The 63,126-nt window shown below is 34.2% G+C and overlaps 11 protein-coding genes and 1 long non-coding RNA gene across 13 annotated transcripts; 6 read left to right on the plus strand and 6 right to left on the minus strand.

Moving 5' to 3' along the window:
* Window positions 1-432: 432 nt before the first annotated feature.
* LOC122611331 (STE20/SPS1-related proline-alanine-rich protein kinase-like) lies at window positions 433-10,787 on the plus strand. Of its 2 annotated transcripts, none has more exons than XM_043784347.1 (23): window positions 433-931; window positions 2,422-2,676; window positions 2,758-2,882; window positions 2,960-3,004; window positions 3,187-3,268; window positions 3,388-3,456; window positions 3,529-3,699; window positions 3,769-3,834; window positions 3,939-4,007; window positions 4,114-4,182; window positions 4,307-4,368; window positions 4,534-4,785; window positions 4,892-5,025; window positions 5,104-5,198; window positions 5,263-5,301; window positions 5,382-5,441; window positions 5,519-5,623; window positions 5,703-5,754; window positions 5,837-5,892; window positions 5,969-6,027; window positions 6,159-6,210; window positions 10,193-10,279; window positions 10,366-10,787. In XM_043784347.1, the coding sequence occupies exons 1-22, from the start codon at window positions 716-718 to the stop codon at window positions 10,256-10,258; spliced, it is 2,199 nt and encodes a 732-aa protein (XP_043640282.1). In that variant the 5' UTR covers window positions 433-715; the 3' UTR covers window positions 10,259-10,279; window positions 10,366-10,787. The 2 variants fall into 2 exon arrangements, with proteins under 2 accessions (XP_043640282.1, XP_043640281.1); XM_043784346.1 differs by having other exon boundaries at window positions 434-931; window positions 10,193-10,297.
* Window positions 10,788-11,778: 991 nt separating this feature from the next.
* LOC122579372 lies at window positions 11,779-14,340 on the plus strand. The gene is made up of 6 exons (XM_043751538.1): window positions 11,779-12,009; window positions 12,126-12,341; window positions 12,432-12,511; window positions 13,444-13,519; window positions 13,627-13,728; window positions 13,802-14,340. Exons 1-6 carry the CDS (start codon window positions 11,896-11,898, stop codon window positions 13,943-13,945), a joined length of 732 nt encoding a protein of 243 aa, XP_043607473.1. The 5' UTR covers window positions 11,779-11,895; the 3' UTR covers window positions 13,946-14,340.
* A 1,541-nt stretch (window positions 14,341-15,881) lies between these two features.
* Window positions 15,882-18,191, plus strand: LOC122579371 (outer mitochondrial transmembrane helix translocase-like). The gene is made up of 6 exons (XM_043751537.1): window positions 15,882-16,215; window positions 16,642-16,942; window positions 17,019-17,177; window positions 17,334-17,629; window positions 17,726-17,854; window positions 17,954-18,191. The coding sequence occupies exons 1-6, from the start codon at window positions 16,030-16,032 to the stop codon at window positions 17,966-17,968; spliced, it is 1,086 nt and encodes a 361-aa protein (XP_043607472.1). The 5' UTR covers window positions 15,882-16,029; the 3' UTR covers window positions 17,969-18,191.
* Window positions 18,192-18,806: 615 nt separating this feature from the next.
* LOC122579404 lies at window positions 18,807-19,392 on the plus strand. The gene is made up of 2 exons (XR_006320630.1): window positions 18,807-19,020; window positions 19,096-19,392. It is a non-coding gene; the product is annotated as an uncharacterized LOC122579404 (long non-coding RNA).
* Window positions 19,393-19,545: 153 nt separating this feature from the next.
* Window positions 19,546-20,557, minus strand: LOC122579403. The gene is made up of 3 exons (XM_043751575.1): window positions 20,220-20,557; window positions 19,839-20,130; window positions 19,546-19,760 (listed from the first exon to the last, which is right to left on the minus strand). The coding sequence occupies exons 1-3, from the start codon at window positions 20,517-20,519 to the stop codon at window positions 19,588-19,590; spliced, it is 765 nt and encodes a 254-aa protein (XP_043607510.1). The 5' UTR covers window positions 20,520-20,557; the 3' UTR covers window positions 19,546-19,587.
* A 1,962-nt stretch (window positions 20,558-22,519) lies between these two features.
* On the plus strand, window positions 22,520-25,558 carry LOC122579129 (MYG1 protein). The gene is made up of 7 exons (XM_043751234.1): window positions 22,520-22,766; window positions 23,027-23,173; window positions 23,288-23,386; window positions 24,353-24,544; window positions 24,658-24,777; window positions 24,869-24,940; window positions 25,057-25,558. Exons 1-7 carry the CDS (start codon window positions 22,524-22,526, stop codon window positions 25,312-25,314), a joined length of 1,131 nt encoding a protein of 376 aa, XP_043607169.1. The 5' UTR covers window positions 22,520-22,523; the 3' UTR covers window positions 25,315-25,558.
* A 59-nt stretch (window positions 25,559-25,617) lies between these two features.
* Window positions 25,618-26,759, plus strand: LOC122611054 (2-keto-3-deoxy-L-rhamnonate aldolase-like). The gene has a single exon (XM_043784009.1). The coding sequence runs from the start codon at window positions 25,618-25,620 to the stop codon at window positions 26,674-26,676; it is 1,059 nt and encodes a 352-aa protein (XP_043639944.1). The 3' UTR covers window positions 26,677-26,759.
* An 11-nt stretch (window positions 26,760-26,770) lies between these two features.
* Window positions 26,771-31,248, minus strand: LOC122611053 (putative N6-adenosine-methyltransferase MT-A70-like). The gene is made up of 7 exons (XM_043784008.1): window positions 30,197-31,248; window positions 30,005-30,103; window positions 29,832-29,915; window positions 29,385-29,728; window positions 27,666-27,882; window positions 27,459-27,538; window positions 26,771-27,174 (listed from the first exon to the last, which is right to left on the minus strand). The coding sequence occupies exons 1-7, from the start codon at window positions 31,223-31,225 to the stop codon at window positions 26,901-26,903; spliced, it is 2,127 nt and encodes a 708-aa protein (XP_043639943.1). The 5' UTR covers window positions 31,226-31,248; the 3' UTR covers window positions 26,771-26,900.
* Window positions 31,249-31,505: 257 nt separating this feature from the next.
* Window positions 31,506-40,532, minus strand: LOC122609709 (oligopeptide transporter 7). The gene is made up of 5 exons (XM_043782657.1): window positions 39,935-40,532; window positions 39,598-39,695; window positions 32,899-33,468; window positions 32,544-32,799; window positions 31,506-32,430 (listed from the first exon to the last, which is right to left on the minus strand). The coding sequence occupies exons 1-5, from the start codon at window positions 40,472-40,474 to the stop codon at window positions 31,639-31,641; spliced, it is 2,256 nt and encodes a 751-aa protein (XP_043638592.1). The 5' UTR covers window positions 40,475-40,532; the 3' UTR covers window positions 31,506-31,638.
* Window positions 40,533-47,745: 7,213 nt separating this feature from the next.
* On the minus strand, window positions 47,746-50,046 carry LOC122579957 (probable serine/threonine-protein kinase WNK4). The gene is made up of 7 exons (XM_043752225.1): window positions 49,870-50,046; window positions 49,689-49,726; window positions 49,370-49,597; window positions 49,070-49,290; window positions 48,838-48,995; window positions 48,427-48,745; window positions 47,746-48,339 (listed from the first exon to the last, which is right to left on the minus strand). The coding sequence occupies exons 1-7, from the start codon at window positions 50,005-50,007 to the stop codon at window positions 47,852-47,854; spliced, it is 1,590 nt and encodes a 529-aa protein (XP_043608160.1). The 5' UTR covers window positions 50,008-50,046; the 3' UTR covers window positions 47,746-47,851.
* A 1,863-nt stretch (window positions 50,047-51,909) lies between these two features.
* On the minus strand, window positions 51,910-53,777 carry LOC122609845 (aluminum-activated malate transporter 10). The gene is made up of 5 exons (XM_043782792.1): window positions 53,447-53,777; window positions 53,196-53,336; window positions 52,824-53,096; window positions 52,480-52,724; window positions 51,910-52,380 (listed from the first exon to the last, which is right to left on the minus strand). The coding sequence occupies exons 1-5, from the start codon at window positions 53,775-53,777 to the stop codon at window positions 51,910-51,912; spliced, it is 1,461 nt and encodes a 486-aa protein (XP_043638727.1).
* A 3,204-nt stretch (window positions 53,778-56,981) lies between these two features.
* LOC122578513 (transcription factor bHLH157-like) lies at window positions 56,982-61,158 on the minus strand. Its single transcript, XM_043750487.1, has 10 exons — window positions 60,730-61,158; window positions 59,954-60,043; window positions 59,735-59,837; window positions 59,542-59,583; window positions 59,364-59,423; window positions 58,224-59,246; window positions 58,045-58,146; window positions 57,823-57,963; window positions 57,607-57,738; window positions 56,982-57,522 (listed from the first exon to the last, which is right to left on the minus strand). The coding sequence occupies exons 1-10, from the start codon at window positions 60,837-60,839 to the stop codon at window positions 57,331-57,333; spliced, it is 1,995 nt and encodes a 664-aa protein (XP_043606422.1). The 5' UTR covers window positions 60,840-61,158; the 3' UTR covers window positions 56,982-57,330.
* Window positions 61,159-63,126: the final 1,968 nt, after the last annotated feature.

Here is a 63,126-nt window from a genome sequence, read left to right on the forward strand (position 1 = left end):
ATACGTTAACGAAATTTTGTTATCACTAAAACTATCCTTCATACACTTGGTTATGAATGAATGTATATGGAATTATTTAATACATGTAGAATAACAAAGACTTAAGAGTTGATTTATAATAGAAAGTTTATATAAATGGAATGTTCCTATATGAATTTAGGTCAAAAAAGACTTAGAGAAGAACCAGTAATAAGTATATAAAAATAAAATCAACGACTTCGATTGATATCTAAAGTAATAAAAATAGAATCGGGGGAGGCATGACTACAAGGTTCACCCCGGGACGGAAGCCAAGGGGCGTGCTAGGAGTGTGGTGTATTATAAATAAAAAATAAAAAATTATTAATTAAAACATATATATCTAAGAAAAAATATAATTTTTTTTTTGAGGAAAATCAAATCTAAAACCATATCAAAAAAATCCCCCATTTTGGCTTGCTTTGCCCCGAGCCAACTTGGCCCAAACAAAACACAAGGAAGGCCTTTCCTTTTTCTTCTTCTTCTTCTTCTTCACCTTGTTGGATTTCCGACACCGACCCACCCACCCCTCCCTCAATCTCGCACATGATTTAGATATTATTTTATTTACTTTTCCAAGAACAGAAAAAAAGATAAATAAAGTCTACATAGCACAGCATAGCATATATATAGATGGTGTTTTCAGATCACCACCGTCTAAAGTTAAAAATATAAAACTTTAGTAGGGGAGGGTGATATGGGAGGAAGCAAGAACAATAATTATCTGAAGAAGAGTGCTAGTACTAGTACAAGTAGTAGTAGTGGTGGTTTTACAACAAATCCACAAGATTACCAGCTTCTAGAAGAAGTTGGTTACGGTGCAAGTGCCACCGTTTACCGCGCGATCTATCTTCCTTCCAATGACGTCGTCGCCGTCAAGTCCCTGGATCTCGAACGCATCAACAGCAATCTCGTAATTTCCTCTTTCTCTCTTATTTATTTATTTATACAACATTTCTTGTTTATTTAAATTCACAACCGATCTTCAACTTGAATCTCAGTCAAACTTCCTTAGACTATAATTTTATATATACTTACAATATAGATAGATACATACTTATTAAAATTAGGCTATTAACTTAGATGTCTAGATATTTGGAAAGGTAAGTATTATACACATCCACACATATTTACAATTTGTCTACCACCAGACTAGATAGAACCTTTTGATTGATAGGTCACCTTAAAGACTGTCACGAACGAGTCGATTTGCTAAAATGCATATATTTCTAGGGCTAATAAACCTAACGGCTGAAAGCTTTTCACTGTTATTTAGGGATTTTAGGATCTCAACTAAATCAGAATACATAGAATTGTTTGTCATTGCCAATCCCTTATAATGTTATGCGGCAGTGGCGAAGCCAAGATTAACACTTTGGATGGGCCAAAACCTAAAAATGAGTCGTAAAAGCTAAAAGGGAAATTATTAATCCTCTTAACTAAATAGCTTAAAAATCCTCCTAACTATTAGATGATGACATGTGGAAAATCAGGGGGCAGGATTAGGAAAGAAAAATAGTTGATAACTCATGTCACTTTCTTATAGGTTTAGGAGGATTTTTAGGCTAATTCTTAGGAGGATTTATCAATGAGATAAAGGAACAAAATTGAATGATTTATAAAATAATGTACCTTGAAATAAGAAAAAGGGAATACAAACTCTTCAAAATATGTGATAAACAGCAAAACAGGTACACGTACAGTCGTCCATTTATAAATTAGTAGGCTAAGAATCAAATATTTTTGACTTGTTGGATGGGCCAAATAAACCATGAATCAGATTTTTATAGAATTACACTTATAAAGTGTTAGTATTGTTATTGGACTAGGGTGGGCCTTGGCCCTTCCTACTACCAATGTGGCTTCGCCACTGTTATGCGGACGATATTATGTTAAGTTCCGCAAGGCATTTTTTTTCCGAATTATAGATTACATCTTACCTGGGGAAAGTGTTTTTAAATGTATCTAATCTATGACAGTGTCATGTTTTGCTATAGTTTGTATCAGTCTTTAAGGCTTATATCGGTGTGTATCAAACATCCAGTTCTTATTTGTTTGTTGTATAGGACCTATTATAACTGGTAAGCCAGTGACGTGGCTGATTATATGGCTGCCATGCTAGCAAAAGTACTGGTTTCCTGATGAAGAGGTCATACAATATCAACGAATTTAAAGCCTGGTACACACATAAAGTTTGAATGTATGATACACATTGTAGCAAGATTTTGACTAGCTGTATACACTTAGAAATACTTAGCTCGTAGATACACACTAATTGCATTAGTAGAGGAGTACTTGTTAGATCAATTAGTTGATTGGTGGAAGGATTTGGGCCAACTGTTTAGGTGCTAGTGTGATTTGTTTCATTTGGTGATGAATAACTTATGTAAGGACTGGTTACAGGATGATATTCGAAGGGAGGCCCAAACAATGAGTTTGATAGATCACCCTAATGTGATAAGGGCATTTTGTTCATTTGTTGTCAACCAAAACCTTTGGGTGGTTATGCCATTCATGGCTGAAGGTTCTTGTCTACATCTCATGAAAACAGCTTATCCAGATGGGTTTGAAGAGTCGGCTATTGCTTCTATTCTCAAGGAGACTCTTAAGGCATTGGAATACTTGCATCAACACGGACATATCCATCGTGATGTTAAGGTCATTCTTAATACATGCATCATATACTATCTATTGGTTAATAAATTGTGGAATAGTTTATTTAACAATATTTTGATTTAGGCTGGAAATATACTTCTTGACACTAATGGAGTGATAAAGCTCGGTGATTTTGGTGTCTCAGCTTGTATGTTTGATAGAGGTGATAGACAACGTTCAAGAAATACATTTGTAGGAACTCCTTGCTGGTTAGTAACTAGTCAACTATTTTTATTTTTGTTTTTTACATGTAATGCATGACCTTTACTATTGATACTGCTTACAGGATGGCTCCAGAGGTTCTTCAGCCAGGAAGTGGATATGATTTCAAGTGAGTGTTGATCTTTTACTATAAAATTGTTAATGGCTGTAGTATGCATTTATGATTTTTTGCAAAGAATTAAATGGTGGTAGTAAAGTACTATAATCATGATCTGTGAATATGGTGGTACTGTGAGCTAGCAAACGATGTTAGGTTCTTATGATCCTAAAACTCCCACCTCGTATGTACAGGGCTGACATTTGGTCTTTTGGAATTACTGCACTGGAGCTAGCTCATGGTCATGCCCCTTTCTCAAAGTACCCTCCGATGAAGGTTAGTATTGTGTGAACATAATGAATATATTCATTTCAGGTAATGGTTTTCTGAGGAGGTTTGCCCGTTATCAGTTTTATTTTATTTATTAAACCTTTTTTATTGATTTTATGTCACAGGTACTCTTGATGACCATCCAAAATGCACCCCCTGGACTTGATTATGATCGCGATAAACGGTTTTCTAAGGTATCATATATTCTTTTTTCTCTTCATCGCCCATCTTACATTGGCATTCACAACTACTATCTTCTTCTGTAGTCCTTTAAAGAATTGGTTGCCATGTGCTTGGTGAAAGATCAAACAAAAAGGCCAACTGCTGAGAAGTTGTTAAAACATTCCTTTTTTAAGCAAGCTAAACCTCCAGAGCTTTCTGTCAAGAAACTCTTTACTGACTTGCCACCACTGTGGCATCGTGTGAAAGCCCTTCAGGTCTGTCTTCACAGTTTATGGTGTATATGAGTTTCATGACTGTTATATGACCTTATTAAATATGTGCAGATTAAAGATGCTGCTCAACTAGCTCTGAAGAAGATGCCCTCAGCTGAACAAGAGGCCATATCACAGGTTTGAGTCATTATTTCACAAAAGCTGTGCCGATGTTTGTTCCCAAACATATATTAATTGTCTAGTTATTCTGTTCTTATATCTTTTTTATGATAATCTTTCAGAGTGAGTACCAGCGGGGTGTCAGCGCCTGGAACTTTGATGTTCAAGATTTAAAATTCAAAGCATCCTTGGTATTATTTTATACATCTTGCTCCTTTTTTAGCTTACTAAACCATGCTGATGTATTATCTGTACTTTAGTAACCGACTATAACTCAATATTTCATGTTCACTACAGGTGCAAGATGATGACGAAATTCAAGATATTAGGGAAGATGATGTAAATTCAAGTTCATATGTCAATAATGTAAGGATTTATGTAAATCTTTTTGTGCTATATTTTAACTTACAATCCCTATATCTACTCTATGCCTACATAGGCCCTTTGATATTTTAGAATGTACAAAATAAGATACCGTTCTCTTCTGCAGGATGCTTCTGATTCGAAGGCTACTAGTGGCAAACAATATTCTACAAACGAGAGCGTTTGCAGGTCAGTGGTATGCGCAAGTACTAATATGAGATTATATTGCATAGGACTAGTAAAGAATTGTTGACCTTGTGGTAATTAAAAGCTATATTAGCATATTTCATATTATAAATAACCTGTCTCTTTGTTTTATGATTTATAAACGCTCAACACTTAAGTTTCTTTCAGTGATGAAGTAGTTCCATCCGAAAGCATTAGCAACAAAGAAGAGACTCCTGAAAGTAATGTGTTAGAAGATAATAAAGGGACCACTGATTTAGAAAAAAGCAGAATAAAAGCAGAGCAATTACCATCAACCTCAGATAAAGAGGCTAAAACTAGAATTCTATCCGCAAGAAATCGTCAAACACAGAGTGGGCCTCTTGTGGCTGGTGTCGTCTTAAATCATTCCAAGTCCGAAAGAAGTCGTAATTTTGAAAGGTTTCTTCCTTATTCTTTAGCATCATTTGATTGTATATGTGTGTATGCATAATCTTATGTATTGTCCATCTGTACATATTTTGTTAATTTGGTCATTTTTTATCAGATCTGATAATGGAAGCTCACAAGCAGTTGAAAAAGTTCATCAAGTAAGAAGAGCTCCTAGCTTTAGTGGTCCTTTGAACCTTCCAAACCGTGCATCTGGAAACAGTTTATCGGCCCCAATAAAACCAACCGGAGGTATTATTCAACTTTTTTCTGAACATTAATTAGTACACTTATTGTTTTACCAGTTTGCATATATTTTGACTTTTACAGGATATAGGGATTCAATGGATGACAAGTCAAAAGCAAATTTGGTACAAATAAAAGGAAGGTTTTCTGTGACATCTGAAGACCTTGATCTTGTTAAGGTATGCTCATTGTCATACTACTCTTCTACTAAATTTTGGTTTTAACTCAAAACTTTTACTTCAGGATATTCCATTATATTCAGTTCCTAGACGGTCACCCCAGGTAACTAGTTAAGTCTGAATTTATTTACTCATGACTGCTACGCGTGAGTTTTCATTTAATAGCCTTTTTATATATATTAGGATGCATCACTGAGGAAGTCCGCAAGTGTAGGGGACTGGATATTCGATTCAAATAAAATGGTTTGTCATCACTAACTTCATCTTTGTATAGCCTAATGAATTTTGTGATGTGGAACTTTTTCTTTGCTGTTTGGCAGCCTACTCCTAGGGAGATTAATAGTAGTTCTGTACATAGCAATTTATCTGCATCAGTGCTCATGCCCCACCTTCAAAACCTCTTTCAGCAGACATCACTACAACAGGTAAACCAGGTTTAATCTAAGAAAATCTAAGATATGAAATAAATGATGTTCTTACCAAATATAACACTTCATTGTACAGGATCTTATCTTGAGTTTGTTGAATAGCTTGCAATCATCTGAGGTGGCAGAGGGTGAGTTAAAATGTCTATTCGATCTCATTGTGCTTGTTAAAAAAAAAGACTTGGACTAACTTGTGATTTGATTTTATTTCAGCTTCTCAAAATGGGAAGCTGCCCCCATTGCCTCGCAGTTCCGAGAACAATGGATCTGTATGTACATGCAGTTCATCTGCTTCTTTTTTTGCTTGTTGGTGCTATAAAAAATAATATTATTATCATTATACAGGTTGAAGTTTCCGATAGAGAACGTTTGCTGCTTACGAAGGTTTCTGAGCTACAGTCCAGGTTACTGAGTCGGCATATGTTTTACCCCTTGTTTTTGGCCAACTTTTGTTACTGATTTCTATTGTGGGTTCTTATGTTGCAGTGTTAGAAGTCTGTCTGAATTATCTTTGTGTTTGATATCTCTTTTACAGGTTAACTATTTTGACCGAGGAATTGACCACAGAAAAGTTAAAATACGTACAGGTAAGTTGATTGAGTTCTTGTATTTTGTGAAGTTTTGCATAAGTTGAAGTATCAAAATCAATTTATTCGAACTTCCATATATTCAGTCTATTTTTATTTATACGAGAGATAGTGCCCGCGCGCTCGGATTTAAAAATTCGTCGAAAGTATATCGAATGACATCTCTAATGAAAGAACATGAAATTTTAAGAACACCCATACAATTTTTATAATTTATCGATATACGGTTTTTGAGATAAAAGATTTTGAATGAATTAGAGGAATAAAATGAGTTATGGAGGAGAGAGAAAAAATGAGTGGTTGAGATCTGATGAGAGAGAAAAATGAATAGTTGAAATTTATGGGTATTATAGGTATATTATGTAAAGATGTTTATATTAGTGAATAAAGAAGATGAGTAATTTAGGTAGTTCAATTACTTAATTGCGATTTGAAAAAAGGGCAAAATGCTTTATAAGATGAATAATGATAAATAGGCCTAATTGGTATGCCTAAAAGTATGGTACATGTGTCACCCTTTCCAGTAGAATAAATCTTTAATTCTTGCCATAGTTGGAGCTATGCCTGAATGACCCCCCAAAGATGATGAGTGATAAAGGGCGATAATTTCTTGTCTCAGTTTCAAATCCCTACCAACCACAATTCTATTTTTCCTTTTTAACAAACCATTTTCCCAAGTCCTATTTGGCACTGATTTGCCCTGTTCAAAACTTTGTAGCATCTTGGCAACATCTACATCTTGTTTCCAGGACTCTTATTTTGTCTAACAATAAAGGGTTCAATGAACTTACCCCCATCTGAAGTAATGTGACACCCTGTATCCTGGATAATCCATCTGCTACGATATTATCTACCCCTTTCTTGTATGTGATTTCAAAATCATATCCCATCAAACAAGCCAACCACTTTTGTTGTAAAGGTGTCACTATCTTCTGTTCTAGCAAATATTTCAAGCTTTGATGATCGGTTTTGATGATAAAATGCTTTGTGATCAAGTAGTGATGCCAATGTCTGACTGCCATGATGATGGCCAGTAATTCTCTCTCATACACTGAACAAGTTTGATGTCTAGCTGACAAGGCTTTACTGATGAAAGCCAAAGGATGGTTGTCCTGCATCAAGACTGCCCCAATCCCTTTACCAGAAGCATCAGTTTCCAACACAAGGGTTTAGTGAAATCTGGTAATTTAAGAACTGGAGGAGTAGTTAATGCTACTTTTAAGGCATCAAAAGCCCTTGTTGACTCAGAAGTCCAAGTAAAATTATCCTTCTTCAATAAATCAGTGAGAGGCTTTGCCAGACTGCCAAATCCTTTGATAAATCTTCTGTAGTATCCTGCTAATCGCCTAATCCCAAAAACCCTCTCAATTGCTTAATTGTTGTTGGTACTGGCCAATCTTTAATAGCCTGGATTTTTGCAGGATCAGTTGATACACTATCTTTAGATATCACATGACCTAAATACTCAATCTGGTTCCCTGCAAAGGCACATTTTGATCTTTTTGCCTTCAAATCATTTTCTCTCATTATATCCAAAACTGCCTTCAAATCCTCCATGTGCTGATCCCACTGATTGTTGTACACTAGTATATTATCAAAGAATACTAGAGCAGATTTTCGTAAAACTGTTTTGAAGGTAGTATTCATCAAAGATTGGAATGTGGTAGGTGCATTGGTTAGACCAAATGGTAATACCAAGAACTCAAAATGTCCTCCATGAGTCTTAAAAGCTCTTTTATAAATGTCTGGCTCGTACATTCTGACCTAGTGGTATCCTGATCTAAGATCCAACTTTGAGAATATTGTTGCCCCTTGTAGCTCATCCAACAATTCTTCAATTAAAGGAATGGGATACACATCTTTAATAGTGGCTGCATTTAATCGTCTATAATCAACACACATTCTCCATGAACCGTCTTTTTTCTTGACCAACACCACAGGGGCAGCAAAAGGGTTAGTGCTGTGTCTAATGATTCCAGCATCTAACAACTCTTGAGTCATTTGCTCAATAATATCTTTTTGAGCTTTAGGATATCTATAAGGTTTGAGGTTTAAATCAACAGTGCCCTCCTTAAGCCTTATCCTATGATCACAATCCCTACTTGGTGGTAAACTGCTAGGTGGTTCAAAAATATCACTATATTTCTCCAATAATTCCTCCAATTCCAATCTATTATCCACTCCCTTCAACATTGGCTGATACATTTTTCTCTCATCATCAGAAGATTGTATGGTAAATAACTCAGCTTGGACTACCTCCTCTCCATTTTGTAACATAAAACTGAGTTTTTCCATAGAACACAAACTAATTCCTTGTTGATTTAGTCCTTTTAACAGAAAAGCTTGCCCTTGGATGGTAAACTTCATTGTTAAATCCTTAAAATTCCACACAATATTACCCAATGTCTCCAACCACTGAATTCCCAACACAATATCATAATTTTTGAGTTCCAACAACATATCAGCTGTGAACCAATTTCCTTGCATTATCCAAGTAAAATCCTTACTCACAGTCACACAAGACATATTGTTACCATTGGCAATTCTAACTTGTACATTAGGAATTTCTATCATGTTGTTCTTAATTCTCATTGCCAAGGCCTTATTCACAAAATTATGTGTAGATCCACTGTCTACTAGAATATGCAATCTCCTAGTCCCCACAGTACCTATAACTTGCATTGTAGAGTAGGAAGGTATTCCCATCAATGCATTTAGTGAAATTTGTGGCTCTCCTTGCACTATAATGGGACCAACTGCCCCCTTTCCCTTATCAACCTCAGCAACCACCAATGCAGTCTCCTGATTAACTACCACTTCTTCTTCACCACAATCCTCCACTTCTACTAAAAACAACTGCTTTTTTTCCTTTACATATCCTATTATGACCAGGCATAAACTTTTCATTGCAATAAAAACATTCACCTCTGGCCCTTTTATCATCCATAAACTTGTTTGTGACTCTAGTAGGTACTAATGCAGTAGATGGTACAACATTCAAAGGAGTGGCCAACAACGGAGGCTTAGCTGAGTTGGTTAATCACTCCTTTGAATGCTCCATTAAAGTAGTGGAAAACCTTGCTGAAACTGCTCTTGAATAATCACTCCACAGAATCTCATCCATAGTTTTGTCACCGGATTTCATGTAAGCCAGATGCCATTGGAGAGCTCTTCCATCCATATGCATAGCAGCATATCTCACTTTGCTCATTTCTAGTGTATCATCAATTGTAAAGAAATGATCGCACTTATAAAGCCACGTGTCCACGTCATCACCATTAAAACGAGGGAAATCAAGTTTTGTAAGTCGGTTAGTTGTTAATCGATCACCGACATTACATAAGGATAGTTGATTCTGCTTCTGTAGTTCTTCGACCTTCTTCGCCATTGCTTCCATGGCGGACCTCATCGTCATCATCGTCTCTAAGGAATTAGAAAAATCCTTTTTCTGTTGTGCGAAATCCTTCTGTAACCGCTCCATATCCTGATTTCTAGTTTCTGGCGCCATGGATTGAACTGAAAGGATGATCGATCGATCGCCGGAAACCTAATCGGAGATCTAATCGGAAACCTAATTGAAGATTTGATAGTGATCGGAATCTGAACTCACCGGAATCGGTGTCTCTGATACCAAAATGATAGAGAGAAATTGGAGATTTAAGAAAGAAAGATTGATTTGATCTGAATTATCATTATTATTGATTGACAATTGGTATTTATACAATTTTGACTCTGTTGACTAAAAATAACCGCTCACAACAACCAGCTCAAATAGTTTCATAAGACCCCCTAGACTTACGACTTTTACATAAACGACCCTAATATTTGTTACATATATCAAACATGTAATCCATTAGGCATATCTTTAGGCATATCAATCATTTTCCTTATACTTATACGATAGTACTAGTATTAGATATTAGATAAATGAACTTGTACTAGCATTGTCAAAAAGTGTTAACCATTGACTTACTGCTTTCAGTTACAAGAGAGAGTTGATGCTATTACCAGCCGGGAGGATGGGCAGAAAGGTGAATCTGATGCTTGAAGTCCTTGAGATACTGCTGATGTAATGCTGTATATTCTGGTAAACTTATTCTTCTGTTCAACTTCTCTTTAGTGGTGTATATTTATCCTAATATGTGAGTGTCACAGGTGCAAGTAGTGGGCTCGCAATCAAGATATTGGATGCTCTTCCTCAACAACCGTGTAATAAGTTTTTGTTAAAAGATTTTCTGATCTTGAAATGCGAACAATCGGGTAGTGAAGAAACCATTTCTTTGATTCATTTTTCGTACAAAGAGAAAGAGCACTTGGGTTTGCAAGCATGATTGCTTGATTCTTTGGGCTGAATCTCTTAAAGCTCATGCCATATATAATATGTATGTTCAATGTTGTAGTAGGCGTAGTCAACAAATATTTACATGATAAGTTTTTTGTTGTATCTTGGCGGAAATGTGAATATCACAATAAACAAAACTACATGACGTTTTCTCATATTGGGTTTGAGGTATCTGCCCTGTTTTGTGAATGCATGTGTATGCAATAATGTATAAAAGGATGTGATTTTTTTTTTCTTTTTTGACCAAGTGGTCTTAATGAGCTCTTGTATAGTTGTATCTCTTCTCTTGTGAAAGCTTGATCATCTATAACAAAGACCAACTTATAATTTGGCAACGTGACGACCAAAATAGCAGATCTTGTTAATGCAGTTAAGGTGCATGTCACACATTTGATTTATGCCTATATCCATACGGGGTCACACGTAAAGGTAGAGCGAATCCCGGTAAATATGTGAATCAAGACAATGTACAGTTAAAAATGGCAATTACTTATTTGTTTCCAACTTAATTAAAAAATATAAAAATAAACATAGAATTTTGAATGACTCATTGTTGGGCCAACAGAACCAATGATCCAAATTGAGGTTAAAAAGAAAGCATAATATTACAGACTGAACAAGTGAATATATGATTAGCCTGATATTATTTTTTTCTCTTCTTGATTTTTTTGTATGGATCATGAGTTTATAAAAAATTATCTGTATTTTATTTGTTATAGTACTTTAGTGTTTGGTTGGAGAGAAATGAAACTAAAAAAATAGAAATAGTTTCATTTCTCTTTAGATATCCAAATACATGTAACATGATTTATTCACTTTTGGGAATGATTAATTTCACACTTTTTCAATATAAATAATGGGACTTCGAGAAATAAATCTCTTAGCTTTTTTAATAATTTAATATTTTCTCACCCACTTTCAGTGTATTTCGTCAAAAATTTTTTACCAAACGCACCAAAACGTCTCTTAAAAAAATAAAGATAAACGCTAATGCCTATTATTAAATTTAAAGTAATAATATGTTAACCTAATAAATCAACCTAAAAGTGTAATCCACTCATTCTCATACAAGTTCATTGTTTGTTTATGTCAAATGTTATTATTAAGCTATTAGGATTAGGTTAATCATAAAGTTATTAGGATTAGGTTAATCATTAGGTTGTTTTTTTTAAGTTAGATTAATAATTTTCTCAACGAAGGAATATAGAGATGTATCGAACACGTGAAGACTAAACCTGAGTTGGCCAGTCAACAAGAGCCAAAACCCCACGCTCCACTCGGCACGCTTCCCTAATTCTACCGAACTCCAAGGCACCACACCACTACAGCCGTTTTCTACTCCGATGAATTCGCTGTCCCTCAACCCTGTTTCCACCGCCGGCAACCACACCACCACCACAAAACACACACTTCATCATCATCTTCTTCACCACCACTTCAACAACAACATCAACCAGGTTATCATCTTTCTTTCTTTTTTATTTGTTTTATAACTTTATTCTATGATTTTTGTAAGTCAACAAACTTGTTAATTCTAAAACCCTAGTTTATGATCGGGGTTTTGCTATAATAGAAGCGAAAAACAAGGAGAGGTGGGAAGTGCAAAGCGGTATTAGCACATGAAGCGCCGTTTGTGGTAGCAATGGGAGCATGTGTGCTAAACTCATTGGTGTTTCCGTTGCCAGTGGGTCCGGATGACAACGAAGACGGCGAGTCAGTGATCGAGTCAGCTGATGCTAGGTTTGCTGTTATGGGGATTATTAGTTTCATTCCTTACTTTAATTGGATGGTAATAGTAGTTACTTTGTTTCCAACTTAATTCATTTTTGTGTTTTTAAGAGTTAATCAAAATGATGATGTGGTTTGGATTGTGGTGTAGAGTTGGGTGTTTGCTTGGATGGATACTATGGATAAACGATACGCTGTATATGCACTCGTTTATTTAGCTCCTTACTTAAAGTAAACTTCTCATCCTCGAGTACTTTTTGTCTGGTATTTATTCGTTTTACTAGTTTCGGACTGAACTGCCCAATGCCACTTATATGTGAATGTGTTATTGATTTGTTATTATGCATTTCACCAATAAAAATCCTGTTTGTTTTTGAATACCCTTTACTATGATTTGCAGAACGCCTATTGACATATAACAAAGTAGATGTGGCGAAATGGTCGATTTGGGTAACGGGTCACAACGGGTTCTGGGTCATAACATATTAGCATTTATTTTAGAAAACGGTCCTGGTTAACCCACTCATTTTTTAACTTTTCTAAATTCATTAAATACACTTATCTAAAGCTAAGGTAATGGATTTTGTTTCTAACCTGAGTTCAATTTGTTCGGATCTTCATTCAGGATGTAATCATATCTAAAGCTAAGTTAATTTCATACCTGGAAGGCTAGAACACATGCATGGTTTTAAGGGTATGTCGATACATGCTGTTAAAATTTTAACCCCGGTGAGGGGTGAATATTGGAGCAACTAGTAAGGCTGGGTGCAATGTGTTTGCCATGATATATCTTATGCATAGTGGCTGACCCATTCACAACTGAGAACTGATAAAGGACGCTTCATGTATACTTGTGGGAGAGGGTGACGGTTGTCTTGATGTTTCCAAACTCTTCTTAGAAAGTTTGGCGTGTAGCTGTAGTATGTAAATGAAAATAACTGTTATTATCTCGAACCCCACTTGGTTTTTTGTCCTTATTCCTCTTCTTTGAGATCTTGTGTACTTCATTCATTTCAATGCTGATTTGTTGTGTGTATTTATGCTGATCGCTATTAGAAAGTTGTAGCAAACTCTCATGATTTACTTGACTGCAACGTATTGTGCATCTATAAGGACCAAGGGTCATGTCATTTTTCTTACATAGTTACTGGCTGTGATCACAGGACGAAGTTATCTCTGTCACCTGAGGAAAGCTGGTTGCCTATTTCTAGCATTATTTGGTGCATTCTTCACATTCAGGTAAACGCCCTTTCTTCTCATAGTTCACAATTTTACGCAAGGGCATCTCATTATGACAGAGTTCATCTTCATTCATGTAAAGTTGTTGATGTTTATACCATTGGCAGTTAGAAGCAAGCATCAAGAATGGAGATCTTCCAGGCATCCCATTGATTAATCGAGGTTTAAAGAAGGCATCTTCAAAGAAAGATACCAGCATCTCAGAACAGGTACTTACAATTCGATCTAATAAATATATTATCCTGATCTTGGGTATGAAGTGTAAGACATTTGGTTTGATAGGAAACAAGAAAAGATGAACAAAACTTACCTTCTGCAAATGACGAAGTAAGAGATAAAATTAGAGGTTGGGGAATTCCTAAAAAGCCTTCTCGACAAGCTGACCGTTTCGATAAAGAAGACGAAGCGGAAGGGAAAAAGCACTAGGTGCTTTCACTCGTATAGGTACAAGATGAAGAGGATGGGAAAAAGCACTAGGCGCTTTCACTCATATAGGTATAAATATATCTAATGGGTTTATGGATCCAATTAGAAAAAGAGGAATGCTGTCATGATTTGAAATCTTTGTTTTAGTTACCACTTACCACATTTGATTGGTTTCAAACTTCACTCATCAAAGAATTTTTAATTGGACATACAACCACATTCGTGTTGTTTTGAACATGGACATAATCAAGGTTTATAATTTCAAATTGTTACCCATAATGTTTGCTTTTCAAGTTGCGAACAACCCCAGGTTTTAGATATTCAGAGGTGGATCAAAAAGGGTTTGTACTTTGTAGGGTTTATATGTGCTTATATAAACTCTCTTTTTGGGTGAACTTTTTTGTGGTGTAAAAAGTAAATTTATTTGTGATGGATTGCATAACTGATATATGTTTTTGCAGCAGTGGTGCATTTCTTATGCTATTAACTTTTGCGTGATAATTTTGTTAGGAAGTGTTTTAGTGCTAGCCTCTATTCAATTGAGAATAAATGTTTTCACTATAGAAAGATGATATGTATATTTTCTTTTCTATAAAACGCATATATTTGAACATTTAGGGATGTATGCTTCCTGTAATCGAAATTCGAATAGAATGAAATTGAAGCAGTTGTTGCATATCAACTTCTGTTCAAGCATACATATATATACATCTCAAAACTTTCATCAGGAAAACATAGCAACCATATGTATGGATTGTCGGTTTTGGTATCAGGTTTATAGTTCAGGTGGTGTTTCTTTGCTCCATGAATCGATTTTGACTGTTTTTTCTTGGATTTTAGTAAGAAGGATTGTTTATCATTGTTTGGGTTGTGTAACTCCCAACATCTATGTCGGGGTGATATTTCCTTTCTATGATTAAAGGGGGATATGTTCACTTGCAATTTGTAATATTATCGCGTAGGTTGTTGAACAAATGCAATAAGCCAATAACATAACTTTAAAAAGGAAAAATTTTAGTTTAAATCTCTGTGTATCATTAATTGATTTTTATGGAATTTAAATCTCTGTCTGGTTAATTTAATAAAGTTGTGAATAATAACAAAATAATTTTGTTATTGCAGTCCTATAACATGCATAAAATATTTGTAATATGGTCATTAAATGGATTAACAAATAAGATTCATAGTCATTTTCTATCTTAGGTAAACTTCAAAGTAATTTTTCTACTTTAGTTAAATGGTAAGATTATGACATCTCAATTTTTTTATACACGTAAACTTGTGAAGAACGTCATTGATTGCTACTTCATTTTTCCTTTACTAAATGGATTACAAATAAGGTTATCCACCATCTGAGTTATTCGGGGATGACATGTTATGTTGATTTTAATGTTCACAGTTTAACTGAGGTTATTACAATTATTGAAGAGGATAGCATTTATACTACTGTTGTTCCAATTTTCAGAACTACAAACCCTTAAATTCAAGGGGCTGATTATTTATTTAATCATGTGAGAATATGAATAAGATGATGTAAGGAACAATACAATATTACTGATCATTTATTTCATTATTGAATGTATCACAATTGCGTGTTAAACTTTGTAATATGTATAAGTTCTATAATAAAGGTGATAAGTGTATGGAAAAATGATCCGTACTGCAGACTTTACCTAAGTTTAGGTACTGTCACATTAAAAAGAGTTACAAATTAAACATTTGAATTTGATTAACATATATAACCCCTGAATTTTACATAATGCTTTTACCTAAAATGATTATTACATGCTTTACTTAATCTATGCTAAGTGTATTACAATTTACAAGTAGTAGCTCCCTGCCTCACTAGCTCGAAAATAATTACTGTATCATTTCTCAAAAGTAAATGTAAATACAAAGTATAATTCCCAAACGCAATTAACCGAATATCCGAACGCCCAGTTACGCTTGTAAAGAAAGAAATAAGGGGAAACGACAAGTGTTTAATCAACAAACAAAAAGCATTTTTTGAACATCACCAAAACAGGATCAATATCTTAATTTTCATTTCGCAAAACCCCTAAATAAGTAGGTAAGTAGTGACAATGGCAGAAAAACTAATACAAACCCTAATCTGGTATGCCGCTAGCGCTGCCGTTAGTTACTGGGCAATGCTCGCCGGTCTCCGTCTTCTCGACAACAATCGCCATGAAAACCAACGATCAATCGAACAACGCAAGCAGCTTTTCAAACGTCTTGGTCGTACCCTAATTCCAACCACTCCTTATGAGGTTAGTTTCTTACTTTATGTTAATTTTCTTTCCTTTATACCCTTTTAATCCCTCCTTCATGTTTACTCTGTTTCTGTATTGATGAAGATGTGAAATGCCCCGGTTTTACAATTTATAATGGAGTATTCTAATCGGTTGAAACGCCGCTGATAATGTGTTCTTAAAAATGTAGATATACTAATCGTATGTATATCTATGTACGCAGAATATGATAGCAAGTTTATTATTATTTTTTGTATTTATTTTCTCTGTTTCTGTATTATTGAAATAATTGCAAGTAATATAATCCAGAATAGCAATTTTATTACTCTCTCTATCTTTTTCATAATTTTTGCATACTGTTTTTATTTATTTTTTATCTACTTTACTCTGTTTCTATATGAATTAAAAATTTGTTGGATGTATATACATTGTTTATAAATACAGGATATGATAGCATCTGATGTTGTAAATCCAGACCATATAGATGTGGAATTTGATTCGATCGGTGGATTGGATAGTACTAAACAGGCATTGTATGAATTGGTTATACTTCCGTTACGTAGGCCCGAGCTGTTTGCCAAAGGAAAGCTTCTTGGCCCACAAAAAGGGGTTTTGTTATATGGGCCGCCTGGGACAGGGAAGACAATGCTGGCTAAGGCGATTGCTAAAGAATCTGGTGCAGTTTTTATTAATCTTAGGGTTTCTAATTTGATGAGCAAGTGGTTTGGTGATGCTCAGAAACTTGGTAAGGTTATGTTTGTTTCTTGTTTGAAATGAAATATTGAAATGTGTTTGTTGTTGATTGGAGATTGTGTTATCAGTTTCAGCTGTTTTCAGCCTGGCTTATAAATTGCAGCCTGCGATTATCTTCGTTGATGAGGTTGACAGTTTCCTTGGACAGCGTCGTTCATCAGATAATGAAGTTTTAACCAATATGAAAACTGAATTCATGGCCTTGTGGGATGGTTTCACCACCGACCGTGAGTATTCTTAAATCAATTGTGACTATACTTCTTGTAAGCAAAGGCTAACTTTGCTATAAGCTAGAGTGGAAGATAATATTGGTTAGATACTTGGAGTAAATCATGTTCCGTAATAAGTATGGTTCATGTAAGGTTTCTATATTTCTTTTGCAGAAAATGCTCGAGTGATGGTACTAGCAGCAACTAATCGGCCCTCTGATCTTGATGAAGCAATACTTAGACGACTTCCACAGGCTTTTGAAATTGGAAAACCTGGGCAGGGTGATAGAGCAAAGATACTTGAAGTAACATTAAAAGGAGAGCGAATAGAAGAAAATATTGACTTTGATCACATAGCTAGTTTGTGTGGCGGTTTCACTGGTTCAGATCTTGTTGAGCTCTGTAAACAAGCAGCGTATTTTCCACTCAAGGAGTATTTGCAAGACGAGAAGGATGGGAAACAAGTTTATGTTAGTACATAATGCTAAATAAAATGATGTTCTTGTATACTTAATATGTGTTTTGTTCTTTATCTAATTCCTTTTAATCCCTCCGTTATATTATAGGCACCAAGGCCATTGTCCCAAATGGACCTAGAACAAGCTGTTGCTGCATCAAGAAAAGCAAAAATTCCAACATATGCAGTTGGTGGGTCAACCTTTTGGTCAACACGTATTGACCCTGACGATAATGAGGTAGAACTTCTTGTGCAATATCTTTAACTTTATTTCTCTCCAGTCCAAGTATGTTTGTCATTAGGCATATTGTATGATATTGTGTAATTTCTTTTTCAGGGTTTCTATAGCTGAAAGAGAAGGCTAACATGTCTATGTGTTGTTATGGTTCTGATTATTGAACCTCATAGTTACTTATATCTTCATTCAACACCTTATAATGATTCTTCTAACACAATTGTTGTATAGGAAGTCAATAGCAAGGCAGTTACTAGTCAAGTACTGTAGGCATTTACATTCTATGAAAAAACTACGTTGTATTTCTATGGTTATCAATTTATATAAAATTAATTGATCATAGGTTCCTCCATCTCTTCAAGCTCTGCTTCTTTCACATTGTTGTTTTTTCTGAAATTTTCCGATCTTTATCAGAAACCCATGTGCCCGTTACCATTAAACTCATAATTTTATAGTAAATAAACAAGAAGCAGACCACAGAGAGACTGGTTTTTATCTACATAAGTTGTATTGATTAATGAGGTTAATAGTTCCCTTGAACAATACCGTTCATCAGATAATGAACTTTAACCAACATAAAAACAGAGTTCATGCTTGTGGGATGGGTTCGTTTAGAGCTGGCATATCGTGTCCGATCCGACACGATAAGACACGAACATGATGGGGTTAAACACGAACACGACACGATAGCTTATCGTGTCAGTTTTTCCAAACACGAACACGACATGATTTTTAACAGGTTACACGATAAGGGACCTGTTAAGAGACCTGTTAAGGGACTTATTAAAAGTTACACGATGAGGGACCTGTTAAGGGACCTCATAACGTACCTTATCGTGTCTTTAACGTGTCTTTAACGGGTCTTAACATGTCCATATATATAGTATTTGTCTTATCGTGTTTTAAAAGGTCCGGACCTGTTAAGACATGATAGATATTCGTGTCTTAACAGGTCCGGACCTGTTAAGACACGAAAAAACCAGGTCGTGTCGTGTCGTGCTAACAGGACCGTGTCAGAAATTGTCTGCTCTAGGTTCGTTACAGATTACAAGTGTTTCCAATTTTATTCTTTAGTTCATCTGAAAGATTTTTCCTGTACAAAGTACAATAGAAAAGATCTACAGCTGGAATTGAAGAGCACAATGTGCGTTAGGCAAGGTCGTCTCTTGGTTAGTTATTTTCTGCCTGATTATCATGTATTCATAATGCTTCTGTGATGGACTTTGATGTATATCTTTTCATAGAGAATGCTTGAGTACTGGTACTTGCACTTGCCAATCGGCCCACACAGATGAGGCAATACTTTAAGCAGAGATATGCAAGCAAAAGCTACTTATTTTCTGCTCATGAAAAGATGGGAACAAGCTTCCGTGAGTACGTTATGCTATTAAAATGCTAACTGTGAAGGCTAACATCTCTATGTGATGTTCTGGTTTTTGTTATTAACCTTATATAGTTGTATGGTCATTTCCACGTTGTATAATGATTCATTTTACCCAGTTATTGTATAGGAAATTAATAGAAAGGCAGTTGCTATTCAAGAATATAGGTGTTATTCCTATGAAAACCGCTTCATTGTATTTGTACAGTTAATCATCAATTCGTATAAAGTTAATTGATCTTAGTTTCCTTTGTCTACTTATATATATTTTGTCGATGTATTCCATGGTACAATGTCGCATCTAATATCCTGATTTAGAAACACAATATGCCTTGTATAAATATATATTTGTTTGTTACATTTTAGTTCTTGAAACCGATCTTTCAAGTGGAAATGGACTTAATATTCCCATCTTATAGCAGAAGTCCAGACCAGCAGCAGCTAAAAGAAAAATCAATACATTCTCAGAAACGCATACGACACCACTAAATGCATCCAAAGATGGCCGCCCCTCCAATGTAGCAACTCCTGCATGACAGTTTCTAGTTGGAAGTTTTTGTCAATGATATATCCATATAACATTAGTTAATAGGATGATGAAAATACCTTTGACAATGCCAAAAGCTGCAGAAGTTCCATTCTTAAGATGAAAATCATTTAAATCTTTTCGGATAGTATAACGATAGGTTGCACCATACAATGCACATGTAATAATGGCAATTGAAGTTGAAACAGTTAGCTGATGGGAATTGGTAAAATGAGTCAAGGAAATTGGCAAGCTTGCTAAAGTGCCAACAACGGCCGAAATGGATGCAGCTTTTATGGATTCCAACTTCTCTTCGTTTATGTTAACAGTTTTACTTTCTGTCATTTGTTGTTGTTTCTCAAGTTCTGCAATCTTTCAAAGGAAACCCACATTCCATTACAAGCATGAAATTTATAATTTTATTTGTATGGTAAATAAAGCATGATAACAGATTAACAGACCTTAGAGACTCTGGTTTCTAGCTGATTGATGTACACTGTCTTGTTTTCTTGTTTTTCGATCTCAGTTAGCTCCTTGTTGGCCGATTCAACTCTTTGTGTAGCTTTATCCAACACATATCTGTTTAGCAATCCATTTCTTAATACACCATTACTTTTACTCACTTTCGAGTTTTTCGTAATTATACCATTTATATATAGGGGGTTGCTGAATTTTGCAACCAGTGAAGGAGATGAAGGTGGTCTTAATCTGGGGTGAAATGGGGTGTTTGCAGCAGAAATGGGAGTGGGTGTGGTTGCCATGTTTTGTGGATAACTCCCATGTGGAGTCTTTATTGGTTCTTTCCCAATGATTACTTTTGATCGGCAATTATGCAGTCTTACCCAGTAATTTAATTCGATTATAATACAAACTATAAATCTATTTTTAGAAATTTAACCAATTTTTTCAATATTCCAAAAATACCCCAAATAACTATCTATATTAATATATTACAGAGTATATTATAAAGCAAATCTATTTTTAATTTTCAACATTAAATTTAAAGTTCAATATTGATTTTCAGTTTCAACAATGTACACATTGTAATGCATGATGTATTATACATCATATCCACATTAAATCAATAACTTTCACTACACACCGTCATCACCACAAACACCGCCGCAAAGCGCGGGTACCTTTATCTTGTTTATAAAAAAAAAATATCTTCTTTATTTTTAGAAATGTTGAAAGTTAGTACATGTGATATGACAGCCCCCTCCCTTTATTCACTAATTTAATTATCTTTATTAATATATTTAAAATACTATTAATAAAATAAATTACACAACAAGTTCCTCAACTCTTACAATAATCACACTAACCATTATATCAATTACATTTAAATCAATAGTCTACACTACTCGTCGTCACCACCACCACCACCAGTTGATGCACCCATCACTATCGCATTGCCGTCACATTACGTAGGCACCATGCTAACATAAAATTATATAAATAATGTACTAGTTTGTTATTAGTTTCTTTTTTTAATAACTAAGACAACATTTGATGCATGTATTTGAATCTAGTTTTTCTTTTGTAAGGAATAATAAATAGTTAAACCATTTATAGCAGTCAGTTTTAGGCCATTAGCCAGTAACTTTTTATTTTAAGACAGACCGAATAAATGATTAACACCTCAATTTTGGTACGCTCACGCAGGGGTTGAATCCTGACAACGCTCTAAAAAGTTTATTTTCCCATGTGTAAATTAGTATAACGTTACTAAGGCTCTCTCACTGTGAAATAATTCAAATTCTCACCGGTATAGCAATTTCATTACTCCTTTACATTTTACAATGTCAAAAGTTGATGGTTTCGATTTGGATGCCAAAAATCCACCTCTAAGGAGGTCTTAGCGGTCAATATGTTATAATTCTTAATGATGTCTAAGACTTGAACCTAACTATTAGTAACTAGCTAGGTATAATCGTGCGTTGACTACAAAAGGTTCGGAAACAGCCACATGATACTCTAGTTGGGCTGCGTAGCTAGACAAAGACTTGCCCTCTTTAGATAATTTGAATAGAAAGAACCCCATTCATATATCCCTCAGTTTGAGTAGTCCAAGATAATAATAGAAACCATATAGAGATAAATTACTTGTTTGTGTGATTTCCTGGTTATTAGACTATCTAATGAAGATGGAACACCGACTTTCAATACCTTAGCGGTAAATGTAATTCATAATTTATGAAGAAGAATATGAAGAAAGAAAAAGCAAGTTGTTGTATTAAACAAAAGTAAGTTTTACTATTTTATAACCCCAATTAGCCAAAGGTTTTTGCGGAAATGATATTTTCACTAAATGACGCAGTAAAAAAAATTTAGTAATTCTTATTAGACTCCATCATACATTTTTCACATGTTCAGTTACAATTCATTGCACAGTAAAAGAACGCTTTGTTAGTCTCGTTTTTGTTTTAAGAACATGCTTTTGTAACGCATGTATATATATCATTTTTCTTAATCACCTAATTTAAACCAAAATTTGATCTTTAACTATTCATTTCAAAAGTTAGTCTAAATATTTATCTTTATCAATAGAAAAAACCTTTTACTTCATCTATTATTTCACCTATTCTTTTTTCGATCTTCCCTTTCTTCTCTATCCCCTTACGCAAGTAATCCTGGGCTGTTAGGATATATATACAAAGACTAGGCTGGGCTGGGCCAAGAAAAGCAGGCTAAGCAAAGCCCATATGTTATAAACCAAGAAAGAATTCACCACCTCTTTTGAAACAAAGCAAAGTGAAAAAGGGATGTTTACAGTCGCAACCCGATTATTCGCTCCAACAAAACATCTTCTTCTTATTTCAAAAAATTTCACAACTCCTTTTTCGGTCATGGCCGCCGCCGCCGCCGCTGCTACAAACTTAGCATCTCTAAAAAAGGTCGGCACACACAATGGAAGCTTCCATTGCGACGAAGCCTTGGGCTGCTTCATGATTCGTCTCACTAAAAAGTATTCCGGTGCTGAAATCGTCCGGACAAGAGATCCCCAGGTTCTGTTTTCTTGCAAACCAAATGTTTGATAATCTCAACTTAAAAAAATTCTTATATGGAAATTAGAACTTAGGTTTACTTTTCTTGTTATTGCATACCAACTGTTTGTTAAAATGTCTATGAGAAAAAAAGCTTTCGTTTTTTGTGAAAATGGGGTTTTATATGGCCAAAGTGTTTGTTAAAATGCGCCCATATGAAAAGGCTTTTATTTTTAGTGAAAACGAGGTTTTTATATGGAAATTGGTTGTTGGGTTTATAGGTATTGGAGAATCTTGATGCTGTTCTTGATGTTGGTGGGGTTTATGATCCGAGTCGAGATCGATATGATCATCACCAAAAGGGTTTTACTGAGGTGTTTGGACATGGGTTTACTACTAAACTTAGTAGTGCTGGTCTTATTTATAAGGTATTTGTTTATTCACATTAACTAAGGACTAAGATAGTCTTCGATTTCCCTTTTTTTATTTATTTAAAGATTCAATATTCTCTATATTTAATAATGTAAAGCTCTTTTTTGAAGCATTTTGGGACAGAGATAATTGCAAAAGAGCTTCAGGTTGATGAAGGGCATCCAGATGTGCAGAGGTTATATTTAGCCATCTACAAAAGTTTCATGGAGGTGACTATTTATTTTAATGAATTGTATGTTTCTTTTCTACTATGTTTGCTGTAAACTTGAAGAATTCAATGAGGATTTGCTTCATCCGACACGTACGCGTCATGGACATCCTGCTTTTCTATCTTCTAGAGACTTGTATGTAACTATTGAAAGTGAAGATATTATTTTTTCCTTAAACAAAGATATTAATAGATTTGTGTGAATTATGAAGCAGAAACCGACATTTAGCTCCCTAATTGTTTGGACATTACTCATTATACAAACAAAAGGGGTAAAACACGGGTTTTAAGTTGTTACTTAGGCTCGTATAACTAATCTCTTAGACACTCGATTGAGTCCAATTTTACTTGACCTAATTTCTTCATCCTTCTGTTAGAAAGGGAATGGTGTACTTTGTCTTGTTAGATATGTTGTTAGTTGTTTAGTGTTCTTTGTAAGCCTAATTAAGTTAATAGGAGACACTCGTTTTTTGTGTTTTTTGCTATTCTCACATCGGCAATAATGTAATAGTGGCATGGGTATTGGATGGATGGGTATATGGGTAACCATTAACCAGTAGGAAGGCTCACTATGGCATAGTATGAGATGATTTCGACCCCGTTAAGTTTGATTACTGAATAACCATGTTTCATTTTCGGAATAAGGAATCAAGACTTTGACAATTGATTTATGGGATGCAAATTATGTAACATATACATAAAAAATAGGCCTAAAGATGACCTGATCACTTGTATGTTTGACACATGGAATATACATTTTCTCTTTCATCAAATTGTCATATAAAATTTTGAGACAAAGTAAATATATTAAGTTGTCGGAGGGAGTAACCAAGTTTCATATTCTCTGTGAGGAGCGAAGACTTTGTCTTTGACATTTGATTGATATGCTGGCAGATCTATGCTTTGTCATGCTGGTGTTGGAATTGCTTATCTATAGCTGATTGTTACTACTTGCTTATTTGATTAGGCAATCGATGCAATTGACAATGGAGTTAATCAATACGACACTGATCAACCTCCAAGATATGTAAACAATACCCACTTGTCGTCGAGGGTTGGAAAAATCAATCTGGATTGGACTGATCCTGATCAGTCATCTGAGAAAGAGAATGCAGCCTTCCAACGGGCTATGACTCTTGCTGGCACTGAGTTTTTAGATGTGAGTGGTTATTTGTTTCTGTTATTTACAAATCCTCTTTTGTGTGGTTTGAAATGGTTGTTATAAAAACTCTTAGCAGTGACACATTGCTTGTGTCTACCTTGTGTTCACAGAGTGTTCGGTTTCATGTAAAGTCATGGCTTCCAGCCCGCTCAATTGTCCTGGAATGTCTTGCAGCAAGAACTAATGTTGATCCCAGCGGAGAAATCATGGTTTTGAATAGATTTTGCCCAGTAAGTATTTTGTTTTGTGGGTACTAGTTGTAACTTTACTTGTGTTGTCATCTTTTTGTGTAGTTTAGTATTGAATGTTATTTGTTTATAGTGGAAACTTCATTTGTATGAGCTGGAGCAAGAATTGAAGACAGAGCCAACTGTTAAATATGTTCTTTACCAGGTACATGCAATGCTTCTTATTGACCCAATGCCGTTAATGATGCATATGTCATCTGTGTCTGTAATCATCAATTCTGTATTCATTTTGTACTGATAATTTAAAATGAAAACCAACAGGATGATAGGAGCAAAAGCTGGAGGGTGCAGGCAGTAGCAAAATCTCCGGACAGCTTTGAAAGCCGCAAACCTCTTCCTTCTCAATGGAGAGGCCTAAGAGATGACGATCTATCCAATGAAACCGGTATCCCTGGCTGTGTTTTCGTGCATATGAGTGGCTTTATCGGCGGCAATCACACATATGAGGGTGCACTCGCTATGGCTAGAGGCGGCTTAAAGCTTTACACAGAACCAAATAAACTACAAAAATGCGCCTAGTCATTTCCTTTATGCACCTTGACTGTCACAAGTTTCAAATTTCTCTCCGAATTGTCATATGTATTTTCAGAAGGTCGGATGATATGTTATGTAAACTGAGTCTGACTTAACCAAGGCAGAAGAAATTTGATTATTTTGTGTTAATGTTAATCACAACTTACAAACTATTTGTAGATTTTTACTGCAATGCAATGATATTTGGTGAAAGGTGCTATATCACGTGTTATGCACGTGTTTGATATAACCAGCATGTGTGTATATATATATGTAAGTAATCCTGTTTCACTATTTTGCACTGGTGTTATGGCAACTCTTGCTTTCTCAACTTCATCTCTTTTTCAACCCAAAATCCTAACAAGATATACAACCACCAACCCACATTTACCTTCTAAAACCCTAATTTCAAAAACCCCCAAATTTGAATCTTTAAATTCTGACATCATAAAGCAAAAGACTTTAATATCTCCGGCCATCAGATCCACCATCTCCGACAGCCTATTAACAGCTGATCCACTAACCCTCAAATCTCGCCTGAAAAATGGCGAGACTTTATATGGAATGTTCTTACTTTCTTTCTCACCTACACTGGCGGAAATCGCCGGTCTCTCTGGGTATGACTTTGTAGTGGTAGACATGGAACACGGCCCTGGTGGAATCTCTGAAGCTCTCGCGTGTCTCCACGCGCTTGCTGCAGCGCGTACTCCGGCGATCATTCGGATACCGGATACTGATCCAGCTTGGGCTAAGAAAGCTCTGGATCTTGGACCTCAGGGAATTATGTTTCCCATGATTGAGAATCAAAAAATGGCTAAAAAGGCGGTTTCTTATTGTAAGTTTCCACCGAATGGGATTCGTGGGTCTGCACATACTGTTGTTAGGGCGTCTGATTATGGGATTGATAATGGGTATTTGAATAATTATGAAGATGAGCTTTTGATCATGTGTCAGGTGGAATCTGAAGAGGGTGTGAAGAAGATTGAAGAGATTGCAGCAGTTGATGGTGTTGATTGCGTGCAAATGGGGCCGTTAGATTTGAGCGCGAGTATGGGGTACTTGTGGGATCCGGGTCATAAGAAGGTAAAGGCGATGATGAGGACTGCTGAGAAGGGGGTGTTGAAGACGACTGAGAAAGGTGGCGGTGGTGGGGCTTATTTGTCTGGTTTTGCAATGCCTCATGATAGGCCGGAAGATATGAGGTCGCGTGGGTATCATATGATATCGGGAGCAGTTGATATTGGGATGTTTAGAAGTGCATGTGTTGAAGATGTGAAGAAGTTCAAAATTAATTCGCCAAAATCAGATGAAGAAGATAAAGATGATGGCAATGCTGAAGTTAGTGATGAGAAATACTGGAGTGAATGAAGAATAAACATGTTTTGCATTTCCTTCTCATTTCTCTTTTTAATTTTGAATAAATCAAAATGCAGCTGTTGGATTTCAATTAATTTGACCGTTCTTCATGTTAAACAACATAACTCAATTTGATCTAACAATAACGTTACATTTCAGCCGTAATATTGTTTTCTTGTGATGAGATTAAGAAAACATCAGTTGTAAAAGCAATACACTAGTACAATAACATAATATTATGCAGTTGTCATCTCGACATCAAGATTCATTGGCTTTGATTCGGCTGCATAGGTTTGCTCTGGAGGTCTAACATCAGAAAACTGAGCAGACATTGGCTTTGATTCTGATGGAGTAAATGGACTTCTTGTCTCAGCGTCCACTTCCATATTAGAGGCTCTAGGAGGAGACAGGGGCTGCACCTCAACTTCAGGATAAGCAGCCTTGAATCTTGCCCTTAGTCCATCGTCCACTAGTCGAGCTCCACTTAATTGATTACCAAGTGACATCCACCTGATTAACCAAAATATTAGTGGTTCGTACAAGTAATATATATTTAGAATGCAAAGATCACATCAAGTATATTAGTTCATATGCAAGTATAATCTGCTAATGAAATAAGTTATTTCATGGGGTGTAGTCGTGTAGATTACAAACAAAAAAATCCTTGAATATGTAAAGTTTGCCAAGCTAAATTATGATATGTCATCAAGTTCACATTTTGATATCAATCGTTCTAAAGGCAGGAATAATATTTACAGTGATATATAGAAAACTGCAATGTCATTAAAACTCACCCTGCATGGGTATTGTGCATTCTAGCAAACAATTCAAGCTTTCTTGTCCTTGGACTGATTCTCTCCAACAAAGGGTACATCTGGGAAAAAGATGTGCATTAGACTAAATTATTTGTGTTTAAAGAAAGAAGAGCAAAATGAAAAAATTAGCTGAACAGCTTCTTATTGGTATAAAGGACAAAAGGGAACTAACGACAAGGAAAATACCTCATCTGGTTTCCGGCTTGTTTCTCGGACCTCTGCAACAATGACATCAGTATCGATATTCCTGTTTACTATGGGATCTCCTTTAATACCAACAAGGCAATGTTCTTTGCTATGATTGAGCCAATGGCCAGTGCGTCCTGTTCTTATAATCCGTTGAAGCTGATTGGTCTTTACCCATATAATTTCCTCAACACGCTTGTATCCCCACAGTTCCAAGCTGCAAAAGAAAAAAAAATTCAATGGAAAATATTAGAGAAATCATTAGTGATTTTTTGGTACAGTCAAATTTTATTCAGAACTCTGTAAATGAGACCCAACCAGTGACGCTCATCATGTATAATTAAATCTTTCAGTTATAATCATATTACTTGTTTTCATTACAGCATGCCAAGTCATCTTCTTGCATACATACTGGACATGACATTTTCATCAGGTTTCTATTATTATGTTCACGAATCATCAATAGCAGAAGAAGATAATCTTCATAACTACAGACTGTTTGGACATGCTTACCGCATTCTCCACTACCTTATCAACACATTAATATTTGCACTTAATTTCATTCTGATTTAACCTCAAATTAGTCAATCGCTTCATTTATTGTCCATAGACAACAACTGTTTGAACATGCTTACTGCATTTTCCACGACAATATCAACACATTAACGTTTTCACTAATTTCATTCTGACTTGATCTCAAACTAGTCACTCACTTCATTTACTCCTCATAGGTAACATCTACCTCTCATTAATTCTGTACACATTTTCTCTTATGACAGGTACATTTTTAGGCCAATGTTCAAGATGATTACACCTCCTGAAAACGTGTCTCAGCTTCTCCTTGACTCGCGTCACCCTCAACATCCTCCCAATCCTCCTTCATTGTGTGGCCATAAATCCACCTTAACATGGACATTTCTACTGATACTTGTCTTATAGAACACAGAACTTCATGTAACAGCACATGCCACCTTTTTAGAAGAATGAGAGGTTAAGTGGGTGTGGATCCCACATAGATAGAAGATAAGTTTGATTGTGAGGAGGGCCATGAGCAACATCCTTGTGAAACTCTAATCACACATACGCAAGAAATGACCCTAGCTAAAAAAATATCCTTCCTAACAATTTTCCTGGACATTTTTGGGATAAATTCTATTAAAGAGAGCCAATGTAACTTCTATTAAAGACATTTTAGATATCTATTCACATCCTATGTAAATCCTTCCATGTATCTCCCTCTATGAATCATCTTATGATAAACCCTAAACTGCTTATTCCCAGACACCAAAACCCTGACAATTTTTATTTTTATTTATTTATTATTATTATTTTTATTTTTATAACCGCATTCTAATCTACTCCTACTCCTAACTTACATGCATGTCTGAGATGAAACCCAAGACTCTCGAAAAAACCCCTATTAATCCACCCCCACAAATGTGGGAAGTGGAACTCGAACCCAGGTGGATCCCCCCAAGGTCAAAGACCTTACCAATGGGCCACCAACCCCATTGGCAAAACCCTGACAATTTACTTACAGTATATGCACATATGTTCTTAATATATATTTTTTGTGTACCCTCTAATAATGTAATCCAGCACCTAATTACTTCCGCATCTTTTAAGATAAAAAAATTGAAAACTAGGCAGTCAAACCGGGGACACTAATATTAAAACAGTAAATATCAACAAGTCTGAAACCAGCTAAAGATTTCATACCATTCACGTCCAAGTTCCATGGCTCGTCCAGTTACCCAAAGAAAGATAAGACCATCAGTCTGTAATGCTTGGATATTCAGATTTCGCATCTCATCATCAGCCATGGTGCCATAAGGTAATTCCATATGAATGTCCCATGGTGGATCAGCCATTATGACTCCATACTGTCCTAATATATCCATTCTAAAGTTGCGAATGTCACAGTTAATCCACTGCGATTCACCAAGCTCCACTTCTGAGCAGTACTCTGCACGCTGAGGCTTTAATGGCTTGGAAGGATTTCCCATCATCATATGCGGCATATCTGGTGTTGAATCAAGTTCATAATGTACATACTTGCAAGTCTGCCACATATAACAGAGAACAAAAAAGCCAATTTCACAGCTTGAACAATAACTAATTAGGAAATCTTAAAAAAGTGTAAACCGAAGGAGGTGATGATTTCACCTTCATGTGACGGCAGGTGTCAAGGAAAGAACAATCACCAAGGTTCATATCAGTATGAGCAGCAATTATACGCCGGAAATGAACCTGATACAAAAATAACAAACCACCCAAACTAAACTAACTAACAGATATATAGAAATCACAAATAAAACTCAAACAAAACTACCAACAACCTTTTCACAAGAGATAAACGAACCAGATTGACGTCGACAATCTTCTTTCGTCAAAGCAGTACAATACTCCTTTACTTGAGGACCATTTTTACTTTTAAACTACAACAATCATAATCAACACATTATCAATATCATTACCATCATTGCACAATATTCTATACAAAAAAAGACATTACTACAAAATATACAAACCTTTTCAGCAACTGCAGTTTCCTTTGCAGTAGGCCGATGAATAAGATCCAACAACTCCTCTCCAGTTTTCGACTTCTGCAACTCCTTAAATGACTTTTTATTTAGCAAAGCTTCGATATCCTTAAGATCGTCTTCTTCCGTCCTTGGTGGCTTCCCATTTGAAACACTTCCACTCATAGGCGACGAATACATTCCCATTGGCGTCTGCGGTCTATGCATCATCGGATTAACGTTCAACCCTCCTCTATGCCTAACCATCATACCCTGCCCCATCCAACCACCACCCGAATTATTTCCAACATTATTATTATTACTCACATTATTACTAATTAAATTACTCGAATCGTTCGATTGTTGTTGTTTAGTTTCGGGCAATTCTTTAACTAACTTACTTCTATCAATTCCTTTAACTAAAACCCTAACTTTTCCATTACTCCTAACTTCCTCTAACTGAACTCCGCCGTTATCGTCTGCAATCGACCTCAACGCCATCTCCACCGCCACAATCGATTCACCGCCAGCCACTTCTCGTAGCACCGCCTTTTCCGCAGGCGTAACAGACTGAAAACCCTCGCTCTCCAACTTACTCAATATCCCAACAGAATCAATCTCCGTAAACGGGACTCTCTCCAACAAACACACCGCCACCATTGACCTAACAGTAGTCAACGGGGCCACGTCATCCACGGAAAAATCATCCCCCGGCGACAGGTTCGTTACCGAATCGCCGGAAAGTTTGATGGGCGGAGCAGGTGGCAGGGGGATGATACGGCGTTTAGGGTTAGGGTTTGGTAAGGGTTTAGGGAGAGGGGTGAATTGGCGGTTATTGAAAGAGGAGATAACGTTGAGATGGAGATCGAGTGAAGACGCAATGTCGGGAACAACGCCGTGATGGAGAGATGAAATGATTTCTAGCTGTGAATTGTGGAGGGTTTCGATACGTGATTCGATTTGTTGACGGATTTGTTTTAAATTTGTTATTTCGTCTGTTGAATTTGTGTCTGGGGTTTCTGGAAGAGGCGTTTCCATTGTCTTCTGTATGTTTGAATGAATGAAAAGCGTAAACAGCCTCACAAGGCCTTCAATTTATACCCGTGGTACCTGTATCTGTTATTGACCAAAAAATCGGTTTGACTAACTTTAAAGTCAAAGACATGATATTCATTTTACACCGTCCAACTCCAAACAATAAATTCTAGATATTTTGCCAACGTTTAACTATCTTAAGTTCTTAACATCCTAAATGATGTGCTAAACTGCTAATAACTATCAGTTTGCTGCCCTTTAAAGGAATGACTTGTGTGAAACATATCAAATTTTCTCATAATATTAAGGAATGGAAGCAGTTTAAAGAGCAAATTAATTCACAAATATGTTTACATTTGATTTGATAGATGCAAACATAATAAATAAATCATGTGATGTCATAGACCGAGACTGGGCTAAAATGCCAAAGCAGGACATCCCTCTTTGAACACACCAGGAGCTGTAGGACAAGAAGCATAAGGACACCCATCAAGATCATTCCCAAACCAATCCAAACTAATTTCCTCCAACCCCAAACAAAGGTACAACAACACCCCCATAAACGCCAACCCTGCATCCAAAGCCCCCGATAGCACATAGTTATGTCGTTGCCATAAATCTGGCCTATAGCGGAACACAACAAACCCTGATATAAACCCAACAGTTATCCAAGCTGTGTAGTTCACCGCTGTTGCCGGTGGCATGCTACCCGTGGCCCCTATCAAAACGGGCATGTTTATCAATGTGATCCAGTGTTGGCTTGGGAAAGCCCTGTGGGCTAACCAAACCAGTACCGGAGCTATTGCACCCAGTAGAAAAGCCCAGTTGACCATGGTGTAAGTTCCTTGGTCTCCAAAGATCTTCCGTGGCCCAATCAAACCCCATATGACAGATGCATCATAAAAGACGTGATCACCTGGGCATGTCCAGACATCGGATGACGAGTCACAAATGTTTGGAATTGTCTCCATCAACCACCATGCAGTGCACAAGTATACTAATGCGGCTATCAGGGTTCCCACAATTTGTGCCATGAACATAGCTCTAGGTGGGATCTTCATGTAATGGCCAAGTTTGAAATCTTGAAGGAAAGTTACTGCTTGTGTCATACTAATGTAACCATACACCTTGAAGCACATATTAGCAACCGGATATCCTGGGTATATGTACCCAATTATATATTCTGTGATGATGTTCAGTCCTGGGGCCTAAAATAAGAAATACGTATGCAATTCAGAACTAAAAAAACTGCTAAGCTCACACACACACACACACATATATATATATATGATCATATATGAACAACAATGATTTCTTTTACCTGGTTAGTAATGGCGGTAAGAATACCAATGGGCAGAGTGAAAAAAATGGCAATGGCACAAGCTAAAAGGACTCCCCACCATGGCAATTGGAGTTGCTGGTTGTAATACTCGCAAGCAAATATGGTAAGAGAAATGTTTACGACAAGTATACACCAAAACCACCATTCTGGTACTTGCTTGTACCTGCTCATCAGTTTAGTGTGTATGTCCATTTTCCTCTCTTTGAAACTCGATTTGCTTTGCTCCCATATCTCACTATAATTTAAAACGAAATAAGGCCCAAACCAATAAACCATAAACACACACACAACCACACGCTATTTAGGTAACGAAATAGCTAAGTTTAGCATATACCTTCCATGGAAAAGAAAAACATGAACAACCATAGACGAAAGAGCAGCAAAGCCAACGCCATAAGTCATTGCAAAAAACGTGCTAAGATAGAGAGGCCCTTCCTCTTCGTAAGCAGCATTATCAAAGTGAAAATTCGAGTCGATAATTTTTGTAATATTGTAATCTTCGCCGGAGGCAGTGAAAAGGCCATCAGAAAAGAAAGGGAAGTTCTTGGCATTGTAGACATTGAACCAGTAAGAAAGGGGAGTAATGACATACATAACCAAGAAAAAACCAGCAGCAACATTGGCTGTGGCAAACCATGGGCTAGCTAATGGACTTCCCAGGTATGCAGAGATACTGGACCAATCAAGCCCAATAGCACCAATACCAAGCCCATGTAGACCAGACCCAATTTGTTGGGCCATAATTGATGAAGGGAAAATCCAACAGACCCATGACAGAGAGGTTAACATTTGGATAAGATAGCCTGGAAAAATATAGTAGGCAAAGCTACAAACAAATGCAATAAGGAAGAACTGGGTACGTGTCAATCCCCCTTTGGGTCGTTTTTCTTGTTCATGCAAAGCCCTGTTGAGTAGTACAACACAAAGTTAATATCATATATCCATTCATCATGTGCAAAATTTTACATTTTAAACCATTTTTAAGAAATTGGAATTTTTGTTTAATTGATGATGCGGAGTTAAGTGTTGTTACATTTTTAGGATGTGTATATATATATTTCCTACAACATCTTATTGTGTATTAATCAAAATTCTTAGAGATATAATTAACATAATGAACACGGCTCTGGATCTTCACTTATTGATTCTATATATTACCATCACACAATAAGGGTGTTATATGTTCATAATAATTTTGTGTGTGTCCGGCCTGAATATATTAAAATTATGATCAACAATATCCCAAAAATCACAAGCCCGTCTCCAATAATATCTTTAACTTCAACCTTAGACATCTTTAGCCTTCTGCCACATCATATTCTATATCTTTACATTTTTCATATCACCACATATTTCATATACAAACAAAAATAAAATGTATTTGTTAAAGGAAAGCATATCTTTGAACAAGGATTTCTTTTAAATTAAGGATTTATAAAGATGGTTATGCTCTCATAGTTGAGAAACAAATCCTTAAATAAGGAATTTCATAAGGATTTTAAAGATAGATATGAATCAATTGGTAAGAAATAATCAAAGATTTTGAAATACTAGAACCATTGGAGAGGTCTAAGGGGACTAGGAGTGGTGGCCGGCTTGGTGATTTCATGGGTTGAACCCGGCGGTAACACCGCCGCCACCCTCGATTTTATGCTTCGACGGGTTGGGTGAAAGTATCCGAAGCCGCTAGCCATAAAATTGGAGAGGAGGGGGAGCGTGCAGAAATATGACTGTTTGTGGAACCCACTTTCAAAAATCCAGCCGTTGCATTGACCCAACTAAAAAAAAAAAAAAAATTTATCCCCCTTTTACCTTTATTTAACCCATTCTTCTTCAAATTCAAACACAAAACATATATTTTCAACAAAAAACACATACACTATAAAATAAAAATGTCTACTTCATCTTCATCCAACGAAATCATCCTCCCGTCTATGCTACCCGACTTATCAACGGGAAGTTTGTTTTTATTTTTTAGAGAAGCGTTAGCGGCGTTAGAAGAGTTAGAAGACACGGGTTCCTCCAATGACACCCGCGCATACATCGAGCGCCATCGAGAAGAAGCGCATGAAAAGTTAATGCGTGATTATTTCGCGGAACCTCCAAAGTTCGGCGAACGCTACTTTCGCCATCGTTATCGCATGAGTAAAAGGTTGTTTTTAAAGATTGTTGGTGACATTGAAGCTAACTACCCGTATTTTCAACAATATATGGACGCAAGTAATAGAAAAGGGTTCTCGGCGATACAAAAATGCACGTCGGCAATCAAGCAACTCTCGACGGGTAAACCATCGGATAATTAACTTATATGTATGGCCGATCGCACGTCACGCGAGTGTCTTACATGCTTTTGTGACGCGGTCATTAACTTATATCGTCGGGAGTTCTTACGTAGCCCGACATCTCATGACATCGCCTTGATCCAACAGGCGCATGAAGCGCGACATCACCTTCCCGCAATGCTCGGTAGTCTTGATTGTACCCATGTCGAATGGAGGAGTTGTCCTAGGCGTTTGAAAGGACAATACACACGTGGGGATCATAAAGTCCCTACGATCATGGTTGAGGCTGTCGCGTCACAAGATTCATGTAGTATTGTGTTTTTATTTATAAACGAGATATGTCACCCGGACGTTGTCCCGGGAGACATTACATTTGTTAACGATTTACTCGTAATAGAAAAGAATTATTCAAAAGATAATGCGTTACAAATAGGTATGCGTTCATGGACCAAGGTTAGAAAACCACAAACTTTTTGAAGAAAACATGTATTATTCAAATAATAAAAAATAAAAAAATGGACATTTGTCAGTTAGAAAATGATCAGTAAAAGTTTTGTGTGAGTAAAAGTAGTTCGCATAAAAGTTTAGTCTAAAAGTGTAAGAGGCTTAAATGTTGTTGTAAAATTAAAAGAAAAACAAAAGGTACAAAAATTCAGTGCTAAAAGTGTAAGGGTTAAAATGTTGTTGTGAAAAAAAAAAGAATAAAAAGGTTACCCTTCTTTGCACTTTACAGTAAAAAAAAAACAGTGAAAGTTTTGTATGAAAGTAAAAGTAGTTCGCATAAAAGTTGAGTGCTAAAAACGTAAGAGGCTAAAATGTTCTGGTGAATATAAAAGAAAATAAAAAAGTATAAAAGTTTAGTGCTAAAAGTGTAAGGGATTAAAATGTTGCTGTCAAAATAAAAAGAATAAAAAATGTACTATTCTTTGCACGCGACAGTTAAAAAACAAACAGTAAAATATTGTGGTGAAAATAAAATGAATAAAAAGTTTATTGTTCTTTACACGTTTTCCCGTATATTTCTTTTTAATATATATATGTTAAATAGTTTGTTGCTAAAGTGTAAGAGGCTAAAATGTTGTGATTAAAATAAAAGATTATCAAAATGTATGAAAGTTTAGTGCTAAAAGTATAAAAGTTAAAATATTGTGATGAAATAAAAAGATTAAAAAGTTACTAAAAATTATTAATTTTAGTGCTAAAAGTGTAAAGAGTGAAACTATTGTGGTGAAAATAAAAAATATTAATCTTTACACGTTTTCCGAACTTTAAAATAAAGAAAATAAAAAGTATGAAAGTTTAGTGCTAAAGTGTAAATAGTTAAAATATTGTGGTGAAAATAGAAAGAATAAAAATTTTACTAAAAAGCATTATAGTTTAGTGCTAAAAGTGTAAAGTTTGAAACTTTTATAGTGAAAAATATAATAAAAAGTATACTATTTTTTACTAAAAAGTATTATGGTTTAGTGCTAAAAGTATAAAGATTGAAACTTATGTGGTGAAAATAAAAAGAATAAAAAGCTAAAAGTGTAAAGATTGAAACTTTTGTGGTGAAGATAAAAAGAATAGAAAGTATACTATTCTTTATTAAAAAGTATTATAGTTTAGTGTTAAAAGTGTAAAAATTGAAGCTTATGTAGTGAAAATAAAAAGAATAAAAAGTATACTATTATTTACTAAAAAGTATTATAGTTTAGTGTTAAAAGTGTAAAGATTGAAACTTATATGGTGAATATAAAAAATATACTATTCTTTACACGTTGATTATGCAAGGATTAGGATGGGTGTATTGTACCGGCATCATATGACTCATACGTGGTGAGTTGATAGATATTTAATTGTGGTACCGGGGCTAGGATTCCCTCCATTACCTTTATTTTTAAGATAAAAACTTAAAACTTAAAAACCCCAAAAATTTAAAAAGAGAGATGGGTATGGACAAACATTTAAAAACCAAAAAAGTAGAAAAAGATATAGGTGGGGAAAAAAAAGAAAAACTTACTTACTCTAGTTTAGATAAAAACTTAAAACTTAAAAAAAAAAAAACTTATAAACCCCAAAAATTTTAAAAAAGAAATGAGTATGGACAAACATTTAAAAACCAAAAAAGTGGAAAAAGATATAGGTGGGAACAAAAAAAAACATAATTACTGTAGTTTGCACGAAAACCAAAAATTAGTTTTTAATATATATATATATATATATAATATGTTATGTTTTAATAATAAAATGTTATGTTTTTTATTTATTTAAAAAAGAAGAAAAAAGTTGGGAGGGTTGAAAATTTTATGGAATGCCACTAAAATAAGTTAGGAGGGTTGAGTGAGAAAGTTGAAAAGGTAAAATGAGATGGATAAATATTATTGGATGATTTTGGGAAGGTTGATAAATTCTTTGTTACCACTCCTAGTCCCCTAATAATGAAAATTTGTTGTATAAAGGGATTAAGGGAAATCAAAGTTTCGGTTAACTGGTTCCAGCTTTGCAGGGACCTATGATTATGACTAAATGTTGATATTCCCTTTATGCTTGATATCATACGTCTTTGTACTTTTCAAGACATTTGGTAGGTCCCTGTCTTTCGTCCATTTTCAAAACTTCTTTATATTACTCGCATTATTTAGACAAATTTTTATTAATTATTATCGATTGAAAAATATACATAAATATCTACTACATATTATTATAAAATTTTATTTGCTTCTATCTTGGTTAAAACTTGCAGAAATAATTGTTTTGGATGATTTATCATTTATTTTTTTCAGGCGTCTACATGTGTTCTTCTGTCTGCAATAGTAGGTAAGGTTTCAATAAGTATGGTATTCACATTTAATTCCTTTAGTAAACTACGAGTATACAATATAAAAATGTAAACTTTTTTCCTATTTATTTAATTTTGTGTGTCAATAAGATAAATTTGGATATATCAACTCAAAGTTGTCTTCCCAACAATAACTTCGATAGTATTTTCACTAAGAGTCATCGATACAAGTTTTTAATGCATAAATACAATGCTTAGGTGCAAGTTTTTAATGCATAAATATAATGCTTTTAAAACATACTTTGAACATATATGTAATTATGTCTTTAAAATAAGACATATATATGAAAATCTCCCTTATCATTTTTTGAAATGAAAAATAAATAAAAATCATTTCTAAGCGGGGAGTACAACTGATTATGCTTATTTAGAAAGCCACGGAGTACAACTGTACTCAATGCGTGAGCGGGGTATTACATACAATTAATTAGTAATGCGTGAGCGGGGTATTACATACAATTAATTAGTAAGTTCATTAGGGTTTAACCATAATAAAATCACACATAAGAAAACATACATCTAAAGCAATAAAAATTTAAAATAATTTATTTTAGCTAATGTCAACTCGTTTGTCTGTCACGTCGTTAATAACGTACATAGAAAGCAATAAAAATTCAACATTACGTTAGCTTGTCTAGCATGTGCAAGATAGATTATTTTATTATGACAAGTTAAAAAAAAAAAGACAAATCCTTTAAAAAAAAACTAAGTTTAATCATCCTCTTAATAATAATAAGATCATGACCTTGTATAAATTAATAGATAAGATTAAAAAAAAGATTGAGTTGATTCCATATATCATATTTTCAGGTTATTAAAAAGAGTATTAGGCTATTCGCTGAAAGTATTTATTATTTTTTTTAAAAGAAAAAAGTTTAAAAACACAATAGAATAAAGGGATTAGTTTCCTGGAATGTAACTATCTTTGATCGAATGTCTATAGTAGGAAAAAACTAAAGTTATGTGTATTGTATGTAAGCAACTTGAAAAAATGTTTATTGTATGTAAGAAAACATACGTGGCAACCATATACAGGTGCCACTTGTCAGATTTTAATTGGTTGAAACGAAATTCTTACATACAATAAACATTATTTCAAAGTTGTTTACATACAATACACACAACTTTAGTTATTTTCTACTATAGACATTCGTTCAAAGTTTCTTAGATTCGAGGAAATTAATCCCTAAAATAAAGGTACAAATTAAAGGGAGAATCATTGCATAAGAGCAATAATTACTGTCATTTCTTTTCTTTATAAATAAATAAAATCATATTAACATGCATGTGAGTGATAATTATTTTCATTTTCTTAGATATAATCATTACATACGAATATAAACAACATATAATCATTTTATATAATTTTTTTAAAACAGTGAGCTAGTAGTTAGCGGTTAGCATTCGAGATACCACAGTAACATTCAATTGGGTAAAATGCGAAGCTTGAACCACACATGTCTGAGATGAAACATAGGACTCTCAAAAACCTCCCCTATAATCTACTCCTACAGATATAAAAAGTAAGTAGATTTCTTCAAAATCAAAGATTTTATCAATGAGCCAGCCAATCCTTTTATATACGAGTACGAGTGTTAAACTAAAGTAAAATGACGTCATTCTAGTATCTGCATCAAATTAATTTTCATATGGACCCCGGCCTAACATTGAACTCCTCCTATGTATATTTAAAAAATAAACTAAACAACTAAAATCCAAACTTGAATCATCATCATCATCATCTCATATATTGAGTATAACTCTATTTCCCTCGGGTAAATTTTAAATAGCTAATTGCCTAATTCACATATAATTTAATCATAATATATACTCGTATAATTTAGACGTTAAGGTATAAAAAATCAGTTTATTAATTATTATAACTGTAATGGAAAAAGTAATTATGCAGTAGTAGGAGGAGTTGGTTAACCTGAACAAAGAAACTTGGACGAGATTGGATGGCCACCACATCTCAGCTGGCTCCACCAGATACCTTCTGAATATTCCAGCCCATCCAAACCCCAGCACCTAATTAACCACCACTCTTCAAATTTCATCATCATTTCGACAATATTAACCATTTTTTGTGCAACATATCACGACACATGTACTCAACACATATTATAATATTGATACCCATAACCCATAACTTTATCAAGAGTACTTACTTTTTTCTATGTACACAACAATATTATGTAGAGTATATAACGTATTTAATTATACATATTATGAATATTATAAGTTATGAACAAGCTAGCTATATGTACCTGGGTAGTGAGAACAACAATAAGTGACACAAAAAAGGTCATATGTTGTTTATAAAATATTTTCACACCAGTAACCACATGAATTGCGTAGACCGTACCCGCACCCGAGTTTGCAAAAATGGTTATCAAAACATGTTCCTTAACATTAAACGGGCCAGGGTTCATGGTAAACTCATAACGTGAACCTTTAAAAAAAACACGATCTGTTATTTTAGCAGCCATGAGTTGACCAAGTGGGACCACGGCTATTTGAGCCGAAATTGCTGTGATGCTAAGTGGCTCGGTTCGGTACCAAAAAAACTGGTTTAAGAAAGACAACAGAACACATGATAGTGTTCCCAAGACCCACATTCGGAATGTTAACACAGGTAGGGAGGTGTCGTCGGTGGTAGGTACGGTCAACGCCACTTGTTTGATCGGAGAATTCTCTTCTTCTGCCAGGTCATCATCGCTCAACGGTGGTACCGGTGATGATGATGACGGAAGATAGGTGGGTTTTATGAGTGGTTCGCGGATCTCGTCGGATGTGTTTTCTTCCATGTTGTGTGTGTGTCGTGAAATGGTGTGGGGGTTGAAACTTAATTAGTTGTAAGATTTTTTTTTTTTTATTTCTTTTATATCTTTAAAAGGTTTAGAATAATGATACGTCAGATATTTTGGACAAGCAAAATAATTGGAAAATGAAAAGGAAAATATGATAAAGAGCCACCTAACAAACTTTTATCGATTTTCAACTTGAATAACTGCGAGGTTGATTACCACGTGGCCTGGGGTGAATATTCATTCCCAAATGGCGATATTAAACAACTCAATTAAATCTTGATATTTTACATTTTAGTTACTACTAAAATTTTCTTCAATACCTTTCTTATGTCTCAAAATTGCTTTTCATCTTTTACCTTCTCATCTTTTATGTTTATTGTCTAAAACCGTAAACGAATGAGGTTTTGGGTTATCCTGGGTGTTTGTGGTTACGTTTTGAATGAATTATTTGATTATTGCATTTATATAACGCAAATAATGAAAAAATATATTTGACAAAATAATTAATTATTTACGTTTTCATAGAAAGAAAACACAGTTTTAAAAAAAAAGTTAGAAACTTGTTTTTTCAAAACGCAGTTTTTAAATCCATTATTTATTTTACAAAAACAATTCCAAACATCCCCTATTGATTTCGCATGAAAAATGATATTATGTTCAATATTTAAGTAAGCTAAAATGAATATCACCATGAAACGATAACAATCAATCAAAGCTTCCTATTGATTTCGCATGATTTATGTTCAAACTGTTTTAATTAGGTGGTTCACAAATTCAAAGAGGGTGCCCTCTCGCCACATTTATAAGCTAAAATATTCAAGAAATTTACACATTTTCAAATTTTTGTTGGATTTATATATCACACTAGCATCACATATAAAAGCTCATATATGTATAATTTACCATCAAACGTGTTTGTTAGATCTCTTTCTAGGAGCAACATGACTATCCATATAACGCATTTTCGATACCTATCGTTAGATCATCTTCTTATATTATGATTTAATCCAACTATCACCAACAATGTGAAGAATTTTTTATTTTTTTTATTCGTATTTGTATTATATCTTACTTTGTATTATATCTTAACACATGTAAAATGGCCTCAATTCATTTGGTACATACGTTATACACAACTACATTTGCCTAACTTGTCAAAGCATAAACTACTCTAGGGATGAGATCGATATCAAAAACTGTACCAATCAGTATTGATACCAAAAATAACCCAAACCCAGAACCGGTTAAATGGTATGGTACCGGTTTGGTACGTATTTTGGTTTTGTCCCGATTAGTACCAAATTTTCACGAACATTTCGAGTTTGACAAATAACTATATTCAGGTGATCAACTTTTGGAGATGGTATAATGTATATGATATTGGTTGAGAAAGCCGAATTATACAGGGCCTAATTTATATGATATCTGCTTTTTAATGTACAGTACAGGGCCACAACTCGACAAGTCTATTAGATTATTGTGGTTGTTGGGTATTTGTAATGGAAACTTAGGAGAGTATATTTCAGATTGGTTGATTAGAGATGTTAGATTAGATGTTCAAGTGTTTAACCATAGATGAAGAACACGTGATGGTACCACTTTACCAGTTACCAGTTTAGATATAAGATTAAATAAATCAAGAAAAGCGCAAAACTGAATTGCTTTTACTAAAACTAGATTATTGTCCCACGTAATACGCGGGTAAATATATTATTATACTTATATATATATCTAAAATACTATTTTCTTAATTAATAATTAACAAATTAAAATAGTCAATTTCACTTTATTAATATTTGTTTTTTTTTACCTTGATAATTTCACAAACACTTATTGTGTTGCTCATTAAGTCTTACTGATTAAAAAATATTATTCAATACCAAAAGTTATTGCTTATCCATGTCATCACAAATATCTCAATGTCATTCGAATTTTCATGTCAAATCATAAAAAATATCACACATGACACATTCTTTATATGGTGTAAAGGCATACAACCTTATAAACCGAGTTGCAAGATTGCCACCATCAAGCCAATGAACATTTCAAAATCTTGTTTTATTTTCACTCCCAACTGTTCTTTAATAACATCCTAAGGGGGCTAGCAATCGGGTGTGCCTCAGAGAATGAGGAACATATATTTTTCCATATACTATTACCATTTGTTTACACGGGAACGTAGACTCAGAACCTTGAATCACATTGATGATTTTAAACCTCACGTAATTCAGAATTTAAACCACATGTCATATTCATTTGTACATATCAATGCTAAATTAAGAGTGTCCACGCCACCATAACTTAAACCACCCATTTTTTTACCTGACAATTGCCTTCTAGTAGATCCATTACCTTTTCCAAGTTCAACCCCCCTCCTCCCTTACCCCTTCCACCAAAAAAATGAAGTTGTGATCTTTATCAATCGAATGAGAGAAAAATAATATATCATAAATACTTTGAATTACCGAGTTAGAATATATCATAGACAACGTATTAGTATTGAGTTGGGATTTTATTCTATAATAACTTTGCAAAATTTTTGAAATAAAACCTTGGATGGAGTCCCACTCCAATTTGGTGAATTTTGTCTTATTTTCACTCCCAACTGTTTTTTAATAACATCTTAAGGGGGCTAGCAATCGAATGTGCCTCAGAGATTGAGGAACATATATTTGCTCATCTATTATTACCATTTGTTTTACACAGGAACGCAGACTCTCAGAACCATGAATCACATTGATGATTTTAAACCTAACGTAATTCAGATTTTGAACCACATGTCATATATCTGTTTGTACATATCAATGCTATGTTAAGAGTATCTAGACCACCAAAACCTAAACCACCCACTTTTTAACCTGACAATTGTCTTCCAGTAGATCCATTACATTTCATTTTTCGAGTTCGACCCCCCTTCCCCCTCCTCCCTTACCCCTTCTACACAAAAAAATGAAATTGTGATATTTATCAATCGAAATAAAGAAAAATGGAATATTTCCTAATTATTTTGAATTTCCGAGTTAGAATACATCATAAACAACGCATTAGTATTGAGTTTAGATTTTATTGTATAATAACTTTGTAAAATTTATGAAATATAACCATGAATGGAGTCCGACTCCAATTTTTGTACAATGTAAACTTTTTTAAGGATATATTTGTAATTTTGTTCCTACAAAATATTAATAAATAAAGAATACATACAAACGTTGACTTTGTTGTCATTAGTCTCTTCTTTAATAGTACATCACTTGGTTGAAAACAATAGTCTTGAGATAAACCTCTCTATTGGTAGAGCAAAATTTTTAAGTTGTTTTGATTTTTAATAGAATAGGAAGAAAAAAAAACAGGTTGGAAAATTGTTTTTTTTTTGTTTGGGTGAATGTACAGTATATTGATGATATAGTTATATATAAAAACGTTATATTTTTTTCAAATTCTTTTATAATATTAATCACATTAGTCACACATATTTACAAGCTAAATTATATATCATTAATTTCGATAATTTATTTTATTTTGTTTAATAGAGTGCAACTTCTCTGTCACCACATGCTCCAAAATTGCAGATCAATGTTAAAAGTTGATATTCTCAAAGTTGTTACTCACCTAAGCTAAACTCGGCCTTCTAAACACTACCATTGATAATTTGACTAAACCATACATTATATATATATGAATAAAATAATATTGTAGATACAGGGTGTTACAACATTATTAATATTCAATTTTACCTTTTCATGGTTTAAAATATACTCCCCCATCCCATTAAAAGTGTCCACTTTTATTTTGTCAAAGTCTTTCTTTTGTATCTTTGACTACAAATATTTTTTTTATTGCATTATATAATATTTGATAAGTTATACTCAATGAAAACATATCGAACCTCTATCAACTCATATAACTTTCATCAAATATTATACATTATAAATAAAAATATTTAAGGTCAAAGTTGCGAGACAAAGACTTTAAAAATTCAAAAGTGGACACTTTTGACGAGACAGAGGGAGTAGCTTACTATTTTTATCTATAGAAAGTTGATCTATATATTTTAAATGAAACATATCTCAAATATTTCAATTAAAATATGTTGACTATTATTTTATTAAAATATATAGATTGACAATTAAATTGCTTAGAAATTTTAGTGTATAACTAAACTATTCGAGCAAAACGTTAAAACACAAGTGCAGTGACAATGCAGACATATCCGATAAATAGAAGTTATCCAAAAAAAAATGAAAATTTTACTTAGCGAGACCTCTGATAGATGATGTATCCCTTTTTCAAAAGTGTGGTTAAATAACACATAAATATATATGAGAAACAATGACTAAGGTTTGTTACAAAAGTGTCTAGTCACTGTAAAGAGGAATCTAATCGACGACTAATGTATGATATTATAAAAATTTTAAATGTCATTAATTATATATAATATAATAATATATTAAAAAAATAATATTAACAATTATTCTATTAGATATATAAATATTAGCTACCATTTTTGATTTCTTGATTAAAATTATTGGGTAAAAAGTGTAAATTTGTGATGGAAAACCAAAAAGTGTAAATTAAATTTAAAGAGGTATATATATATATATATGTTAACTATTATTTTTGATTTCTTGATTAAAATTATTGGGTAAAAAGTGTAAATTTGTGATGGAAAATCAAAAAGTGTAAATTAAATTTAAAGGGATATTTTTTGTATAATCATAAAAGTATAACTATTAATATTATCATTTAAGAAAGATAAAATAATTAAATTCGATCTAATGGCTCTAAATCAAAGATGAAATCCATCCAAAGATTCTTGTTTGTTTAAGAATGAATTTATCACCTTATTATATATAGATTGGTAGATAGATGGCTTGTACTTTTCGAATTATTATACCTTATATACTTTTTATTGGCAAATATCCGTGTCAAAAACAAAGGAGGCCCAATGGCCCATGACTAGTCTACTTATCTGACATTCATTCCATGGTGCCATGGTCTTCATTCAATATCATTTTCCGACTACATTCATTTTAAAATAAGCTTCCAAAATAAAACGTATGTAAGCGTGACCAACGAAAGTAATTCATTTCAGACTCATCAAATTATACAAGCAATATGGTTGGATCAGTGGTAAACACTCTTACCTCTGGAGACAGAGGTCATGGGTTCGATCTTCATCCCATGCAAATGTTGAAGGGCCTTTTCTATCATTTAGGTAGAAACTGGAAGCAGCCTCTCTACTTAGGTAGAGGTAAGGTCTGCCTACATCTTACCCTTCCCCATAAACCGCCGAGGTATTGGGGCTCAAAACCCGCAGAAGACGTCACTGAGCAGTTACTTACTTACTTACTCATCAAATTATACGAGGATGCACCAGTTACAATGCATAAATCTGATTCAAACGTGGCCTTCTTGGATATTTTTTTGGGGTACCATAGTTCGCTTTTATTTTTATAGTTGTCAACATAAACAAATAAGCAAAACAACGACTTATCATCAACCTTAGAAACAATTTACGAGTGACTAACGTGACTTGATTGAGCCAATCCCAATTCCTACAAATTTTCTTACAGGTACGAAACAACTTAGAAACATCTACATGTGACTCTATGATGGGACACACACATTCAAGTGATTTTCATTAACCATTTTACAAACCTTTTTCTATTTGCGAGTGTGGTTCAACCCCCTTAAAGTCCAAGATGCAATACTATCCATTGGAAACTCCATTACCGGGAGTGCTTGCCTCCTCATAATTTCCTTTAATTAGTTGTGTTTACCCATTTTATATAACTACAGAAGTCAACAAACCAACTACTTGCAAATTATGTCTAATCCAATATTTGGTTTATGATAGTTTTCAAAAGATGGTTTCGATACATAGGTAAGTAGATTTCTTTCTACGTACACTTAAAAAGTTGAACTCCCAACTATCTTATGTTGAGTCTGTCACATTCCATCTTAGGCGAAATCTTAGGATATGACGAAAAGACATAACATAGAACTTGAAATTTATAATAGAGTCATACTAAATGAAATCTAGATAAATGTAATTCCCACAAACGGGATAAGTTTTAGGCAACATGCCCCAAACAGGGTCGTCTCTGAAGATTTATAAACCTTGACCCGGAAAAAAAAATGGGCTCGTAAGTAAGGTACACCAAATTTATATAAAATAATTTTTAAAACGAAAATAAATATTATATTAATATACAATAATATAAAAAATAAATAATTAAAGATATAAAACAAAATGAAATCTAAAATCTAAAAAATACACAATTTCTATTCAATCCAAATTAAATAAAAAGTTTGGTTGAGAAAATACATAAACATTCTGTACAGTGGCACGTTTGCGCTAGCCGCATGGTTTTTTTCCTCCAATATGCATATTTTTTTAATCCGCAAAAGATATGTAAGTGAGCGTTTTTTTTTATGTGAGTTGGTTACTTATATCGTTTAATTTTTGGATGATTGTTAGGATTTGTAATAGGCTTAGTTGATTACATATACAATATATATATATATATATATGGTGGAAGGGAATATGAGGCTGTTAAGCATCTAAGTTGGATGAAAAACCCCTCATATTTTTTTTTAAAACCATAAAAATCATAGGGGCCCAAACATTTATTCAAAATATTAAAAAATTGACATGTGAGGGATTTTTTACCAAGTTAGGTGCATAACAACCCCATACTCACTTTTCTATATATATATATATTAACAATTAAAGTAAAACAAAGAAAACGATAGGTTTTTTTCACTGACAATCACCGTGCATCAAGAAAATCATCGTGTATTAATTGTTTCGTGAATCTACGTGCATCAATTTATTCAGTTGGGTTAAAAAGCGATGATATACAACGGAACAGCTACATAATCTCAAAAACTTAAAAGTAAAGAAAAGGAAGAATGAACTGGAAAATACTTTATAGTACAGAAACATTTCAATTCGTATACGAAGTAAAAAAAAATCTTGAGAGTAACATATTACAGTATCAAAAAAACATACTACAGTAAATAATAAAGTCAACTGTCACAAGTATAGCCTGTTTTGATCTTTTCCCCAACCCATTCATTTTGCCATCAATTAATACTTGTTATGTTAAACAAACAATTGTATGAATGAACAACTGCATCTACTTTATCCTTAGACCATTGACTCCTACATTTTGCAGACAAATTTGATCAGTGAATTATAACGTAGATATCGGTTAGAGTACCAATATCAATAAGATCAATTGATTCTGCAGTCACAAGTCACAACAAAAGAAGTGTAAAGCTTCCTAGGAGAGAAATAAATAAATTTCAATCCCATATGCCATATGACAACACAATTGAAATTTTACATGACTAGAACTTTGGAGCACTTTAAAATACACGAACCTTCTTGGTTGCTCTCATCCTTTGGAGCCTTTTACACCATTGATGGTACCGAACATCAACTGCATCAAGCTCTTGCTCCATTTCTTGGTACTTTTCTTCGTCTACATTAATTTCATATTTGGGGGGGAGATACAAACTTGTAGAATAAGATACACGTTTGCACAAATCTATATAAGAGATCCCGAAGTCTGAATGTGTAGCAGACAGATGACTCGAGTTGTTACAAATATGATCTGCCAATGATCCTATTGAATTATGAGTAATTTGAGAACCTATGAATGAGTTTGGGCCTCTGTTGGACCCGTATGAGGTTTTCCAAGTTGGTACAAGCTTCAAGATCAAGTCATCAATCAGCTTGGCTATGAAAGCAACATCTTGATGTAACAAGTCTAGCTGTTCAACCATTTCTTGAGCTATTGAATGTACAGTGTCAGAGTTTATATAGAACGTGAACCGGATTTTATTCAGTTTACCTGTTATGTTAAACAAAAATTGGAATTAACCCTTTAATTTACAAAAATTATTTCCTCTTTCTTAAGAAAAAAAACATGAAATCTTACCACTGTGATCAATAATTCTCAAGTTTAAATAGATGGAATCATCACCGGTTTTCTTGCCTTTCACTTTGAAATGGTATCTCTCATTAACACTCTGCATCTCAACTAACGAAACACGAGGCCTTCCAATGGTGCCAGTAACACATGGTAGCCTTTTGTCAACTTGTACGTCCATGGATGATTTCGTAATTTCTGGAGAGAAAAATGGATCTTTGAGAAGTTCTGTTGCAGACAATCGTTGAGAAGCTGGACCCAAACATTTTTCTATGAACTGTTTCACTTGGGGGTCTTTTACTAGTGCAAGACCAGCTGGCTTTATACCCTAAAACACATCAACATCAATTAAGATTTCCATGTGTATCAAATTATCTATAGCACCATCAATACTATAGTTAACTGTTAGACCGAACTTACAGAAGTGACTTTTCTATATATTTGTGCTTGATTTTTGCATTCCTTGTATGGATATTCACAAATAATCAACTCTAACAAGCACATTCCAAACGAATATATGTCGACCAGTTCATTGTATTCCTCGTCATACAGCTCTGGAGCCATGAACTCAGGAGTGCCTACAAGAGAGATAGCGTTACCCATTATGTCTGGTTTTCAATAAGCAAAGATAAATCAATAAAAAGAATAATACCAATCAAGCTTTTAGCTGTAGGTTGTATCATCGAGGTAGCCAATCCCAAATCTCCGATTTTTACTTCTCCATGATTTCCATTGACAAAAATATTGTCACATTTTAAATCTCTATGAATAATAGGCGGGTCATGACTGTGGAGATAAGCTAAGCCTTCGAGGATCTGCCTTGCCCAGTTCTTAATAGCCTTGAGATCAACACTTTTGTGTTTATGACGGTATCTAAATTCAAACACGGTTTAATTAAAAACCTTTTAACGCTCGACCAATTCAAATAGAAGAGTGCCTATACAAGACTTACTGTCTCAAATTCCCCGAAGTGAATAATTCTGTAATAATGTTGACATTTCTTTTCTCTTTGTCTATCCAAGAGAAATACGACTTCATTACATTGTCATGTTTTAGAGTCTTAAGTAAGTGAACCTCATAATACAATCTCTCCAAATGTTGTTGTGATTGTAATGTATTATCCAGACTAACTTGGTTCCAAGCAACTTCGATTCCCTTAACCTCATCAAATCCCTTGTATCTATCAAGGTTAGAAAAAAGTTAAACCGCAATAAAAATTATCTTTCGCTATAAGGAAATTCAATATAGTTGGTTAAGTTTAATAATCATACACAGTCTTGAATGCTCCTCTCCCAAGCACTTCATTATACTGATGAAAGCAAAAACAATATATGAATATATTTTCAAACTTCTAAGAGATTAAATATCACAATTTAATTATAAACTATAAATCAATACATTGAAACAACAAATAATATTGGATAATGATGATGCATTGAAACTAATTTTTACCCGAACATAACGATTGTTAGGACTTATTTCAACGATGCATGTATCTGCAGGCAAGGTTTGCTGATATAGATTTGATTTATGTTCAATTTCTTGAAGCAAATTGTTTATGGACAACAAGAATCCCACTTGATAATCCATGATGTTCTCACGAAGAACACAATATATGAAACAAGACTAAATTATTTGGTAACATTAATGAATGAAATTTTACAGTCAATTTCAACAAAATTCATGTTCAAATTTTTTAAACATTATTATTGTTTTCTATACAAGATATATTCATTATTGTTATGTAAAACTAGATATAAAATTGATAAAACATAAAAAGGTTGCAGCTTGGCTTAGGGGGCTAGAATCAAGGGAAAATATGTTCCCTGGAAATCAAGCCCCCCTTCTGGTACCAAAATTAAGTCGAGACTGGTTGAAATTAAGGATTGTAATTAACGAACGTAATTTATTATTCGAAGGTTAATAGACCTGCATGTAATTAGAAACCCTAATCCAAATTGCAAAGATTGATATCTTTGCTAAAACCTTCCACAAAGTTTTCTAAATCACATTATCGCCCCTTAAGTTTTTAGTTCTTTTGTCTGTATAAATATAGATATGGGGACGTATATATTTTTATATATTCAACTGCACAAAAGGTTTTGATATCTTCTTTGCTGTGTGATTCATTATGCTAAAATGGCATGAACACTGTAAACTATGTGACAATGTGACATCTTGTAGATTGTGTAAGTATGTATATTATATATTTGTAGCAGCAACTATATTTATGCAGGGGTTGATGCATTTTCATCAAGAACACTCTGTAACTCTGTTAACATTTCTTCAACTGAAGTCAAAAACATATTCATAATTAACAACAACAAAAAAAAATTTTAGGCGCTGAAAGATAATAATTCATACTTGTCGGTGCAGAGATATACTCTGGCCCGCCGTCATGACCGCAGCCTGAAAAGGAAATCTAGAAGTCTTAAAGCTCTTACTTATCTCATGTCCTCCAGTTGTATTGTACTAATACTAGCTAGCACCCCAAGCAACAAAGTTATCATTTATAAACGCAGATAAACCTCTGAACACAGAGTCTCTTTACAGAACAAATTTGTATTAGGATGATCTGGTGAGTGCAAATACCGTTTAGGTCGGTTCTTGTATGTATTTTCCGGCATTATAAACCAACAACATCAGTTGACAGTTTTACCTAAAGGTAGTGATGATTTAGATTCAAGTACAAGATGGATAGATCTGATCTCGATGATAGATCCAAATTCGGCACAAGTTTTTAGAGATACATCCGCATCTTGGCAGGCAACTTCAAATTAAGGATGATAAAATTTGAAATCTATGATAAATTGCAGACATGATATATGGGATATTTTTATATATCATCGTGTTTAATTAGTAAAAACAAAGTAACGAGGAAATGATGAGGCATTGTTGAAATGTGTGTGTCACTTTAAAAGTACTAACGTGACGCTAATATAACAAATTAAAACTGACGAGTAACTAATCTCGTGCCCATTTGGGAGGTGTCTAATCTTGTTTTCTTAGATGGCAAAATATTAAAAATAAATACTGATATGCCAAGTTGCGGTAGCCATAAGTCCATCTGTCTCAATCCAAGAAAAGGCTAAGAGGAAACATGTACAATGCTGTACCGCCTGTACGGGATACCAAGCGTAGTGCTCAAAATTTAGTGCAAGATGAGTCTGTCTCCACTGAATTTTACATATATATAATAGAATATATACATATCATCTCTATAAAATACCTTTTTTCGGTAAAAATATATATATCGCTTTTGTCTTTAGCACATTGCCAGAAAAAAGGCAAAGAAAATTGAAATAAAAACATTAGAGAACAACCCAGGTAAGTTTTTGCCTCGGGACTACCTGCGTTGGGTGCATCAGGATCCCTCTATTCATTGTTAAACATGTACATAAACAGAGAGGCTGCTTATGCTTATGTTATCAGATCTTTACTTGACTTCTGTCAGAAAAGAAGACATGCAGTCAACGTTATATATATATATTCCTATACTTGTTGAAGGGCTATGATCACCTTTTCTTCATCCGAGACAGTCTTGCTAGTCGTCTGATTGTGTTTGGGCTTTGTTTCATCTTTTGGTTGTTTAAACTGAGCTGATTCTGCCAACTCTTCCACTGCTTTCACCATATTTTCTTCTATCCTTGAAGCGGTTTCGATCAATAAAGATGCAAAACTCACAACTGGGATGACTTTTATCAGGGGCATTACTGTAATGTCACTCGCAGCCACCTCTTTCTTCTCTATCTGATCATTTGGCTGGATCAACAAATCTGGAAGGGATTTTAAATCATTTTGTAACTCCAGAACGGCATTCTTCATATCTTGAACCGCCATACCTATCTTTGCTGATCTTGTCATTGTACTTACGATCGTTGCCAATTCTCTCATTACTTCAGATGAGCTTGAGCTTAAGTTCATGCATGCTGAATCAAGATGGTTCTTTATTGAATCCGGGACCTGTTTTCACAGCCGTTTGTAGGATATTATTTAGATATCTCCTCAACTTTATGTATAAGAGTTGATTATGTTTGAAAAACTCAAGGGGTTTGGATTTACCTGACTTCTGGAATCCAAGCAACTCTTGAGGGTTTCAATGCAATATGCGCAACTGCGTGATGACGCACCTACTTTTAGATATTTCTTCCATGGATGCCTGAAATTGAATCGCCCGTGTGCAGGCTCCCATCTAGCAAAATTTGCCATGGATTCCTCTGAGGCTTTTGAATTCAGCACACATTTATACCCTTCCAAATTTTTCTTAGATTCCTCATCGTCATGACCAAAGTACTCAGCTACACAACCTTTAAGAAGGAATAAAATGATGATTAAAATCTGGAAAATATAGGGATTGTAAGTCATTTTGCAACGATATATATTATTGGCATGTTAGCAGTACTTACAATCTAAGGATTTTGCAAGCTTATCCATGTTACGTGGGATCAGAAGGTGGAGCTCCAAACCAGCCCAAACAGGAAAAACGAGCATACTCGTTATAATGCACAAACAAGTCCCTATGATTATTGTTGATAGTCTTTCATGAGCCACCTGTAGAAGATGGTCAACACGATAGCCAGAGACTGAAACCAGACTGTAGGTAAGAATGAAGATGGTGCAACCATAGTCGAATCTTGCTTTCACCACCGGTATAAATCTTGAAAAGGTTGTAGCAGAAGCTGTAAAGAAAATATTCAGTTAGTGGAAAATTAACTAAAAAAATGGCTAGTCAGGCAAAAAAAAAACTGAAGATTTCGCTTTTTTTTTTATCATGTTACCTAATATAAAAAGAGATATTCCCATGATATATGGCTCGAATTGGTGCCCTGACTTGCTAGCAATCCAATGAACCCCAAGGGCAAGAAATCCAGCAAGAGAAGTGGCACATATTCTGTTCAAACACTTGTACAATGTTCCACCTACAACATTTACACACATTAGCATTTTTCTTAGATTTTCCCTTTTGAAGTTATAAAACCAAGTAAGATAGGTTTAGCATGCAAGTGTGTAAAATATTTGAAAGACCTACCAACAGTATATTCGAAGACAACAACAACAGTCATAACAGCCCAAATGGCACTCCCACCGACACCATCGTACAAAGGTCTCATGTAGTAAAACATCGACACGACCATTAAAGCTACCCCAACCTTAAGACAATGGTAAAACTTTCTAGGGTCTTCAACTCCTAAATTCCATGCCTTTTTAAAGAACATCCAAACTCTCATCATAAAGCCCACCACCAAACCCTTTAATCGGTCTAATAATCTCACCACTCCATACTTGTGTTCTGGCTCAAGCACCACAGATGATCCATCTTCCACCTTGATACTCCACTCGATTCCACTTTTCTTAGACATTTTTACAAAGTACTGTGGCAAAAAAATGTGACAGTGGAGAGTAGCAAGAGGACCCTGAAGGGAATGCTGTCAAATGTCAGATATGTTAATGCCTTTGATTGATTTGCTAATGACATAGGCTGTATTTATACCCACTATTTGCTAATAACTTTCTATATATAGAACGATATTTTAAAAAATTGAGGAAGCTTTTTGCTACGGCTAAAAAAATCATCCTGCATCATCTTTTCTGGTTGGGTAGGTCAAGATATATGTCACTAAATTTGTATGATCTCTAACAATGCTCAACACTCACAAAGCACTACAAATCAATATTGTATCGTTACGTAATGCACTAGTTAACGTTGATTTCCTCCAAGGATGAGATATATTATAAAAGCTGATCACTTGCATAGTTGCATGGGTTGAGCCTCATTTTTTCCCCAAATCTTTAGGTAAAGCCATCTTTATTATTTATTACTTCCTGTATCTTTGTAAAAGGTTTGTCATAAAATAAAATTCACCTAACCGACTTTCGTGTAAAAGGAATTAATATATAAGTTTAGGAAATGAGCCACCACAGGTTATAAGCAAACCACACATCAAAATTGAAAGTGATGTCAATGAATAGACCCTTAGAAGCTCAATTAGCACACCTCTAGTTATTTTAAGGCACTTGTCGATATATTTTAGTAACTTCTTTTCACCATACACTTGTACCATAGCTTTATTGATTCTTGAGATCTTTTTCTTAAATCTGAACAACTCCGAATCTTTTGTACACCTATATGAGTATGCACGTAGTTTACAGGTTAAGTGCTGATTAGATTATGCTTTTAGATTTAGAAGGTTAATGGGATCCTAGACATAATTTCTTTTACTAATCTATGTGTGTCAAAATTAAGGGACCACTTATGTGAATAGGTTAAGGTCTAGTTTAGAGTTTAGTATGTATTTATGAAAATATACAAAAGTGTACATATATAGGAACCGACTGTTGAAAAGGTGCCATGCCAGGGTTGTGACTCTTCACAACAATCACTACCACCAACTCCGTGGCTATATATACATACAATTCATGTAATTACGTTTCACTATACAAAATAGAAAGTATGGTTATTATGTGCTCATAGAGATCTTGGGCAACAGTTTACAGGTTAATTAGGTGCTGATTAGATTATGCATCTATCTTTAGAGGGTTAATGGGATCCTAGACATAGTTTCTTTTATTGATATGTACATATATACTTACTATAGTCTTTTCCCAACATAAATTGATCAAAGGAACTTCAAAAATGTAAAATATTTCTTGTCATAGAAAAAGACAGCATCATAAAGTTGTCTTTACACTAAATTTTTAGTGCAATATTCTATCTGATCTCATTCAATATTAAACTGTATAAGCTTTTTGGATATATTTAAAAAGGAAACGGAATTAGGTCATGAATGGTAAGTCTCCTATTTAACAAAGTTTTGGAATAGTTAGAAAATTTATTTCATTGGTTTGTTTGGTCTCTTTAGTCTTTACTATGCAATGGGCAAACCACTTATCTAGCCTTTATGCACTAACTTGAAAGGCAAACCCATGTATCAAAATAAAAGACTAAACTTTGAATTCTGTCCCTAGACTTGAGCCTTGTCTGCAAGTGTAGCTCGATGAGAATTTCTTTTACACTTTTGTCCAAAATCCACTATCAACCACTTGTTTGTGACTTTCAACTAGTTTCAAGCTAAAAGCGTTAGAGAATCTCTGTTAACTGATCGATGCTATGGGTACAAACAAAGTACAATGCTTAATTGTGATCACAGGGTATAAAAATATTTTTGACTCGCCGTTTTCATATTTAACTTGTTTTGATTTGAGATCTTGATTTGATATGGGCTGGAAAAGCTTTTATGTGTATGTGGGCGTAAAGTCATATGCAGAACAATGAAGATGAATGATAATGAAGATTGGTAATACTTGATATCTGTAGTAAGACCAAATAAACATTACTTTTTAGACATGTACAAGAAACATGTGCAGTGTAATAACACAGATTCATTGGCTGGTTGCATAGTTCAAGACTAAAACGGGACAAATAGTCGCATTATGTGGATCAAAAGAGGCAAAAACGATACTTTATAGACTAAACTTGCAAATTGAGAGCAAGCCCCTGATTTGGGTTATGCTCAAAAGCAAGTCTTCTACTTTTCACACTGTGTTTCATCCTTGGATTATTTTAAAGTGACATCTCTTTCAAATATTCCACCTTAACATATATTAGCATTATATCACCAATAAAAAGGCTGAATAAGGTCTTGTGCCTTTGTCCTGTCTACATCCATAGTAGGTACATTCTTGCAATTTCACTTTTCATATGAACAAATCATATTTTTTAACTTTGCTTTTTTTCATTTCTGATGGCTGAGATTTAAGTATATTTTCTAGCACTAGAGCACTGATGCTATCAAATAAAAAAAAAATACCACATGGCTAATACACATATAATTAAGGATGATTTTAGTGCATAAATTTGGTAGACGCGTCTTCTTTTTCATTTTTTAGGATATTTTTAGGCTGCATGACACGTCTTTACATTATTATATAGAGATGTTCTGGGTTGCATGCACGTTATGGGGACGATTGTCTGTGTTTCAATGGTATTCTGAGCTGCAAGAAACCTAATCTTATGTTTCTTTGTGTATTTACGTGTAAACATTGTGTGAAAGACTGAAAGTATTAACACTGATTCAAACAGCAACCAAAGCCCATATATACAGAGTGGCTATCAGCCTCCAATTGATATTGGTTCTATCTTGTTAATTTCACAAGTATGAAGAAGAACCTTACAAAGAGCAAGAACTCCAATAAACTGCTGCATCTGATATAAAACTAAAGCATATTTAATACTCGGTTTTTGGCAAATTTAATTAACAAACCATCAACATATACAGTTTTTAACTCTGGCCCAAAATGCCACTAGTATTGAGAAAACTAGTGCACTGATGCTAATAACACATGGCTAAAACATAACACAGATGTAAAAAACTTGGTAACTGCATCTTTTTTATAATTCTTTCGATAGCTTAGGCCAGATTTTATTGTCTTGCAGATGTTATGGGCAGCATGCCCATTAATGTTTCTTTGTCTTTTAATGGTGTTCCGAGCTACAGAAATGCTAACCTCATGTTTCTTTGTGATTACAAATGCCAATTCACATGTTTAAACCATACTCGCACTGATTTAAACAGCAACCAAAGCCTATATCGATATAATTACAAAGTGGCTATCAGCCAACAAATGATGTTGGTTCTTTCTTGTTAATTTCAAACTATGAACATTTGATTTCCAAAAACTACTTGAAAGAAACCAACAAATAACACTACAGAATCAGAACAAAAAACAAAGGACGAGAACCCCAAACCAAAGCATAAGAATCCTTCCTGCATTCATTCCAAAAACTTGACAAACCATCGACATCTTCATTTCTAAAACTCTGGCCAAAACCGCAACTCTATAGAGGAATATAACTTTCTGATCTTTCTAGAATACCAATCATGGTGAATGCTCATGGTATTCTTAGATATAAGGTTATAAGTTCATTCCATATCCTGTGTCTGCCAGACGTACAGGGATTTGCATCACAGGGTGCTGGAAATTGTTGTGTAGAGAATTCCCGGTTTGCATAATCTTTTTATCCAGATGAGCATCGTTAGACCCAATTGTTTGTAGGAGTTGAACAAGTGCTCCAAATATCTCATGCCTCGTTACATGTCTTTTTTCCTGTAAAATAAAATTAGATTATAAAAAAAACTTCTTACTTTTTCTCTGTTATTTTGACTTTTCCTGTGTTGTATAATTCATTACCTCAGCTTCAACTATAAAGTGTGCCCATATTTTTTCCTCACGAGATTCCATGATTCCCTTCAAGATGGTTAATCCAAAACCTCTGATTATGTCCACTATTTCAAGAAAGAACCCATGTTCTTCACATATCATCTGCACCAGAGATATATAGTTGATGCTATTAAGATTTCTGCAGATTAAACAAACAGAAATACATGTCTGTTCGTTTTAGTTTACCTCTACGAGCATTTGTCCCGGGGTACTGAGGTCCTCCACTATTAATGGACAGATCATCATTTGATTTCCCATTTCACATGCCCATGTCACACCATTGTTGTTTGGATCACTAGGGTATTTATTCTGAACAATGCCATTATGCTGAGAAAAAAACCTTATGTGTAAGTTACAAATTTGTGTTTAAATACTATCAAGCAAACAAAGAGAAAGAACTTTAATCACCTTCGTTTCATCAGCATGTTTTATTCTGTCAGCATGTTTTGTTACACTTTGCAAGAAAAGCATGTGTTTGATTGTGCGATCCAACAAACAGTCGATGCTCATCTGTATTAGTAATCAAGTAATTAGTAAACATAACTCTAATATGTTGTGTTCTAATTGTTGTGTTAAACATTACATACCTTTTCACCATTGGGGATGAGCTCTCTTAACTCAGCCATACGGTCCAAGATCATCTGGCGGTCTTTGGGCCGCGGGCGAGTCCCTGGTTTAGCTTTTTTCTTAGTGGGCTTCGTAGGTTCAACTTGCTTCTTAGCTTGTGAAATTATGCTTGAACCATCCATGCTATAAGCATCACCCATCCATAAACCAGGCTCTGATTTAAAAGTGGTCTCTCCCTTCTGCCCAAACAAGGAATTACCATTTCCTGTTTTTCTTCTTTTCGAGGCAGATGACACTTGATCGTCAACACAAGAGGTGGAAGTGCTAGAAATACCCTCAAAAAGCTCCCTGATCCCAAGATTCGAGAACAATCCTTTCTTTGGAGGAAGGGTAGCCAGGTCATTATCAACTATTTGAGTTGACTTTGACCCTTCTGAATTGTGACTGAAACCTGGATGATTTTCATTTATGACAGGTGTTACAATGTCACCTAAGTCTCCGTTACTTGTAAACAGGTCAACATCAGCTCCAGAAATAATCATAGGATTGACTTTTTCCTCAGAACTGATGTGAAGATATCCTGTGGACTGTGATAACAATTGATCATTTAGTGCCACATTGCTTTGTCCAGGAAACTGAGAGTACCACTGGGAGATATTGAAATCTCCTGGTTGGAAGAGTTCATCAAGGCTTCCAAAATCTGTTGGTAAGTCAAACATATCTTGCTGTGGTTCCTTGAAAGAAGTTAAACTAGAAGTAGTGCTCCATGGAGCACTATCTGATTGTAAATGTGTAGTAGGCTGAATATTGTCAAGAAACATCACTTGAGATTCTAGACCGCAAGAGAAAGATTGTGGTGGAAAAGCTAAAGAAGTTTGAATAGTCGAATAGTTGGCACAGCTTTGAAAATAGGGATCTTCAGACGATATCAAGGAGGCAAACAAGCCATTTGGTGAAGAAGATGAAATCGTTGGTATGTTACCATTAACAATTTCACTGAGCATTCTCTTGGTTTGATTTATGAATTCTGACTTCTCCGGAATCTGAACAATAAAAGAAATTCATTAGATCTGCATAATAAATATTTGAAGACAATTACTCCATATCCTTTAAAAAACTTTTTTTCTCCTGATAATTAAGACCATGCTTTGCTCACTAACCTTCTCAATGGACCCAAATTGTACCACTCCTTGTGGTTCCACAGGGATTGCTGCAATTGTCTGCAAGATGAAAGGTAGTTATCGATACGAAATAGGATCACTGTCTCATAAATAGGCACGTGAGGTACCACACTAACGTGGTACCATCGTAAAATTCAAGTTGAGCAAAAAGAGTTACCTTTATACCAGAGGAAAATTGCTGAAACAATTTCAAATCATCCTGCAATCAGAAAAATATGTTGTTATTACTCGGTAATAAAAATTATGGTTCAACATAACAACATATATCGAATGAAAGCTGTAAAATGAATCAAATATGCATGAAACATTAAGAAAGTATTGATCAAGCTATAAGAACAACAAACTTATACCTGAAACATATCCCAGATCGAGCCCGAAGAACTCTGTCCTATGTAATTATCTTCCGAGGACATCCAAAAGTGCTTCTTAGTTAAAGCAGCCTGTCCAATTAACCTTGAAAAAGTTTAAGAAAATAATTTACTATTAGCCTTGAAAGATTAAGTAACTACTGTTAACTTCAAAGAATTTCAGTTAGTAATATTAAACAAGATTAGCAAAGATGAGCATACCCTCCTCCAAGTATTGGTGCATGTGGAAGCAAATTATTAATCAGACCTTGCATTTTCTCTTCAAAATATGCATCTTGCACAGTCAACAATCTGGAATGTATAAATATAAAATTATATGCCTTTCAGAAAGAAAAAAAAAAGATGTACTATTAAAGATTAATTGTAATAAAAGTTAATTAAAATCACTATAGAGAATTAGAGATCACTTGAAGTGATTTATAAAAGCTGCAAAGTTAATAAAACCAAATCATTTCATTTAAAAAAGATTAATAAGAAGAAAAAAAGGAATTTATGAACAATAAAGTTGGAGAATATTCTTATGATGGAATTAATGTATGGATTTACTAAATTCAAACCACATTATGTGTAATGATGCTGACAAGATCTCAAACTCCAAACCAAGCTAAATTAAACAATTCATCTTGTCATTTTCTTAATACCAACTTTCAAGATTATTGGAAATAAACTAATTAACAAATGTTCAAAAAAAACTAATTAACAAACCTTGCTCCTAATAATAGAATAAAAGTAAAACCCCATTTTAGATAACATGAATATGCATATAGAAACAAATATTGCAAAAAATATGATCTTAGTATAACTGGTCAACCCACCAAAAAATTTTAATTATTACTGTATATACTAAACTACTAATACACAAAATTAACAAGAAGCTAGATATATACAAGTATTATGATGTTTAGTGATCATAAACAGCATATATATATATATTATATGTAATATCTATATATGTGTAGCGAAATAGGGAGTCATACATAGAATTTGGCTGGTCAAAGCTCCAGAAAACACCATAAGACCATCCATAAGAGTGACAAAGATTCTTGAGCACATTTTTGATAGCTGAATCTCTCTGTGTTGAGCCCATTTTGTACACACAATGAAAAAGAAACTATATCTTCACAAAGAACACTACTATATCTCTATCTCTGAAATTAATCAAAGTCTGCAACTAAAAGGATTCAATTCAGGTGTAGCTGCTGCAGCTTGTAGTTCTTCCACTAGACAAAGATAGCAGCAGCAAACCCCACTTACAGCTTTGGGAAAGTAATTTAATTTTGGTGTCTTTTTTAAGCTTACGTTTTTTTGTATGAGGTTTTAGAAAAGCAAAAGCTACAAATTTATGTTTTTCCAAAAATAAACAGATGAATGGTGGTTTCTGTTTTCATGTGTTGTTTGTTACTATAATATATAATTTCTTACACTGCCAAAAGGAAGAAAGAAAAGAAGAAGAAAAAAAAAAAAGTTTATTTTTTTCCAAGTTTTTTCGAAGGTTATATTAAAGCTAAAAAAAGGTACAAGTGTGTGTGTGTAAAAAAAAACTGCTATTTCTTTGAGAAAACAAAGGCTTATAAACTATAGCGTATTGAAGGGGGGTTTTGTTATAAGTCTGTAAGATGTAAAAATGTAAATAAATAAATAGAATTTAAGGTGGGGGTGGGTAGGTGGGGCCAAGGTGGGGGTGTTCTTTTAGGAAGAAAAGACCAAAAGAAAAACTCCGAGCTCAAAGGATAACAGAGATCGATCTCTCACAATTTGTGTCGTCGTTTAGTTTATGTGTTAATTACATAATGGATCTTTGGACTATGTTTCATTATTTGCTTTTTGTTAGTGTAAGATTTGCGTATTGTCTCATTAAGCTTGTCAAGTAATGCTTTTTTGGAGAAAATGTTTTAGGCTAGTGATTGTGTCATTTGACCCTTTTGTTTCCAATAATGTGAGATCTTTTGTCTTTACATGCATAATTCTACATTTCCTTTTCGAATTAACCATCACGAAAATCCCTATATATATATGTCATATAGTTTGTTGGTAGTGAAAGAAAAGACTAATATGGTTAGGCTTCAAATAATTTTTTATGAGAAACTAGTAAATTTCAAACGTTGTGTTGTCTAAATTGTCTTGTTGAAATAGTTATATATATATATAGAGAATAGAGAAAAGAGAATATAAGGTTGCCCGACACCTAAGCTTAGGTGTGGAACCTCTCACATACTAATATTTTATTATTTCTTGCTTAATGAATAAATGCATGGGCCCCATGATTTTTATGGATTAAAAAAAAAACAATATATGAGTTTAGATACCCGACAGCCTTATATTCCCATCCTCATATATATATATATATATATATAGGGAGACAATCAAGTAAGAACAGTTTTAAAATAAGAACGGTGAGAACACCTTAAAATCATCATTTTGATGCATTAAAAGTCCATAAAACTGACATAGTGCATAACTAATTATCATTATTTAAGTGTTTAACAACACATTGATTCATCAAAATCGAAAAAATCACGTTATATATATATATGGGTAACACTCCGGTGATAACACTCTTAAATTAAGAACGGTGGGAATACCTTAAAAACATCATTTTTATGCCTTAAAAGTCCATAAAACTAACATATTGCATAACTAATTATCATTATTTAAGTGATTAACAACACATTCATCCGTCAAAATCGAAATAATCATGTTTTTTGTTTTGTGCATCCATCTTGGATACATATTCATCAAAATGATGCATCCAGCAAAAAACGTGATTTTTTCGATTTTGATGAATCAACGTGTTGTTAAACACTTAAATAATGATAATTAATTATGCACTATGTCAGTTTTATGGACTTTTAATGCATCAAAATGATGATTTTAAGGTGTTCTCACCATTCTTATTTTAAAACTGTTCTTATTTGATTGTCTCATATATATATATATATATATATGCTCCCCGCCAATTAAGTGAATTAGAAGTGTTAAGAAGTGTTATTTTGCAAGATTTTGTTGTTTTACATATTGATTGTTCATAGGATTCTACATCAACAAAGTAAAAGCAAATATAGGCCATTTTATAGCCAAATCATTGCTAACTGGTATATTTTCTCAAGCTGCAATAACTCGTTTGTGTTACTGTTTGATTAGTAAATATTACAACATTAAGCTACAAATAAATCAAGTAATATCTCTCAATAATTACTTTAAATAAAGGAGAAAAAAAATACTTGTGCTTTGCAACGGTAATGGTAGGGTGGTAATGTAATGGCGGAGGTGGCGGTGACGGGGTGATCAATCTGACGGGCTCCGTCTTCGGATTTAAAAATTCTTCGAAAGTATATCGAATGACATTTCTAATGGAAAAAAATTAAATTTTGAGA

The sequence above is a fragment of the Erigeron canadensis genome, chromosome 8 (genome assembly GCF_010389155.1).
Source record: "Erigeron canadensis isolate Cc75 chromosome 8, C_canadensis_v1, whole genome shotgun sequence".
In the NCBI taxonomy this organism is placed as follows: domain Eukaryota; kingdom Viridiplantae; phylum Streptophyta; class Magnoliopsida; order Asterales; family Asteraceae; genus Erigeron; species Erigeron canadensis.

Bases quoted from the DNA above. Each gene is read 5' to 3' on its own strand.
- LOC122611331 (XM_043784347.1), top strand. From the start codon at position 716: ATGGGAGGAAGCAAGAACAATAATTATCTGAAGAAGAGTGCTAGTACT. The intron at 2,677-2,757 runs GTCATTCTTAAT...ATTTTGATTTAG, and splicing joins ATATCCATCGTGATGTTAAG to GCTGGAAATATACTTCTTGA. The intron at 3,457-3,528 runs GTATCATATATT...CTTCTTCTGTAG, and splicing joins GCGATAAACGGTTTTCTAAG to TCCTTTAAAGAATTGGTTGC.
- LOC122579372 (XM_043751538.1), top strand. From the start codon at position 11,896: ATGAATTCGCTGTCCCTCAACCCTGTTTCCACCGCCGGCAACCACACC. The intron at 12,342-12,431 runs GTAATAGTAGTT...ATTGTGGTGTAG, and splicing joins TTCCTTACTTTAATTGGATG to AGTTGGGTGTTTGCTTGGAT. The intron at 13,729-13,801 runs GTACTTACAATT...TTGGTTTGATAG, and splicing joins ATACCAGCATCTCAGAACAG to GAAACAAGAAAAGATGAACA.
- LOC122579371 (XM_043751537.1), top strand. From the start codon at position 16,030: ATGGCAGAAAAACTAATACAAACCCTAATCTGGTATGCCGCTAGCGCT. The intron at 16,943-17,018 runs GTAAGGTTATGT...TTGTGTTATCAG, and splicing joins TGGTGATGCTCAGAAACTTG to TTTCAGCTGTTTTCAGCCTG. The intron at 17,630-17,725 runs GTTAGTACATAA...GTTATATTATAG, and splicing joins AGGATGGGAAACAAGTTTAT to GCACCAAGGCCATTGTCCCA.
- LOC122579403 (XM_043751575.1), bottom strand. From the start codon at position 20,519: ATGGCAACCACACCCACTCCCATTTCTGCTGCAAACACCCCATTTCAC. The intron at 20,131-20,219 runs GTCTGTTAATCT...TTCCTTTGAAAG, and splicing joins TAGAAACCAGAGTCTCTAAG to ATTGCAGAACTTGAGAAACA. The intron at 19,761-19,838 runs GTATTTTCATCA...ACTGTCATGCAG, and splicing joins AGCTTTTGGCATTGTCAAAG to GAGTTGCTACATTGGAGGGG.
- LOC122579129 (XM_043751234.1), top strand. From the start codon at position 22,524: ATGTTTACAGTCGCAACCCGATTATTCGCTCCAACAAAACATCTTCTT. The intron at 22,767-23,026 runs GTTCTGTTTTCT...TTGGGTTTATAG, and splicing joins TCCGGACAAGAGATCCCCAG to GTATTGGAGAATCTTGATGC. The intron at 23,174-23,287 runs GTATTTGTTTAT...TCTTTTTTGAAG, and splicing joins GTGCTGGTCTTATTTATAAG to CATTTTGGGACAGAGATAAT.
- LOC122611054 (XM_043784009.1), top strand. From the start codon at position 25,618: ATGGCAACTCTTGCTTTCTCAACTTCATCTCTTTTTCAACCCAAAATC.
- LOC122611053 (XM_043784008.1), bottom strand. From the start codon at position 31,225: ATGGAAACGCCTCTTCCAGAAACCCCAGACACAAATTCAACAGACGAA. The intron at 29,729-29,831 runs GTGAAATCATCA...TATATGTGGCAG, and splicing joins ACACCTGCCGTCACATGAAG to ACTTGCAAGTATGTACATTA. The intron at 27,883-29,384 runs GTATGAAATCTT...TTTCTTTTGCAG, and splicing joins ATGGAACTTGGACGTGAATG to CTTGGAACTGTGGGGATACA.
- LOC122609709 (XM_043782657.1), bottom strand. From the start codon at position 40,474: ATGGAAGAAAACACATCCGACGAGATCCGCGAACCACTCATAAAACCC. The intron at 39,696-39,934 runs GTACATATAGCT...GTGGTTAATTAG, and splicing joins TTGTTGTTCTCACTACCCAG to GTGCTGGGGTTTGGATGGGC. The intron at 33,469-39,597 runs GTTAACCAACTC...ACTACTCAACAG, and splicing joins GTCCAAGTTTCTTTGTTCAG to GGCTTTGCATGAACAAGAAA.
- LOC122579957 (XM_043752225.1), bottom strand. From the start codon at position 50,007: ATGGATTATCAAGTGGGATTCTTGTTGTCCATAAACAATTTGCTTCAA. The intron at 48,996-49,069 runs GTATTATTCTTT...TCTCTCTTGTAG, and splicing joins TACAGCTAAAAGCTTGATTG to GCACTCCTGAGTTCATGGCT. The intron at 48,746-48,837 runs GTAAGTTCGGTC...GATGTGTTTTAG, and splicing joins TATATAGAAAAGTCACTTCT to GGTATAAAGCCAGCTGGTCT.
- LOC122609845 (XM_043782792.1), bottom strand. From the start codon at position 53,777: ATGTCTAAGAAAAGTGGAATCGAGTGGAGTATCAAGGTGGAAGATGGA. The intron at 53,097-53,195 runs GTAACATGATAA...TTTTCTTTACAG, and splicing joins AATATCTCTTTTTATATTAG to CTTCTGCTACAACCTTTTCA. The intron at 52,725-52,823 runs GTAAGTACTGCT...TCCTTCTTAAAG, and splicing joins GCTTGCAAAATCCTTAGATT to GTTGTGTAGCTGAGTACTTT.
- LOC122578513 (XM_043750487.1), bottom strand. From the start codon at position 60,839: ATGGGCTCAACACAGAGAGATTCAGCTATCAAAAATGTGCTCAAGAAT. The intron at 60,044-60,729 runs GTATGACTCCCT...TATACATTCCAG, and splicing joins TTTGACCAGCCAAATTCTAT to ATTGTTGACTGTGCAAGATG. The intron at 57,964-58,044 runs GTGATTAAAGTT...TTTTTTTCTCAG, and splicing joins AACATGCTGATGAAACGAAG to CATAATGGCATTGTTCAGAA.